The sequence below is a fragment of the Sarcophilus harrisii genome, chromosome 3, assembly GCF_902635505.1.
Source record: "Sarcophilus harrisii chromosome 3, mSarHar1.11, whole genome shotgun sequence".
Lineage (NCBI taxonomy): Eukaryota > Metazoa > Chordata > Mammalia > Dasyuromorphia > Dasyuridae > Sarcophilus > Sarcophilus harrisii.
In genome coordinates this window covers 164054871-164126959 of record NC_045428.1, presented here as the reverse complement: position 1 = coordinate 164126959, position 72089 = coordinate 164054871, and positions in this window count along the sequence as shown.

The following is a 72089-nucleotide window of genomic DNA, read 5'->3' as shown; positions in this document are numbered from 1 at the left end:
ACACTGACATCAGTGAAATAGAGAAAGAACAGAGCAATGAATTGGGCATACAACTAAGGGGAAAAACTAGAAAAAGAAGATATTATAAATCCCCAATTAAATACTAAATTGGAAAACCTAAAAACCAAAGGAGAGATTAACAAAATTGAAAACAAGAAAATCATTGAACTAATAAATAAATATAGGAGCTAGTTTTGTGAAGGGGAAAAATAGATAAACTATTGGTTAATATGATTTTAAAAAAGAAAGAGAAAGCCAAATTACCAATATCAAAAATGAAAAGCATGAATTCCTCTCCAATGAACGTGAAATTAAAGCAATTATTTGAACCTATTTTGCTCGGTTGTCAATAAATCTAACAATCTAAGATAGCATTATTTTTTTTTATCGATCTTTATTTACAACACATATGCATAGGTAATTTTTCAACATTTACTCTTGCAACATCTTCTGTTCCAACTTTTCCCCTCCTTCCCCCCACCCTCTCCCCTAGATAGCAGATAGTCCAATACATGTTAATTATGTTAAAATATATGTTAAATCCAATATATGTAAACATATTTATACAATTATCTTGCTATATAAGAAAAATTGGATCTAGAAAGAAAGAAAGAAAAAAAAAAAAAAAAACCTGAGAAGGAAAACAAAAATGCAAGCACACATTAACAGAAAGAGTGGAAATGCTATGTTGTGATCCACACTCCTTTCCCCCATAGTTCTCTCTCTGGTTGTAGCTGATTCTCTTCATTACTGAACAATTGGAACTGGTTTCAATAAGATAGCATTCTTTAAGTCTCTACACTTAGCATTTTCCTAGGTGATGAGAAATACAATAAAAGATCCACATATTCTTTTTTCTTACAGGGTAAACCCTGTAGTTTACATCTAGTAGGTGACCAATCATTCCAGTTCATAACCTAATCCTTGATACATTGGTCATTTTGGAATAGCATAAGTTTGGAAAATTAGGTTGGAGCCAGATAGTAAATTGTTCTAAGAAACCAACAGAAGAGTTAATATTTAACTATTTCTTGGGCTGTCTATCTCTTTACTATATATATATCTATATATCTATATCTATATCTATATCTATATATCTATATATATATATGTACATATATCCATGCATGTGTGTGCATACATATATGTATATATCTATGTATAGATATATAGATATCTACATATACATAGACATCTATATAGACATAGATATATACATATACATATAGACATATGTCTATACATATATATATATATATATATATATATATATATATATGGAAGAAGTAAGGTTTATGTTGAAGAGGTAGAGAAGTACAGAGAATGAGGAACAGAGCAATAATGCTGTAAGTCCCTCATAAAATGGGGCTCTAGGTCAAGAATTCAGAAATCAGAAATGAGAGACTCACATAGAAGTATTTCTATGATGAAGAAACTGCATAAATATGGAGGTATTAGATTTCAAGAGTAGTTTACAGCCTATGAAGAAGTAGCAAATTTCAGGATGAAACAGGGAAACTGCTTAGTTGTTAAGTCTGACTAATGTATATTGCCAAGGCCAGACCACTTACATTTATCCTTAATCCCATCCCCTCCTGTGTCCTCCATATTTCAATGTCAATAGTCCTCTCTCCCAAATCTTCAAACTCTTCATAGATGGTGATTTTTTCTCTATTGCATTCAAACTCTCCCTCTTCTTGAACCCCATTAAAATGCTTCAATCAACCTACTAGTTCCTCAAGTTTTCATCCTAAAGCTGTCTATACTCTTAATTTCTTTTCTCATTGCTTAATCCCGTGCAATGAGGTCTGCAAATCCATCATTCTCTCTAGTTACCAACAACCTCTTATTTGCCAAATTTAATGGCCTTTTCTCAGTCCTCATCTGTCTCAGTCTATCTGCTACATTTGTTATAATTGATCAGTCTTGTTGTCTTTTCTGTGTTTTTGAAACAACACTTCTCCATCTATACAACTTGTGTAACCACTCCTTAGTCTTCTTTGTTTGCTATTACAATTCATTTTATGCCACCTATCCTTGGATATTCCTCAAGTATCTGTCTTGGGTCCTTTTTTCTCTTTACACTCTCTTGATAACCTCATCAATGACCTGATCAGCTCCTATGGGTTTAATTGTTTATTAAATTTTCTTAAGTTAAATTATTACTTAAATTTTTATATGCAGGTGATTTATAGGGTCATATTTTTAGTCTCTCTCTCCCCTGAGCTTCAGTCCTGTACCATCAATTATCAACAAGCAAGGACAGTTCAAAAGATATTTCTCTGAGACATATCAAACTCAATATCCAAAACAGAATTCATTACTTTCCTTTCTACCACAACTCATCTCTCTTCTGAACTTCCATATTTCTAGCAAAGAAACTATTTTTCTTTCAGTTTCTTGGACTTATAACTTCAGTGTTATCTTCTATGCCCATTTTCCCCTTCATTCCACATGTTCAATCAACTGCCAAATTTTGCCATTCAAACTTCTATAACATTTTTTGCATCAATCCCTTATCTTACGCACACAGACACAATGATAGTTCTAAGTCTTCATCCTTGCCTAGATTTTTGCAATCATCTCCTAATTGATATCTCTATTGCAAGTTTCACCTCACTATAGTTCAATTTCCATACAGTTGTTAAATTAATTTTAAGACTAGATTAAGCTATTTCTCTCTCCTACTCAATAAATGCCAGTGACTCTATATTCTCTCTAGGATAAGCTATTCTTTTCTACTTGATCTTAAAATTGTGCTTACAATCTAGACCTAACCTATCACACATTTTAAAATTCAGCCAAACTTGCCTTGTCTTTATTCCTCACACATAATATTCATCTTGAAAGAACTATCCCTCATGCCTGGAATACACTCCCTCCACACCTAATACATCTCATATAATTCCTCTCTTTTTTCAAGATGCAACTCATAGCCCACCTTCTACATTAAATATTTCCTGATCCACCAATTGCTAATGTCACCCTACCTCTCAAACCACCTCATGTTTGATTAATTTCCATTTATTTGAATTTATTCTAGTTATACTGATACATGTACTTTTTGTTTTCTCCATTAGAATGTAAGTTTATTGGAAGGTGTAAATGTTTCATTATTTGTATTTGTATTTGTATACACAATACTTGGCATAATATCTGGCATACTGAAGCATTGGTAGGATTTGTGATTTTATTGGCAAAAAGAACTACCAAATGGAAAAATTCTTCTATTAATGCAATTTGTTTGTTTTTCCTGTAGTTAATAATCTTAGAAGTCATTTAAAGCAGTGAATGATTAAATGACTAAAGGTTAAATGGACAAAAAGTTATCATGTATCAGAGGACAGATTTGAATGCAGGTCTCTCTCTCCAAGGCCATCTTTCTATGCATTATGTCATAAATATTTGTTGAATGATTGTGTTAATGGGAATAATGTGAAATAAGTTTGACAAAGTAAATTGCTGCCAGAATTTGGAGCACCTTAAGACCCAAAAAGGGAGTAAATGGAGTAACAGAAAATAATCTTTCCCTTCATGAATTGGAATTGACAGTAAAATGGGACTTTAAAATCTCTACCCCTAGGTCATAAGTAATCCAAATAAAATAGAAGGAAGGGATTTAGATACGAATATAATAGGCAAGAAGTGTGTATATCTTAGAAGATCAAGCGGTAAAAGGCTTGTACATTTATATACTACCCTGATTTTCTAGTTTATAAACATTATGCCATTTTTTGTTTTTTGTTTTTAAACATCAGCTGCCTCATAGCTTCTACATAACCCCTAGAAACCAAACTGGAAGGATGTTGGTCAGCACATGTACTGTGCCAGGAACAAGAAGGGATTTGTTTAAATTTTGCCTGAAAATAGAAAACAAAGTTAATGGTGTCATTCTATCCTGGAAAGAAGCTAGCTTCAAGAATGACTCGTATATAGAGTTTCCTCCTGGCCTACTGCATTGTACTGAATCAGAAGAGATTCTCCATTACAAATGAAAATCTATGATCAAAATGTCATTATTCATATCAGTATTCTCCCTGTAGTTTGAAGTAGAGTAGAGCCTCATCAAAATGCTAGGATGGGAGTAATAATTATATATGGGTCTGGTACTATTTCCATGAGATTTAGAATGGGAAAGGACATTTAGTTTAATCTCATTTTTCAGAGAGGAAATGGAGTTTGAGAGACAGCAAGTAACTTGTTCAAGGTTACATAAATAACAGGTAGGAGAAAACTAAAAAGAAAAATATTGGGATGAGGAGACATGAGTTTTGAGTTCAGGTTCCAAAATTTAACTAGTCATCTATTCAGTCTGGAAACAAGCATTATCATGTACTAAACATAGAAGAAACAAAGAAAAGCAGAAATCATTTCTACCCTCAAGAAGCTGATTCTAATGAGAGTAATATGAATAAGCAGGGACACATGCAATATATACAATATAAATAGAAAGTAATCTCTGAGAAGACATTGGCAGCTGGGGAATAGGAAGGATCTCCTGATATTAGTAGGATTTGAATTTTCTTGGAGGAAGCTACAAATGTAGGAGCTGGAAATAAGGAAGGGTAGGGCTCCTGGATCTATATTCCAAAGAAATCATAAAAGAGGGGAAAGAACTCTAACATACAAAAATGTTTGTAGCTGCCCTTTTTGTAGTTGCAAGGAAATGGAAATTGAGTGGATGACCCTCAGTTGGGAATGACTGAATAAGTTATAGTTTATGACTGTAATAGAATATTATTGTTCTATAAGAAATGATAAGCAGGCTTATTTCAGAAAAGTCCAGAAAGATTTATATGAACTGATGCTAAGTGGAGTAGAACCAAGAAAATATTGTATACAGAAACAACCGTATTGTGTAGTGATCAACTGTGATAAACTTGACTCTTCTCAACAATGCAATGATTCAAGGCAATTCCATAAGCTTGGAATGGCAAATGCTATCTGCATCCAGAGAGAGAATTATGGAAACTGAATGGATAAAACCATACTGTTTTCACCTTTTTTTTTTTTTTTTTTTTGGTTTATTTGTTTGTTTTTCTTTTTCATGTTTTTTTTTTTCCCCTTTCAGTCTAATTTTTCTTTTTTCTTTCTTTCTTTCTTTTTTAGATTGGATGAAGGTTTTATTAAAACACAAAGGCTTACAAAAATGGATGTTGAAAATTATTTTTACAGAGGCAGCTAGATGGTGCAGTGGATAGAGCACAAACCCTGAAGTCAGAAGGACCTGAGCTCAAATGCGAACTCAAATACTTAACACTTGCTGGCTGTGTGTGACCTTGGGCAAGTTACTTAACCCTAAATACCTTAGCAAAAGAAAGAAAGAAAAATTTTAAAAAATTGTCTTTATATATATTTGAGAAAATACTATTAGAAAAAAAAAAGAAAGAAAGGGTTGATTGAGCCCATTTTGGACAGGCAGAGCTATAAGATCATAAATCAGCTTATTATTCTTGGCCTTCATCTAATTCTTTAAAATTAAAATAATAATACACTACATGCTTCACAAAGTTGTTGTGAGTAATAAACTTTATAAATCTTTGTAATAGCCTTGCCTGATTCAAAATGACTAAGGAGGCTTGGTTCAAGATTAAAATTTTTTAAAATGGCAATTATTTATCAATTAACAAAAAGAAACTTTCATAACCATAACTGAAAAAGATATTCAGCAAGAATACATAATTGATTTATTTGGGTATAATTTTTTTCTGAATCTTTGCTATCTATATTGTTATAAGCCCAAGAAAGGAATTTCCCTGTACTTTGACTTTGCCTATTTATGTCACCCAAGCCTTAGTTCTTTGAGCCAGTTAAATCTGTAGAATTGTTTCTGTATCTATTAGGGAAAAACCTATATGTGTTAAGGTTTTGGGGAAAAGTAGCCCCATCTACATGGCAAGTACCTGGGAAGGATTGCTTTCACAAAAATCTTTAATTTGTTATATAAATGGAAATTGTTATTATGACTGAAAAAAGAAACCTTTTTCTGTATTTCTGTAGTATGCTATCATCATTGTGTTAAGTGTTGGAGATACAAATTTAAAAGAAAAATAGACTCTGCCCTCAAAAAAGCTTATATATTAATAGGATGGATGATGGTGGATAGGATGGATGGTAAACCAGTTGAGATGAATTCACTTAACAATCAGATTAGCCCAAAGCTGAATAAATTAAGTTCCAGGGGATTGAGAGTATTTTTCTTCCCTCATGATCTGCTGAATTCTGAGGGACCATCCAACATAGAAAACAACAAATCATGATGCCAGAGTGTACCTAGCCTTATAAATGTTATAAATGCAATTCTAAAGAATCAACTAAAGAATTTCTAGAAACAATCCACAACTTCACCAAAGTTGCAGGGTACAAAATGAATCCACATAAATCATCAGTATTTCTATGTGTTACCAACAAAAGTCCAGCAGCAAAAGCTACAACGGGAAATTCCATTTAAATTTACTGTAACTAATATAAAATATTTAGGAGTCTACCTACTGAGACAAAGTCAAGAATTATATGAACACAATTACAAAACACTTTCCACACAAATAAAGTTAGATCTAATCAATTGGAAGAATGTCAAGTGCCCATGGTAGATCAAGCAAACATAATATAGCATGTATATGTAATAATATAAAATGAAAATAAATATATAAAATAAAAATAAGTAATTTAAATATATGATATAATATTATAATATAATAAAAATGACAATTCTGCCTTAAATGATCTCCTTATTCAGTTCCATGCCAAACTCCTAAGAAATTATTTTATAGAGCTAGAAAAAAATAATATCAAAGTTTATCTGGAAGAACAAAAGGTCAATAATTTCAAGAGAATTAATGGAAAAAAAGTATAAATGAAGTTGACCTAGCTGTACCAGACCTAAAATTATATTATAAAGCAGTGATCATCAAAACCATTTGGTACTGGCTAAAATATAGAGTTGTCAATCAGTGGAATAGTTAGATTCAGAAGACACACACACACACACACACACAAAGCTGGGATCTTTGGGTTTATAAAACTAGATTACTATAGTCATTAACTATCATAATCTAGTTTTGATAAACCCAAAGCTGGGATCTATACTATTACTATAGTTTATGACTATAGTAATCTAGTTTTGACAACCCAAAGACCCCAGTTTTGGGGATAAGAACTCACTATTTGACAAAAACTGCTGGGAAAATTGGAAATTAGTATGGCAGAAACTAGGCATTTACCCACACCTAATATCCTATACCAAGAGTTTCAAAATTTAGACATAAAGAGTGATACTATAAGGAAATTAGAAGAATAAAAGATAGTCTACCTCTCAGATCTGTGGAGAAGAAAGGGATTTGTAACCAAAGAAGAATTAGTGTACATTACGAAATGCAAACTGGATAATTTTGATTATATTAAATTAAAAAGTTTTTCTACAAATAAAGCCAAGGCAGACAAGATTAGAAGGGAAGCAGTAAACTGGGGAAAAAAAATATATCTAAGGATTCTGATAAAGGCCTCATTTCTAAAATATATAGAGAAATTGACTCAAATTTATAAAAATACAAGCCATTCTTCAAATGATTGAAAGATATGTACAGAAAATTTTCAGAGGAAGAAATTAAAATCATTTCTAGTCATATAAAAAAACGTTCTAAATCACTATTAATCAGAGAACTGCAAATTAAGACAACTCTGAGGTGCCACTATACAATTCTCAGATTGGCTAAGATGACAGGAAAAGAGAATAATGAGTGTTAGAGGGGGTGTGGGAAAATTGGAGCACTAATACATTGTTGGTAGAGTTGTGAACTGATTCAATCATCCAGGAGAACAATTTGGAACTATGCCCAAAGGGCAATCAAACTGCATACCTTTTAATCCAGCAGTGTCTCTCCTGGGCCTGTGTCCTAAAGATATCATAAAAAAAGGGAATAAGACCCACATGTGCAAAAATGTAGCAGTCCTTTTTATAGTGGCAAGGAACTGGAAACTGAGTAGATACTCATCATTTGGAGAATGGCTGAATGAATGTTATAGAATATTATTATCCTATAAGAAATGATCAGCAAGATGATCTCAGAAAGGCCTCGAGAGACTTACATTAACTGCTGCTAAGTGAAGTGAATAGAACCACGATAACATTGTACATAGCAAAAAGAAGATTATTCAATAATCAATTCTGATGGATGTGGCTCTTTTCAACAGGGAGGTGATTAAGGCCAGTTTCAATAGGCTTGTGATGGAGAAAGATATCTGCACACAGAGAGATAACTGTGAGGGTTGAGTGTGGATAATAACATAGTATTTTCACCTTTTTGTTGTTGTTTGCTTGCTTTTTTGTTTTCTTTGTTATTTTTTCCTTTTTGTTCTGCTTTTTCTCGTGCAGCATAATAATTTTGTGTATATATATTTATATATACACATACGCATACATACAGAAGAATTGTACCTGTTTAACATATATTGGAGTATTTGCTGTCTAGCGGAGGTGGTGGGAGAAGGGAAGGAGAAAAAATTGGAACACAAGATTTTGCAAGGGTGAATGTTGAAAACTATCTATGCATATATTTTGAAAATAAAAAGTTTTAAAAAATTATCAATGCAATTAGCTGATCTGGATGATTAAATCTCCCAAAGCAAATTTTTATCAGTAACAAATAGAAATTCACTTCCTGTGGAAGTAAATGTGGGCTTTTAAAGACTATTTCTATGAAGTTTAAGATAGGAAGTGGTCCCGGCTACAGAATGTTCTCAGCTACAGTGTACCTATTGTCCAAGGACAACCCCAGATAAGGTTGGAAAGAGAGAATCATCTCATGGAAGATATTGTAAATATCTGAAAAAATCAAATTTATTGTCTAATTATCTTGATCACTTTGTTAGCAAGGGTAAGACTTTGGAATTATTCTGGGTAATATATGATAATACAATTTCATAAATTTTATGTAGAAACAGTTTTGGAGCAATGGTTAAAATGTGAGGGGCACTCTCCAACCTCTTTTTTTCTCCACTGTCTTTTTTTTCCTTTTCTCTCCTACTCTGCTTGCATATATACACATTGAGATGCAGGAAGGTCTCTTTGAAGACACAATAGTTGTAATGTCTCTACACTGTCATCCAAATCTCCCCTTTGTTGCTAAGAAATCATTATCAGTGCATGGCTTTGTGTTTCATACACCTTGCACTCTGCAATTCTGAGGTCTATGCTAATTAAAAAACAACCATCTATGAAAGAGTGGCAGGTATTTTGTGCAGTTGAAACAACAAGATCTTCTATATGCTCTTCTTGAATGGGAGATGTATTGAACAGAATTGTGGCTGGAATGAAAAAAAAAGTCAACATCCCTCTTCCCCCTCCCCATCCTCTACAAATCCAGAGACTCCAATTAAGATGATTTCTATTGAGTTGCTGTTTCAGGCATTTCCTCTTATTTCTCTTTGAAGGTAGTTCTAATGATATGTGCTCAAATGCATTAATCATTTCCTCAGGTAAAATAAACAGGGAAATCAACTCTCTTTCTATTTAAAAATGTTGAATGTTCCATTAGGTTTAAATTCAGAGTGAATGAGTCAAGAACATTCTAACTGATTTTTTAAACTTAGACTACTCACTAGAGCTCAGAGAAATAAAATTCTTTTTCCTCCTCCAAAGACTTATTCTAGCAAGGAAGTAACTCTGGGTTTCAGAAAGGCTTCAAGTGTAGGCCTGATAGCATATTTCATTTGGTATGGGTACCATACCAAGCTAAATATGGGTAACCATTTTAGTTCTAAATCTATACTCATATTCACTTTTGACACCTGCAGGTATCAGCAGAAGGCAGAAATCCCACTTCAGTAGCTAGGTAAAATGGTGGTTGTAGCTATGGAACTTGAAGTGAAGTGGTGTCTCAAGAAGAAGGAATTGATCCAGACTGCAATTTGTGAATCAAAGCAACAGAAAAAAAAAAAAAAAAAGTATGTGAACTGAAATAAACACTACTGGACATAGAAAGCTAAAAACACAAGATGAAAGGAAAGAACTTTCCAAGGAAGAGAAAAAAAATAGAAAATTGTGAGAAATGTCAGGGTGGCACTGCTCACTAAAAGTGCTTCTATATATGCCATTTCTTTTAAATTTTCTACTTGCTGCACCCCTCTCCCTTCCTTAAAGGGACACAGATAACTCTGGGATATGTCACATCCAGTGACTTGCCCATGGTCACCCAACTAATGGAGGATGATCAAGTATTTAGATAATTTGAGTCCCACTCCACTGCTACTCTCACTGCACATCTGCTTCTTCATAACTAAGTAACTTTTAAATGAGTAGGTTAGATAAACAAAATGCTACAACTATTTTATCATGGTGAAATAGATGCATGGGCATGATTTCTTTTAAGATCACTAAAGAGACCTTTGGAAATCCGAGAAGTCTTGTCAGTATTTTCAATTTAATTATCTATGCTTGTCTTCTTTTCAACTGATTTCCAATTGTAAAAATTAAAGAACTTACACTGGGCAGACAATACATGATGAAGTAATATCAGGTTGCATGCTTCCTGATGTGCTCCTAATAAGCTTCCCTCTGGATAACAGAATTCATCAGGTCTCATAGCTTTTTCTACTCCCTTGATCAGTATGTGCCACTCTGAGATTCCTTCAGTCAGTCTTTTAACAAGTATTGTTAATCATATACCATGTGCCAGTACCAGGGATATTAAAAAAAAAAAAGGCAAAAAAGGTATCTGTTCTTTAAGAAATTAACAGGGTTCAAAGGGGTGGAGTATAATATAAAAACAACACTGTACAAATAAGATATATATAGGACACAAATAACATATATGTAGAACAAAGTGGTGATAATTAAGAGAGGGACAAAATTAGCTTTAAAGAAGACTAACAACGTTTTCTTATAGGAAACGGTATTTTAGCTAGAACTTAAAAGAGATCAGGAGATGGAGATGAGTGTAAGAGAATTCCAGGCATTAAGGAGAGTCATTGAAAATCTCAGGATTGGAAGAAAGAATATCTTAAGTGAGGAAAAGCAAGATCAGTGTCACTGTATCACAGAAACCATGGGGGAGAGAATGAAATATAAGAAGGCTGGAAAGTTAGGAAAGGCCCAGAAAATGAATGGCTTTAAAAACTAAACAGAAAAATGTATATTTGTTCCTGAAGGTCATGAGGAGTTATGGGAATTATTGAATAAAGGGGCGAAATAGTCAGATCACTTTGCAGAGTGGAGGATGGATTGCAGTAGGAATAACTCTGTGGCATGGAGAACAATCAGCAGGCTACTGCAATAGTGCAGGCAGGAGGTAATGAGGGCCTGTACCAGGATAATTGTAGTATATCAAAAGAGAGAAGAGAGTAAGAAGTAACACAAAAACTGAGAAAAGATTCTGGGAAGACAGTGGAATAGGTTAGAAAATTCTAGACCCTCCAGATTTCCCCCACAAACAAGACAAAACTGTTCCTGAGGGAGAATGTTGAGTGGTTAAAAACATATAGGAGTTGGGGTGAAAGAGTGGTCCTTCTGGGACAATTTGAGAAGTTCTGAAAAAAAATAACAGGATGAAGGTTTGATGCCTGTGAAGTATAAACACTTTCAATCTAGTTCTGTTGAAACAAGTGATAAGACCCAGGGCTAGCTGAGTTAGAAGGTAGCCTCAGCCCCTGTTACAGGATCTTTTGTATCCCTTCAATGTGAGGAATTGGTAATTTAAATAGAAGGTGATTGAGGGAATGAACCTCAGTGAGAAGAACACAAGGTCCTGGATGAGAATGTACTAGCACATGCCTGATGAATGTGGAAACAATGGGGCCAGAGATGTTGCTGGTTGTGGTTATTTACAGGAGAGTGAAGTTCTTGGTTTTGGATTCCAGGTGAGAAGAAAGAACTGAAGGAGAAACTGAGGCTAAAGGCACCTCTTCTCTCCTACCCAGGACTTGAGGTGATTACTAAAATGCTTCATTTTACTAAAAAATTACCAGCAAAGGAGAAAGAGCTCAACCATAGAAAATTACTATGGAATAAGGAAGACCTAGGTTCATCTGCAGAGAAGGATACTAAAGTTAAAAAAAAAAAAAAAAAAAAAAAAACCTCTCCTACCCCAAAGAGTAAAGCTAAAGGATGACCTGCCCAAAAAAGAATCCATAGAACTCAAAAAAGACTTGAGAAATTGAATAAGAAAGGTTGAGGAAAAATAACAAAATAAGAACAATTCAAGAAAAATAAGATTTGGAAAAAAAAGGTTAACCAACTAGAAAAGGACATCCATAGTTTTAAGGGGAGAAATGATTCTTTGAAAACTGGAATTAGACAAGAGGAAGCCAGGGAAGAAGATAAAGACATAATATGTATGTGTGTATGTATGTGTGTATGTGTATAAAGAATGGGAAAAAAATAGAAGAGAATATTAGGCATCTCATAAGAAAGTTTTCTAGAGAACAGATAAAATAGAGAAAACATGAATAATAGACTACCTGTAAGCTATGATTAACAAAAAGAATATTGATACAACAATACAAGAAATAATTAAAGATTGAATGTGGATCAAAGCATAATACTTCACCTTTTGTTGTTTGTTTGTTTTTTCTTTCCTTTTCCCTTTTGATCTCATTTCTTTTTGCACAGCATGACAAATATGGAAGTATTTTAGAAGAATTGCACATGTTTAACCTATACCAGATTGCTTGCTGTCTTGGGAAGAGAGCAGGGAGAAGAAGAGGGAGAAAAATTTGGAACATAAGATTTTTCAAAAGTGAATGTGGAAAACTGCATGTATTTGGGAAAACAAAATATTATTAAAATAAATAAATAAAAAGGGAGGAAAAAGAAGTAATTAGAGAAAATATCCTAAAAAGTTAGAACAAAAGAGAAAAATAGAAATAGGGGAAAAAACCACAGGTGATTCCAAGACCTATGGTACATGCATACCTACATACATACATATATATTTATATGTCTTTAAAATGTGTAAAGAGATAAGAGGGGGAAGGAGTAAGATAAGGTAAGATATAAAAGGGTATGTAGATTAACTGGATTAGGATAAAGTGAGTAAATTAATGGGAATGATATAAAGAGGGACAGAAAGGGTGAGAGAAGAGGATAACAGAGGGATTCTTGAGGAAGGGGGTAAAGTAATGGGAAAGAAAGCTAGTGGGTAGAAGTAGAAGAGTCAGCAGGGTCAAGAAACAAAAAATAACACTAGCACAATAATAATTAAAGAAGTAGAATTAATTAGGAAAAAAAGTAAGAAGTAGTAATCTTTGATTTCAGATAGTTTTAGTTAAAACATTCAATCAAAAGAGAAAATGAAATGATATTGAATGTCAATCATATCAATACTGTTTTAGACTATTCAAAGCAACTTCCTATGTTGTGGCATAGGAAAAAATAAGTTAGTGGATTTAGAAAAATATGGAAAGACTTAGACCAAAGAAAGATGATGCTACTTGCCTTAAACAAAAACAAGAGGACATACAAGCACAGTATAACCTTATATCTTGTATATGAATGTAAATATGTATATGATTATAGATATCTATATATACATGTATATGTATGTATATATGCATGTCTATATACATATATGTATATGTTTGTATGTGTGCATACATATACATATAGAAATATATTCATTCTTAAGTGTTTCTTGTTTGACAAAGGAAGTAGAGAAAAGGAAAGGAAGAAAAAAGAATAAAGTAAAAAATGCATAGTTGAGAACAAAAGAAAACCTACAAGAAAGTAAAGATGGTCAATTCTGAATACAATGTGTTCTATTATTATATACAATTTCTTGAAATGCAAATTTATTGTTACATATTGTGTGCTACTGCACACAAACATTGCAGATGGAAATGGTTTTCTTTCTTTTTCTATTTTTTTATTTAAGTTTTCAATAAATAAATACATTTTAAAAAACAAAAATTGAAATGACTTTGACAATAGATTGGCTATGGTGGAAGAGAGAGGATGATTTAAGAATTGAGGTTGATATGTAGTTCATGAATCTGGGTGACTGGAACGATTGTGGTACCCTTAATAAAATGGGAACATTAGAAAGAAAGTATAGGAGATAACTTCTTTTTTTGGAGATAAAGACAAGTTCAACTTTTTGACATGTTTAGTTTAAGATGTCTCAGTACATCTAATTTAAGATGTTTAATAGGGAGTTGGACATGTAAGACTTGAAACATAAATAGATATAATTGGATACATCAGCATAAGGATGATAATTGAATCCATGGGAGCTGATAAATTCATAATATAGTTTGTAGGTTAGATTAGAAGATCTATCAATAGAAATTGAGAAGGAGCCATCAGACATATAGGAGGAGTATCAAGAATGTCATGAAAACTAAAGAGAAGAGAATGCCAAAGAGAACTGGGTAATTGATGGGACCAAAAGTGGAAAATAGGTAATAAACAGAATGAAAAAGTTAATATATCTTTTCAATAAAAGAAGAAGGAAATAGAGTTAAAGTGAGCAAAGCAGACAGAGGGAAGGAGTAAAGTTTGTCCATGCCATGTGATCATTCAACAAATTCAAGAAACAGTTATTAAATACTCTACTGGGTGAAGAAAAACTGAACTTATCTATGTCTAATTCTTTGTTGAATTCACTGTCAAGTGGGAAAGGGATATGGAATACACAAATTAATAAATTTATAAAGTTATTAGTGTAGCACTTGGGATATTCCCTTCACATATGTAGAGAGCAAAATAGCTTCTCAAGATACTCAGTAGTTCCTTAAGAACCTCTAGGATTCTCTTTTCTTTAGGGTATAAAGAGCCTATAAGCATTGTGCTGGGCATTGGGGATTGAAACACAAAAGTAGGACAGTCCTTACCCTCAAGGAGCTTAAAATCTAATTGAAGGAAACAATTAAAGGTATAAAATATATTCAAGATTAACTGATATTGAGTGAAATGGAACCAAGAAAATACCTTTTACAATAATAACAAACTTAATTATCATATTATTCTGATTAAAATATTTTTACACATTGTGTCAAAGTGTATAATTAGATCTGTGATCTTATCAACAAAGGCATTCATTCTAAACCATCTAAACCTGTGTGACTCTTCAATGCCCTTCCATGAATTTACTAAAAGGGGGTCCACATCACATGTTGGGGACCTCACTTTTTCTTGACATTGTGGAGATATTAATGGAATACAGGGTCTGCAAACAAAATAATCAATTTATCATTCATTTTGGTAGACATTTCTTTGATGACATATCTTACTTCTTTAATTTTATTTAATGCATTTAATTCTTTATTTAGCATACTCTTTTTTTTTTAAAGCATACTATCAATAGTGAATTAAATATGATATTTTTCATACATCAGAGTCTTGGTCTAGAACATTACCCAACTTAAATAATTTCTAAGGAATAATAAAAACAATACATTCTATTCATGTAGCATTTTATAACTTATGCAGTGTTTTCACTTGCTATTTCATTGTATTATTTTTCATCATACCAAATGAAAAAGATGGAAATCAGAAATACAAAAACTTTCTGAGGGCATATTATAAATAGTAGAGTTAGGCTTAAGCCCAGGATTTTATTCAAGTATAATATTCTGTTTTGCTATATACCATAATATAAAGTCATGGAAGTATAAGGGTTGCCTTTAATTGTAATTAAAATTAGGGAGCGGACATTGAGCAAATTCTTTGTAAAGTGGATGTCATGGTGTTGTAATAATTAGGGAAACTGTAAGAATCATACATGACAAGGAATAACCTGATTTTAAGAGAAAATCTACTTGGAAAAGACACATGCTAAGTGAAAGTAAAAAGAAATTACAGAAACATGTAGATTATACACACAGAGAGCTATTTGTTGTTGTATTGTTAGTCCTTCTTTATTGAAGATGTGACATCAGGAAGATGTAATGATTTGCAAGAGAATTAGATTTGCGTGAGGGAGTGGTATGCAAATTTACCAGCCTTACTTTCTCTTCCAGAGCCACCTGGTTCCCATGGCCAGATACACATCAGAACAACTGGAGATGGCTCTGGATACAGTGGGAGACCTTGCTTGGCCTTTTTGAGCTAAAGTTTTCCCCATTTCTCAGTTTGTCTGAACCAATGCCCATTCAGTGATTAAGACTAGCAAAATTGAGTCTAAAAAAAGAGCTCTTTTAACCAATTAAAAGTAAGGTCAATTGGGAGGAGAAGACTCTTAGGGTTTCTGGCCCAAACAGAAATTGTTATTTACACTCAAGCTGACCCATCAGACTCTAAACAATGACCAAGTGAAGCTTGGGCTGGCATCTATTGTCAAATCAAGTAGAGCCAGAGTGATTTGGAATTAAGGCATGGCCAATAAAAAAAGAAATCTTGCTACTAAATCCCAATAGAGGAGGGAGGGAAGGAACAAAGGAAGTAAGGAAGAAAAAGAATTCATGTTCATCATGACTTATTTGAATTTACATCAATTGTAGTTTTGCTATATCGCCTAGTTGATTAAGTTGCCTTGTAGTTGTTTTTAAGAACTAATATGACTTTTAAAAAATTATTTGCCTAATTTTTTTTAATTGTCTTCTTGCCTGAGTCCCAAAAAGAAGTTGGTCCTTGAGAATTTTGACTCACAAAATCTTACCTCAAGCAGCTTAACAAAGGGCAGATGACACAAACATCTCTTTAGAGATATCCAAAGTGGGGGTCTCAGTCTTACTGCTCCTCTGTTTTCACATATGTGTCCCTACCCAATGGTTCACAATTACCATGACATGACTGACAGGGAAACCAGGCATAATGATAGAGAGGAGATTATGTGAAGCTCTGGGTGATGAAGAATTAATCTGATTAATTTTGGGCCACTGTAATACTACAACAAATTTCTTAGGGGGAAAAAATATGCTGTATTAAAAGAAGGGCTTTGAGCCTTGGCTATTTTACAGAATCAAGGGTTTTTTGACTAAAAGGATCAAAAGATGGAGATATACACATATAAAATGATTTCTGTACATATAATAAAATAGAAAGAAACTGATCATCATAAATGTATACCATTTGATCCGCATTTATCCACAAATATGGACTACAGAATGCCCCTACCTACAGAAATGAGATGGGCTATACATGGGAAGACAATGTCCTCTTGTACTACCTGGGGATCACCCTCACATTTACTACTCCCCATGCTACTTCATTTGTAGGATGAGCCAGCCACTCCATGCCTGTACTTTCCCTTCTCAGCATGAGAACTCAAATAGCTTTTGGACCACTGAAAGATCACTCATGGGAAGGATTTTTCAGCTGCAAATACTGAACAACAATAGCATCTACAGGGTGAATGAGTGTGGTTGTTTTCCTCAACGTCATGTTAAAATGCATTAGTCTGAATTTTGCAGGAGGAATCATTGGCTTTCCTATTGAAAGTAAAAGAAAGGGTAATGCCTACTTTGCCCAGCCCCTTGGATTTGTTTTCTTTCATCCAAGGGAGAAGTATGGCAAGTACTATGTTGGACCCTAGAGAAACAGAAGTAATAGCCTCCACCACACAGATTTAAAATATTCACCACATGAATTCTAGCCTGCACTAATATATTCCTACCTTTGATAATTGCTCTCTGGGTTGTATGCGGTAATGATCACTTTGGTATGCACACATGATGTATGCAGTGGATGTGGGTGGGTGATTGGAAGCATGTGCCTGCTGGTCAGGGAATAGAAGTAAGAAAACCAAAGGAAGTAAGAGCCTGAGCTCAGAGTTGATGTTTTCATGTGATTAATATGTAGGTAAGAATCTCAAGTCATTCTGCCCTTCTTAATCCCCAAATAGCACCAAAAAATGTTAAATTCAATTTTTGAAGAATTAAGAGAAAAAAAGAGGTAGAGAGAGAGAGAAAGAAAAAACGAAAGAAAAAGAAAAATCAAAACTGATAAAGTCTTGAATAAGATATAGTCCCAATTCCATTGACAATTTGGTCTGCTTCAAAATAATATAATAAATATCTACAAAGGGCCTGCTATGTGAAAAGCACTGTGCTAAATTTGTATGTGTTTCTTGTGGGGAGGGGGGAGCGTGTTGAAATACATAGTTTATGTAAGATGTGGTACTTGTCTCCCAGGATTTTATATTTTTTTCATCATCTTTTGTCTTCCTTTCCTTAGATAACCTTAACTTGTTGTTTATTCAAAGTTTTCAGGGTATAATTCCTTTATAGACTTTAACTTAGGGCTGAAAGGGACCTCGGCAGCCATTTAGCCTTCATCTGTACAGCAACCAATCCCTTCCTAGCTCTTTTCTTTAGTTTATATTCAAAGAGACACAGTATACTTTTTAAAAAAAAGTTTTGTTGTTATTCAAGGGTAAGAAAGTCAAATAAAACATTTCACATTTATAACCCACAGAATCAAGTTACAGAACATAGAAATCTTTTTTTTTTTTTTTTTTTTTTTTTAATTTAATAGCCTTTTATTTACAGGATATATACACGGGTAACTTTTACAGAATTAACAATTGCCAAACCTCTTGTTCCAATTTTTCACCTCTTACCCCCCACCCCTCCCCTAGATGGCAGGATGACCAGTAGATGTTAAATATATTAAGATATAACTTAGATACACAATAAATATACATGACCAAAACATTATTTTGCTGTACAAAAAGAATCAGACTCTGAATTATTGTACAATTAGCTTGTGAAGGAAATCAAAAATGCATATGTGCATAAATATAGGGATTGGGAATTTAATGTAATGGTTTTTAGTCATCTCCCAGAGTTATTTTTCTGGGCATAGCTAGTTCAGTTCATTACTGCTCCATTAGAAATGATTTGGTTGATCTCGTTGCTGAGGATGGCCTGATCCATCAGAACTGATCATCATCTAGTATTGTTGTTGAAGTATATAATGATCTCCTGGTCCTGCTCATTTCACTTAGCATCAGTTCGTGTAAGTCTCTCCAGGCCTTTCTGAAATCATCCTGTTGGTCATTTCTTACAGAACAGTAATATTCAATAATTTTCATATACCACAATTTATTCAGCCATTCTCCAACTGATGGACATCCATTCAGTTTCCAGTTTCTAGCCACTACAAAAAGGGCTGCCACAAACATTCGTGCACATACAGGTCCCTTTCCCTTCTTTATAATCTCTTTGGGATATAATCCCAGTAGTAACACTGCTGGATCAAAGGGTATGCACAGTTTGATAACTTTTTGAGCATAAGAACATAGAAATCTTATTCTGACACCCTTAGCTTAATACATTCTCACCAACATACAAGCTAAATAGCTGTGCTCTAATCTCAATTACCTTTCAAGGTAGCTTCAAAATGTATCTAGCTAGAGGTAGAGCCAAGAGAGCCACTCAAAAAGACAGCAGAACATTTTACACCTGAAGACAACTTAGAAGGTCAGCAAGAAATGTCTGTGGATTTTGGATGGGAGTCCAGTGCATAGGCCTGGTCCAAGCCCTAGCCCCATATCCAGCAAAGAAGGAATGAGTCTCGGGCCTCTGCATCAGCACCAGTCCTGACAATTTCTAGACCCCTCAGTCCAGAGAAACCAAAGATGACTTGGAAGGTTAGCAGAAAGGTCTGTTAGTAGAGTGAGAAGGCTTTGGAAAACCAGCAAAGCAGAGGTGGCTATGGGTGGTGATGGCAGGGACAGTTTCTGGAGGCCTTGGGTCACTGAAAGTCTCCTTTCTAGCATTCAGAAAGGACACTGTTGCTTTAGCACCTAAAACTTATAGCCATAGTGGAACAGGGACACAAGGCAGTTCTAGGACAGAAAAGAGTTCTTGTAGTCAGGTCTCCAGAAGGAACTCTGAAAATAGCTTGGGACAGTGCACCCTCGCTCCACCCTGGAAATGGAGACCTACTTTAAGCAAGAGTTAAAAGTCAAGTAATAGAAAAAGATTCTGACTATAGAGAGTTACTGTGGTAACAAGGAAGATCAAAACACATACTCAGAAGGAGATAACAAAGGCAAAGTTCTTACATTCAAAGCCTCCAAGAAAAATGAGAATTGGGCTTAGGCCATGGAAGCGCTCAGAAGGGATTTTGAAATTATGTAAGAGAGAGAGAAGAAAAATTGGAAAGGGAATTGAAAGTGGTACAAAAGATAATACAAAAAGGTAATGAGGAAAGGAATGCTTTAAAAAGCAAAGTTGGCCTAATGAGAAAGGAGGTACAAAAGCTTATTAAGGAAAATAATTCCTTGAAAATTAGAATTGAGCAAATGGAAACTAATAACTTTATGAGAAATCAAGAAACAATAAACAAAACCAAAATAATGAAAAACTAGAAAACAATGTCAAATATCTCATTGGAAAAGCAATTGACCTGGAAGATATATCCAAGAGAAATAATGTAAAAATTATTGGTCTACCTAAAAACCACAATAAAAAAAGGGCCTTGACATCATCTTTCAAGAATTTGTCAAGGAAAACTGGCCTGATATTCTAGAACCATAAAGTAAAATAAAAACTGAAAGAATCCACTGATCACATTCTGAAATAGATCCCAAAATGAAAACTCTCAGGAATATGAGTCAATTTCTAGAAGTCACAGATTAAGGAGAAAATATTTCAAGCATTCAGAAAGAAACAACTCAAGTATGGTGAAGTTGCAGTGAGGATAACACAAGATTTAGTAGCTTCTATATTAAAGGCTCAGAGGACTTGGAATATGATATTTTAGCGAACAATGAAGCTAGGATTACAATCCAGAATCACTTACCCAGCAAAAATGAATATAATACTTCAGGGGAAAAGGTGGATATTCAATGAAATAGAGGACTTTCAAGCATTCATAATGAAAAGATGAGAGCTGAATAGAAAATCTGATTTTTAAATATAGAACTCAAGAGAAGCATAAGGAGGTAATCAGAAAAAGAATATCATAAGGGACTCAATAAGTCTTATCTGCTTACATTTCTACAAAGCAGAATGACGCTTGTACCTCATTAGAACTATTTCATTATTATGGCAGTTAAGAGAGTGTATGTGTATACACACACACACACACACACACACACACACACAAAGGGCAGAGGTATAAGTTGAATATGAAGGGATATCTAAAAATAAAATTAAGAGCTGAGAGAGAAAAATGTACTGGGAGAGAAAGAGAGGGAGAAGTGGAATGGTGTAAATTATCTGCCATAAAAGAGGCAAACAAGTTTTTACAATGGAGGGAAAGAAAGGGAAGGTAAGGGGAGTGATTCAACCTTACTCTCATCAGAATTGGCTCAAAGAGGAAGTAACATGCATACTCAATCTAGGTATAGAAATCTTTCTTAGGGGCAGCTAGATGATATAATGGATAGAGCATTAACCCTGAATTCAGTTGGACTTGAGTTCAAATCTGGCCTCAGAAACTTATTACTTCCTAGCTGTGTGACCCTGGCAAATCATTTAACCTCATTTGTTCCCCCCCACACACACACACACATAATATCATTTTTTAAAAAACTATCTTACCCTGCACAAAAGTAGGAAGGAGAAGAGATGAAGAGATACAGGAAGGAAAGAGGATAAAAGAAGAGAAGGCATATTGAAGGAAAGAGTTGTCAGTAGCAAAACACTTTTGAAGAGCATCAAGATGAAAGGAGAGAGAGAGAGATTAAAATAAACAGAGGGAGAATGCAGTTAGCAATAACTTTTGAGAAAAGAATTTTGAAGTTACTCTGATGAAGGCTTCATTTCTCAAATGTATAAAGAAGTGAGTCAAATTTATTTTTTATAAAAGAGCCATTCCCCAATTGATAAAATGATCAAAAGATATATGCAAAGGGCTATAAAATCATGCATATATTCTGACCTAATAATACCACTACTAGGTATGAATCCCAAAAGAGATTTTTTTTTTAAATAAAAAGGACCTATATGTACAAAAATATTTATAACATCTCTCTTCTCAGGGTAAAAAACTGGAAATTGAAGGAATGCTTATCATTTGGGGAATGACTGGATAAAGTGATTTGTGATTATGATGGAACATTATTCTATGGAGAAATGATGAGCAGGATGCTCTGAGAAAAAAACCTGGAAAATCCTCGATAAACTCAAACAAAATGAAAATGTTGTGGGATGATCAGTTGTGAATGACTGATATTCTCACCAATACAACGATCTATGACTATTTTGAAGGACTTATGATGAAAAATGTTATCCACACCCTAGGAAATAATTGGTTGTCTCTGAATATAAATCAAAACATGTTCTCTTTCTTTTTTACTTTATTTCTTGAGGGTTTTGGGGGGAGGGGAGAGATCTATGTTTTCTTTTATAAAATAACTTTTATGGAAATATTTCACACAACTGCACATATGCCTTCTTAATGAGTGGTAGGAATGGAAAAGAAGGCAGAGAATCAAAGTTCTAAAAACAATTGTTTAAAAAGTGTTTTACATGTAACTAGGGAAAAATAAAAATATTAAATATACTTACTCTTTTAGTAAGCAAATTGACCTGGCTAGTCAATTTCTACCTTTAGTCCTAAGCTTATTTGTTCATATTGCAAGCTTCTATTTCATTGGAGGGAAATTTTATTTAGAATTGAAAATAAAAATTACTGAATCCTAAAAAAAAAAAAAAAAAATGTTCCCAGCTGCCATCTTGTTTCTGGGACCAACTCATTATGTGAGTTTTACATGTCTATTTCAACTCCTAGTTCTTTCTCAAGTTAAAAATCTCAGCTTCTCTCACAATAATAGAGTCAGTTCCTCTACCAGGTGTTAGTACATATCACTTTAAAGATCTACTTTAAATGAGGGTAGCTGGGTGGCACAGTGACTAGAATGCTGGGCCTAAAGTCAGGAAGACTCATCTTTCTGAATTCAAATCTAGCCTCAGACACTTCCTAGCTATATGATCCTAAGCAAGTCACTTAATTCAGTTTGCCCCAGTTTTCTCATTTGTTAAATGAGGTAGGGAAGGAAATGGCAAACCATTCCAGTATCTTTGCTGAGAAAACCCCAAAAGAAGTCATAAAGAAACATAAATCTAAATCAATCATAGTTCACCTCTTCTTCCATGGAAATATTTGCTGGTTTTCAATGTTTCTTAGGTAATAGTATACACCATACCTACATAAGGCCAAGAAAAATTTAATTATACTCCTTTCTCCTTAAGTTCCAGATTTCTAAGAATAACACATAGCAATATTTATTGGATTTTGTTTTGCTTCGTTTTGATCCTGTATGTCATAGAATAATAAAGCATATATACATATGTAGTAAGCATGTGAGAGTTAAATAGATTATTGCTGTCTTATACCAGAGAAACAGTATTATCAAGAATACACAATATAACAGTATAGTATCATATATTCTGGGATCAGATCATGCATAAATATTGGATTTGGATCAGGTTGAAATGACATCTATGATACCAGTCTTTTAACTTCTCTGAAAACATGTTTTTTTTTTTGTAATAGAGGATTGAAAAGATCACCTCTTAGATCACTTTCAAATCAAATCAAATCGAAATCTGTGAAAATATGGATTTTTATATTATGAAGGTTTCTATCAATAAGACTGAGGAGAGTACATTGGATAAAAACTTAAGATTTGAGTCAGGAAGGCCTGGTTTGAAGTCCATTTCTCACATAGATTGGCTGTATGAATTTGGGTGAGTGATTTAATTGCTTGGGATTTCCTGGCAAATGTATTAGACTAGAGTTATCAAACATCTAGCCACGGGGCAAGTTATAACCTTATTTAGTATAGCTTGTCCAGATTAAAATATAATTGAGAATTGTTAACATAATAAACAAAAAGGTAATAAAACATGAGATAATATAACATTTTAAAACTAAGGCATTATGATTTCGATAAGGATCTTTATTTTGCAAAGAAGAGTCTATTTGAATTTAACACCACCCACTTAGAATATAAATTGTAGAGTAGATCTATAATCTGCATAGCCAAAGGGTGTTTCTTCATTAGGAGTTCCTTATACCAATCATAAGTATGTTTATTAAAAAGAGAAAAAAAAAACACATTTTATTCTAAAGAAGAAAACTTACCATTGAAACACACTTAGGAGGAATTTGGACCATTTGTATGACACAGATTATATGTTTTTGTGACATTGCTTCCATTGGATATGTTCCTTTATATTTAAACCACATTGAAAATCTATGAACTATAATCAAAGCTAGATTTGCAAAAATATATTACTTGTCAAAATACTTCAGCAAGCATCTATTAAGCACCTACTATGTACTAGGAACAGACAGTGTCCTAAGGGCAGCTAAGTGGTACAGTGGATAGAGCATTAACCTGGAGTCAAGAATACTTGAATTCAAATCTGGTCTAAAACACTTACTAAGTTGTATGACCCTGTTTGCCTCAATGATTTCATTTATAAAATGAGCTGGAGAAAGAAAAGGCAAACCACTCTATTATATTTGCCAAGAAAATCTGAAATGGGGTCATAGAGAGTTGGATATGATTGAAATAACTGAACAACAAATAGTTTCATTTAAATAATGTGTCAAAATTTTGGGAACTTGATGCTAAATCAGATGTAAGGTGGAGATTCTCCATCTAAATTAATCCCAGAAAGTCTAGACATCTCAACTGAATCAATTGAAAGTGAACTTTGAATAAATCATTAATGAATTTAAAAGAATCTTAGGACCTTTGGGTCATTAGATGAAAGCAGATGAAACCACAAAGGAAATAGCTCATGATTGTTTGAAGAAAATTAGTCATCCTTTATATGACTATGAATAAAATAGCAAGGTTATCTGGGAATTTTGAGATTCCAGAAGCAATTAGTGAGATGAGAGGGATGGTATCAGAGAATCAGGTTTCTCTTCTCTCTTAAAAAGGTCAGAAGATCTGGAGTTCCCATTGGTGTTAGTGACAATGTCTTTAGAACAGGTAGCAATGTCCTTGGCAGAGGTTGATGGCCATATCAGGATTTAGAGCTGAGAGATAGCATGCTAAAAGCTAACTAGGTACAGAGGAAAGTCAGTTTCAGGACTCAGCAATGACAAATCCTTAGAATGCAGTAGAAAGCTATATCTAAACATTACTTTATGAGGATTCCATGAAAAGGGGAAATAGTAATCAGGATGTTGGGGTTTACCTTTTGGCCACATATATTCTCTAAGTTTTAGCCCATTTCCCCCAGGAATCTACAGATTAAAGAATAGAAAATATCCTTTTTTTGGGGGAAAGAAGCTATTTCTGCAACAACTATCCTTGTTATATTTAATAAATTTTTTCCAGCTGCTAATTAATTCTGACTAGTAATCATTGGTGAGCAAATCAGTGGGATCTTATGATTGATAGCATTAGGAAACCTTAAGTTCTTAGAGTTACCTAGAACCCTGAGGAGAAAATCACTCAACCACTTTCTGTGAACCCTGAATACCACTGTAAGTAGGTGAAGAGGGAAGTATTCATATGCTATATCTGTAAAACAAGCAGCAAAAGGGAGATATACATTCAAAAAAATTTTTTTAAGATTATAAAGTTTGTTATATGTCAATATATTTTATTATTTTACTTTATCACAGCCTCACAAAAATGTAGGTTTAATAACCCAAATATATTAGTAACTTATGAGTATGGCTCAACTATGATAGGGTTCTAGTGGTGAGCTGTCAGAGAGTTGGGGAAATCCCCTTTTGGTCAACTCAGGTCCTTTGTGAAAGAATTCATGAACCTGAAGAGTTTTAGGTGGCAAAAATGGAAGTTTATTGTTGGATGAGAAGTCAGCTTTGCTAGAAAAACTGACTTCTTCAGTGGCAAAATCCTATTAGGAAAATGGAGGCTGGCACTGAGAAGAGAATGCCTTCTCAGTGACAGGGTCCTTGTAGCTATACCAAAGAGGCAGAACATGCTACTTTTGACCTTTTGCAAAGAGATGAGTAAACAGAAACCTATTTTATGAGTAGATCTTGGGGGGGGGGGTTGGGGCAGTTTGAACTGATCAGACCAGGATCTCCCAATTGAAATTACTTTGAAGGCTTTTTCAGCCTGAATTTGAATAGAGATCAGCTATCAATAGAGGTGATTTGCCTTACACATGGCCCAGTCAAGTGACACCACTTAACTTATCTGGGGAAATATGCTTCCCCAGAGGGCCTGAAACTCAAATCTCCCTTCTTTATAGATCAAAGGGTACACAATTTTAGAGTGTTAATTTTACAGATTAAAAGGGAACTCAGTTTTATACCCCCATCATCCTGCTTCTTATTTTATAAAATCTAATTAATTAGCAATTAATTTTTAAGAAAATTACTGACAGTGCCAAAGAGTTTACTGGATAGAACTTTCTTTTCCTCAGTTTCTTATTCAAAAATTGAGATGGTAAAACCATATGATACTCAAGATATCTTTCATCTCTGGATCCTATGGTTCTATGAATAAATGCAATAAAATTTGAGGAATTTGCTGCATATCTTTCATGAAATTTAAGTGTTTTGAGACATATTTCTTTGTTATAACAGATAAGTAATATTCCTCAGGATAAGATTATTGCTGACGCTAAGGAACACTGCAATTTTTTTTAACTAAAAATAATGTATTGAAAAATGGAAAGTAACACTGCTCTCTATTACTAATACAAGGACAACAAAATTAGATGAACTACTTAGAATCTTGAAAATTTCTTTATATACTTAGAAATTTGTAGTTACCTTTTCCTAAAATTAGACTATTGTTAGATGACACCAAAACATCTAATCTATTTAATGAAAATTCAATTTAGAGCAATCCATTGTCTATGGATTGATTCATTTAAGTTTAACAGAAACATATTAAACATCACCAAGCACCACAGAAAATTCAAAGATATAGAAATTATAGTTCCTGATTCTTAGAGCTTGACTGAATTAATACTTTTTCAACTGATTTTTTTAATGTGGCATACATACAGCCTCTGATTGTATATATTACCTCTCAGAGGGATCAATTATACTTCCCTACCTCCTCCAATAGAATTTAACTCTATTAAGGTCAGCTAAGTCATTTCTTATCTTTGAATCTCCTGTACCTATCCTACATTTCTCATACAATAAGATCTTAATTCATTGAATTAAAGTAGCAAGAATTACTCTGGAATATGTTGGCACTAAAAAGGAGAAGAAAATCTGATAGACTCAGCTCTACATTTAACTATCACATCTACTCCTTCTTCAATACATATCTGTTTCTTTCTATCAAGCAGGTGGGCTTTAAGAGGGCAGGTGTGTGAGTGTGAATGTACTTTCGCAGCTGTATTCCTGCATTAGAATATTAAAATTAAAATGGAATTACCTTGTCAAGGATGCTGAGAATCAGTTTTTAGACTGTCTACAAACACTAATTTAACTGTTGTTCCTCTTAATGTTTGATCCTCAGGAAATAACCATCAAATTGACATACAATGTGAGAAACTGAAACATATCTCTATTCGCATTTTCACTGTGAACAAAACCAGAACATCTAAAAAAAAGTTGCAGCTAAAAGGAAGAATGGCACACACATTCTACCCAAAGAGACAAATAAAGGTACTGGCAGATTTGGTTTTATCCTGTTCCTTAATGGAAGAAGAAACAACTTTTCATGGAACCTGGGGACTTTTTAAAGTTCTTGGTGAATATAAACTAAATCAGCTCTCATGAAAATAATTGGAATATGTACCAACACACATTCTAGAGGAGAAAAAAGCAGAAAAACACTACAAAGAATTTGGCATAATGGTCCAAGTTAAGTAAACACATTTAATATTGTTACTTTTCACTGAAATTGGGAGAATAGCAAAATTATTCTGGAAAATATTATTTGCAAAACATATTTGAAAAGTCTTGTAGAATAGGCAGAAGCTTCATGCCTTCATATTATGAAGAAGCTGAGTATTAAGTAACTTAAATTAAGTAAATGAACTATGTTCATATTAATAAAGTGGAAGTGATTGATTATGCCAAGGTACCCATTCTTGCAAGAATGTAAAATAAATCTTTCCTGAATTAAAAAAAAATTACTAGTTATGGACATACTAGTCTTTTCAGAATCAGCTGCCTGTGTATAGTTGCATTATTGATGGTTTTAGAGCAAAGGTTGAACTAAATTCCAAATCAAATAAATATATGGAGAAGAGAAGGTGACTACATATGTTAGTTACTATTGTATCAAAGTGTCACTGTTATGACACTATACAACATATCTAAATAGGTGAATTCAAACAAGCTATTTTCTCTATAAATTAGGAAATGGATAAAAGTAAAAACATTGATTCAATCACATTTTTAGCAAAACTGGCAAAAAAGTTGCCATAAATAAAAAGGATTAAGCAAGTACCTCAGGTCATTAGGCATTTATCTCTTTGCTAAGCAAAGAAATATAACAACAAAGGACTACCCTATTTTAAAGAAAAAAATCAATTACAAAATATACAGTGGAAGAATGTGACAGAAGATTCCAAGTAGTTTATTGCTTCACAAAAGAGTAAAGAAAAGGTAAGAAGAAAAGGTAAGCCTGAAAATGATCCCTTACATCTAGCTAACTGAGATCATCTTGAGAGCATTTATTTTAAAAACTGAAACAGATCTGCTGCATTATTATAGAACTACATCTTCATTAGCAATGATAGGAAACTTACCAAATTGGACTTTAACACTTTGGTACCCCATAATTTGAGGAAGTGACAATGGCATTTAAGGTGAAGTCAGCAAGTGCACCCGGAAGTAACCAAATATACATGAAAGAAATCCATCCTGGAGGATGCCCAGTCTTCAGAGATTGAATTTTCAAAATATCTTAAGAGCAGGAAGAATTCTAGAAGAATAGAAAAAGATAATAGATGATACTTTTAACTATAACAGAAAACTAAGAAGGTCCATATGCTTTCTTTCTCATTTTATAAAAATATTTTTAAATGGCCTATGCACCCACATAGTTGGGTGTCCTTGATGAAAATACATGGAGAGGATAGGAAATTTTTGCAAATGTTTATATAAATCAGATGATCCAACTGACCATGCTGAAGAAGCCATATAAACTTATTTTCTATTGCCTATTGATTTTTTTAAAAAGCATCTCACTATGCAGAATAAAATAAAGCTTTAAATGATTTTTTTCAGACAGAGTTATCTCTCATGTACATGCCAAAATAATACAAGAATTGGATGACAAATGTGACTACAGAAATTTTTTTAATAATTTTCTGATTACTGACAACAAACAAGTATTGTAATACATATGCTTGCCAAAGGTATTTGTTAGCATCATAAAACATCTCCTATATAGAGTCAAAGTAAAAAAGGGAACTTAAGATCCTTCATTTCCTATTTCCATATGCTATTTAGTGTTAGAAAAGCTAAAGTAGACTAAGTCAAGTCCAATATAATATAAAAGAGATTAATAAATTCACATTGAAAATAGTAAGTTGATAAAAATGCATATTGTCCTGATATGATTAACCATTTAGTTAAGTTAGTTAATTTAGCTAATTTAGAAATGGAAAATTATTTGGACCAAGAGCTGAAAAGGAAACCAAGCTGGCTTATATGTGAGAAATTACATATTGCTTTCAGGGACTGCAAATTGCTTATTTGCAAAGTTCATATCTTTCACTTCAATATTGTCCTATTAAGGATATAGATCCATGAATCATGGAAAATCATACTTATGGAAGAAACAAAATTACAATTGACATTCAATAATCATATTACTGTAAATAGCCTGTAGCATATCATCAATGAGAGAATGTGTGATAGAAATCTTCTCCCCAATTCCTCACTGTAAAATCAGAGAAAATGTTGGTATCTATTTTTTTCAACTATGAAAGGAGGGGATTGATTAGATGATATTTAATAACCTTCTGATCTTTAAATTCCATGTTGCCTAAGAACTATTATGCATTATTATGTATATAATACACATATACTATAATATATTATTATTAATTTCCAAAGAAATGTATGCACCCTAAAAGAGTGGATTAATCATATAATAAAAATGAGAAAGAGAAGATGGATAACCTGAATGCTAAATTGATGTCTACCATGGTCCAAAAGAATCAGAGAATACCATCCTGAACTTTGGGTAGAACAGTGAGTAAATATTTACATAAAGATATAAATAAGAATCATTCCATTTCTTCTTTATGCTTTTTATTATTTAATGTGAGCCACATTATTTACACTAATGTCAAAACTGACTTTGACATTAGTTGGTCTTAATGTTGCTTAAATTTGAGATTTTATCATATATATGTATATATAATAACATATTATATAATATATAATGTTTAATATATATAATATGTATATGGCTGAAAATGGATTTTTCCACATTCCACATTTAGTACTCCTAGACGCAACTCAATTTTTGATACTTTATTGCAATATATAACAAGATGCAATGTTTGTAATGATGTCCTCTGATATTCTAAAAGACACTGATGAATCTACTAAGTAAACTAAGAGAAAATTATTTTTTTGATGTCATTGACTTGTAAGAGAAAAACATCTCACCATTTCCAGCACTTACATAGTATATATATAATTCATGGTATGAGGTATGGACACGATACTTTTGGTACTTTGATAGGTTTATAACTTCATTGGTGTGGTTATTCCCTCCTTTAGCAAAAAATCTATTTCCTCAAGGATTAGAGCATGAGTGGACATTCCACACTGTCATATCACATGGTTAGAAGTGCCATTAGCTGTTAAGTCAATTATGTTAATGGAAAAATCTGTTCTTAAATATATGGCAGCAAAATTCAAAATGTCCACATATGCTCCTGTCCTCTGATTTCCTTAAAGCAAGAATCTAGCATCACATAGGTGATGCCATCCTAAGGGGGTTGGAATTTAGTCATTAAATCCTCATTAAATTCTTCCCATTTCAGAATTTGCTACTTTTAGAAAATAAACAGGGAGTTGTCTATTTGAATATGTGTGATACATATGACATATAGATTTATGAAAATATGTATGTCATGCATGTTCTACATGGATTTTTACTTTAATTTCATTACAATGTTGTCAGCTTAATATAAAATACAAGAAATAAAAGACAATTTCCCCATTCTAATATCCCTCTACAAAAAAATTTGATGCTTAAGAAATTTCTTAAGAATTATACATGAGTTAGACACACTTAATCTCTGACTTGGAAGTATTATTTTCTCTTTTAGAATTGCTCACTACTTTTTTGGGATTCTTGATTATTTTCTTTCTCAGAATGAATATTAATTACTAAATATTTATTTAATGATGAAGCATTCACCTTCAAATTTTTCTTACTTCAATGTACAAAAAAACTAAATAAAAATCCTAATTATCACAAAACTTATTTGGAGAATTCTGTTAGTCAATGAGTACTATTAGGAACTGGTATTTTCTACTTCTAAATCTAGCAAATATGTATAATAAAAATCATTTATTTTGTTTATTTTTCTTCTTATTAATAAACAATAGTTACTTACTTCTCTAGATTTTTGACTTTTTGTCTATAAGGATTCATTCAAAGGACCCTCCCACTCAATTTCCAAATTCTCCTCTCTGGCCAACTCAGGGGAAAAGGGCATTCCTCTATTGCTGCTGTCTAGAAATAAATAGCACAAAGTTGCTCCCATATTCCAAATCCAAGACACCTTTGTGGTATTTAGAGATCCCTTGTACTTTGGATTAACTTAGCTATTGTATTAAAAAAACATGACACAATGTTGGATACTTCGATATACTAAGGTCTCATCACTGTGAGCCCTCCAATCTTTTAGATCCCAATTCTTGAATGCCTTCTCAAACTATGGGATTTTTCAATATACCTTTGCATAAATTCTTGAAGGAGATCTTTCTCAAAGCCATGGATGCCTTCTTTGCAGTCTCTTAATATTTTGTGAATCCCAGATCAATTCTGACATTTGACTTCTCTTATCTCTCACTCCCGTGTTAGACCCCTAATATAAATAGAATCACATACCAAAACTCAGCCCTAGGCAGTAGACCAGGACATCCCTGAATAACATACTACTAGATTGGGATAGTCTGGGCCCATGCACATCTAAGAAAGGAGATTACCCTCTCTAACATCCCTCACAAAACTGCATAATAATTCCCAGGCTACATAACAATTTCCTCCTCTATGAAGGTAAGAACTCAGATGATGAGTGAGAGGCAATTTAATTTCCATGTGAAAATTTCTATTTGCCATGAGCTTAATCATGCCAGAGTAAATCACAAGGGACTAGACCCTTCTTCTACAGAGCATATTAATCCCCTTTAATGTCACAAAGGACAGAAGCTGAGTAAATGGCAAACCTTTGCACAGTGATTGAATGTTTATTTCTTAAAGCTGATTTTTCTGAAGACAACAACTGATCTCTTTCTGCACACCTTGAGGTGCACATGTTTTCACTCTGACCTTCTTGGTGTGTGTGTTTCATAGAGGAATAAGTGCAATATTTATAAGTTTCACAGCAGTGTCCCTGGAAAGGATAACTACTTCCTTTCAATCCTTTTTAAACATTATTTCCCCCCAATCTTTCTCTATTTTTTTTCTTACCTTCAAATAACCATTCCAATAGCACAGCAATAACTGGGGTTCAAATCCACATAGTGAGTGGGGGCAAACAAAAGAAAACATGTTTTTAGAGATACTATTAGATTACAGTGGCATTTATACCATTAACAAATGTTTATCTTAAACAAGAGGCAACCCAGAGTATGATGCTACTATCAAAATTGAAGACCAATAAACATCATTAGCCATAATCCTTTTAAGTATGTTTGTTAGAAAACCAATGTACTTGTGAAGTTACGGAACCTACTCTGACAGCCTATAGCCCCCATAGGAAAAAATCAATTAGAAATGGAACCTGTTGGACAGCATTGGAAGTGAGAAAAGATAGGATAAGGAAAGGCATAGAAAAACAGAGAAAAGAAAAAAGGGGGAAAATATTGGGAAATATAATAGATTAGAAGAATGAAATAAAAAGAGGTAGCTAAGAGTTTGATCTTTATCTCAAAATTCATTAATTCAAGAAACATTTATCAAGTACCTACTACATATAAGGTACTTTTAGGTGCTATGGGATAATGTTTCCTGTGCTCCACAAATTCATATTCTAGTAATCTAAGCAAGCCTTTTCCCCTTTCTTTTGTATGGAAATTGAAAAATGATTTTTCGAAATTCATCCTTTTCTTTAATCTTTTCTACACCAACCTCATTTTGAGTAAGTCACTTCAGAACCTCACTTAGCATTTGCATGTATAAACCTTCCACTGGTCTTTAAAAGACATTGTTTCTAGTACTTTTGTTCAGTTACCTTTGTATCTGTATAAATTCCTTAAGCACACAAAAAACATGCTCAAAATGATTTCTAACTTAATATTATTACTGACTTATTGTCAATGTCATAGCAACTCAATAGATAGAGGATGGAATTTCTTTCTCTGATTTTAGGTCAAGATTTTGAATTCATACTCCAAAGGAACTTCTGTCTTTGAAACCAGGCATTCAAGCACCTTACTATACTGAATAACTTGTTAGTCTACTTTTTCTATTCTAATTTTCATTATTATTATTTTCACTATCCACAAAAGCCTTATTTAATGGACAATTTGAGAGAGTCAAATTTTCTCTAGGTGATACATGTACCAAATAAGGAAGGCTGGAATAGGTCTTTTATTCCAAAAGGAAGGTTTCTACATCCTTTAAATATGTCAAAACTTCTATCATTTGTTATTAGAACTTTCTCTAACATAATAAGGCTAAGACCTATAATCTTAGAGAGTTGTTTAGGTTTGAAGACTTTAAGGGACTTGCAAATGCTTATGATGCAAGTAAGTATTAGTGGATGTAAGTAAATATATGCTACTATTAGTGACAGGATTAAACCAAATCTCCTAGACTCCAAGTCCAGAACTTCACCTACCAATTAAAATAATATTAGCTTGAAAATAGTAAGAATCTAAACTAAAGGTAGGCAGAAGAACTGGATGAATTCTTGAAATCTCTTTTACTTTTGGAATCAAACTTATTTCAGTTTTCCAGTATAATAACTGGTGAACTAATTGGGAAAATTCCAATAGCATGGCATTCAGTAGATTTATCAGTTCTGTTTTTTCATAGGTTAGGTATAATAATCGTCAAATGCTTTATGACCTTTTCATTGTGGAAGTTCATAATGATTCAGTTTGCAATTCATTTATACTTGCCCATGTTGTACTATTCTTTATCATGTTCTATCAAAGGTTCACCACAAGGGGTTCTTCCAATGAGACCACTATATACCTCTCCACTGATTTCTGAATGATACTTGATTTTAATTCTCTGGAGTCTGCATGAGTTCAATGAGCCATGGTCCAACAATTAAAGTAGTTATGTTGTGATTGAAAGGCCATTAAAGGAGCTCAAAATTTTCCCACAGGTGTATTAATATCTAGGATAGATAGGAGAAACAATGGATAGAGCACTGAGACCTCAGGAAGACCTGAGTTCAAATATGGACTCAGACACTTAGTAGTTGTATGACTCTGGACAAGTCATTCAACCATGTTTTCCTCAGTGTCCTCATCTGTGAAGTGAACTAGAGAAGGAAATGGCAAATCACTCTAGTATCTTTGCTAAGCACCAAATAGGGTGGAATGTGACTCAATAAACCTCAAAATAACATTATAACACTATATATTGTTATAATGTATCTATAGTAATAATAACAATATTATTATTAAGATATGACCAAGAGCAGATTTGATTGTGAAACAGTAAAAAGCCAAAAGCACCTGATTCATACCACTGTGAAGAATAGAAAAGAATGAAAGCTGGACTAGGAAATATAAAACCTGGTGCTGCCACTTATAATGTGAGTGATGGTATCTAAGCCTGTTTCTATATTTGTAAAATGGGGATAACTAGATTTCTATTTTCCTCTTCATGGGGTAATTTTGAAGAAAGAAAATTTGCAATCCATAAAACTAGAAAAATGTGAGCTTTTTTATCACTTTAATCTTTAATAAAATTAATCAAAGCCATCCTTCAATTATCTATTATAATTGAGGATAGAAGTGATCATTGAAATACACAGCAAACTTAAGTGCTTCTGCCAGTAGGTAGCTTCAAACTTCAACCCACTAAATAGTTTTGCTAAGGCTCCTTACATACAGGTAACAACATTACAAATTGCATTTCATAACCTCTACCATTCCTTTCTAGCCAGAGCTCTGGTGGTGGACTAATGAGCAGAGAGTCAGACTTAAGGATGGGGTAATGGGAGAAAGGAGGGTGAGAAAATAGGGTCTGGACAATATGCCAACTGGATAATTACCCTCTGAATAATCGAGAGTTAACAGTTATAAGTCATTTTCTTTCCTCACAATGAAGTCTGTAGTGCTGAGAGTCACAAGGCTTCTAGGCCCCAGGAGCTGAAGCCTGCTCTTTATCTGGCAAATAGAACCCACTGTGAAAGGCTCCCCACAGTATCTTTGCAGTTCCCAGTGCCCCTCAGCCCTGACCTGGGGAGACCTCCTCTAGGGACAAGAGGATAGTTCAGTCTCCAGGACCCATTCAACCCTCATCTGCTCTGCTGAGCCTGAAAACAGGGAAGCTAATTAGTGCCTGCCAACAAGGGTGTTAATTAGAGACAACCATGGTGATGTTTTTTGTGGGGAGAATCCATTTACCTGGCATGGGATTTTTTTTTCCCTGAGAGAATTTACCAATGTGTGAAAAAGGAGCATAGGAAAAAAAAAAAAGAGGGCTAACCAGGAAGCTGACAGCCCAGCACTGAGGAATTGATCTAGTCTCCTGTTATTCTGAGATTTCCAGTCAAAATCAATATACACAGAGCAGGATGCACTAGGACAGCTTCAGCAGCAATAACAATGATGCCATTTATGACAGAGAGTGCCTACAGTAGGTATTTTCACTTAATCTGTGCAATGGGAGCTGCTTTCAATCATTTGATATGCTCACAGCTATCTCTTGGAGGTTTTTAGGGGACAGTGCATTTGCTTTTCTATATCTTCAAAAGGTGTTCATATTAATGAAAGACTCTTTGAGAGGAATGAGAGGCTTAACATCAGTTTCCCCAGTGCACAATATTGAGAAGAGGGAAAGGTAAAGAATGAGAAGGAAAGTGAGGAAAGGACAGAAACCAATACATGCTTTCCAGTGGAAGTAGTTTCATTATTCAGTTCACTAAACTCAGAGTGAGCCCAAATATTTGGGGAGGGGTAGAGAATCATGACATTGACAAAGAACTATAACTAAGAAACACACAGGTAAAATAACCACTATAATAGAGAAGAAAAATGACTGGATTTGGAGTCAGAAACCCCAAGCCTTTATTTTTACCCTGTTGTATGTTTAGGCAAATCATTTAATTTCTCTGAGCCTGTCTCCTCATTTGTAAGGTGAGTTTACCATTTTCACTATTTATTTCACAATGCTATGATGAACCGTAGAGAAGAGGGATAGGCAATGAAAATACTACATAGATTTTAGATCTAGGGTAAAAGCAAACCTAAGAGGACAATTAGTCTAATCCAAAAGTTTAGGCAGCTAGATAGCATAATACATAGAGTCCAGGCATGGGGTTAGGAATATGAGTCTTCCTGAGTCCAAATATTATAGTTGTGTGACCCTGGGCAAGTCAGTTAACCTTGTTTGCCTCAGTTTACTTATCTATAAAATAAGTGGGAGAAGGAAATGGCAAACCACTCCAGTATCTTTGCCAAGAAAATCCCAAATAGGGTCACAAAGAACCAGATAAAACTTTAAAAGGACTAAACAACAAATAATTTTATACATAAACTGGATCCAAGGATTGTATGTGTTATACCAAAAGTCACACAAAAACTGCTAAGGTGGGATCTAAGGCCTTAGATCCTTAGATCTCACTCTAAATCCAATGATCTTTCCATTGTGCTATAATGCCTTTCCATAAACAATAGAGAGAATTTTTAGTATTGTTACTGAGCAATATTTCAGCCAAATAAGATGACAAACTGTTGCTTATGTACTAAATCCAACTAGAAAACTGCTCATTATAAATACCCAAGGCAGCCATTTATAGTTAAGTGAGTATATTCAGTCTTGAGCTTGGAAAGTAAAGCCCAAGGATATATCTACCTTGGAGAAACTGAGAAAAGTCAAGGAAGAAAAAACTCAATTGGTAACCAGCCTCTAATCAAGGACTTTGGCAGCACATCTACTAAACTAGAAACAATAGAGAAAATTAGTATGGCCCCTGCTGTTAATGAGACAGCCTGATTTTATCCACCAATTATCTGTTATGAGCAGAGCACCTGGACCTTTGGAGAGACACTGCCCACATTTTTCCACCAAGCATCTGTTATGTAGTCGGTAGAGGGAGAGATATTTAGCAAATTTACTGGAAACTGAGTTAGGCAACAACAACCCCAAATCTTCTAAGGACAAATATTAATTCCATGAAGTTTTTTTCAGTAATAGAAAATAGACTGTCAAATTGAACTTTATTAAATAAATGTGTATCTGATAGAAAGAGAGGGAGTGTGAATAAGAATGGGCAGAAGTGGGAGTGTGTGAAAAAAAAAGTGAGGGAGAAAGACAGTGAGAAAAAAGGAGAGGCAAAAGGAAGAGAAAGAGGAGAGACAAAGAAAAAGACAGAGACAGACAGACAGATACATAGAGATAGACGGACAGGCAGAGAGATTTAATTACTATCAAGCACATGGATTATCAGGAGGAATTCATGCCTCAGAAACATATGTACAAAACTCAATATAAGCTCAGAGTATGACTCTTAATAGTGGCATTCAGGAGAAAAAAAGAGTGGAAGATGTAATTGACATAATGGTAGAGTGGTTGTTTTGAGCATAATTCTCCTAACCCCACCTTAGAAAAAGAAGAAATTTTCTGAATTTAATGTTATTATAAGTATATCAACAAGAGCAAGACAGAAATATTCTCATTCCAGGCAAAATCTTCTGAACTAATAGCAAAAAACCAAACTATTTCCAGCTTCTATTCATCTTTACCTACCCTATCTAACTGACAAAAACAGTGTGAACAAGCTGACAGGCTTAGGTTTCTGATTTATGTTGGTGTTTCCTTTACCCTGAGTTATACAGGAGTGGCTTATTCTGAAATCCCCATAACCCATAAAGGTAAAAAATGGGGAGAAGAGACTCCCATATTTTAGGAAAATCATAACAGAATAAAGAGAAGAGACTCCTTCTTGAGGAAGGAAAATACTTGAGGAAAATCACAATAGAATAAACTTAAAGAACAGGATAAAAACAAGTGAAATATATAAAACAGGACAAAACAAAACAATAAAAGAGAAGGCAAGACAATAAATTATTTGGCTTCCTCAATAACTGTGAAATAATAGTATGGAGCTCAATAATAATTCAAAAGAAAAGTACATATTTCATAAAGACATCGAAGTGGATATTATATTGGAAATCATGATTTTCCAAGAAGGAATAAATAAGAAAAATACAGCATAAATAACTTAGAAAACATGATAGAAATTCTCTCTAAAAAAAGAGAATAATAGTTCAGAGCTAAAGCAGCAGAATAAGGACAAGGATTTTCCTGAGCTCTCCCTAATTACTCTTCAAATAACTTTGAGATAATAACTTGAAATGAATTCTGTAGTAGTAGAAACAACAAAACGATAGGATGAAATCACTGAGAATGTTGGCAGAAATAGCTTTTGGAGCTCTAAGTTTACAAACATTATGGGGTTTAGGCGACATTAGTAAGATCCCTTGCTGGCACTGGGTGAAGTTACATTGCCCATAAGGTCAAAGTCTCAAGATAAGGAGAAACACTTAGCACACTAGAACACGAAGCCTTCAGCCATCTGAGACTGGTCACAATTTCAGAATGAAAAGGAGTGCTTGTGGTCTCTCATAGACTACAGCATAAGCCAAGAAAGCAATGACCACATCTCTTCTTAGATCATACTACTTTGGAAAAACTTAAAACTTATAAAACATCAGGATTTGCTCTGAGAACAGCAATACAAAAAAATTTAAAGTTTGGGACATAATCCACCTCTGAAGAACCAACTTTAACATAAAGTTAAAAGTCAAGAAAGAGGCTAAAAATGAGGAAACAACAACCATAAAAAAGAATTTGACCCTAGAAAGTTATTATAGTGTCAAGAAAGATGAAAACACAACACAGAAGAAGACAAGAACCTCAAAAAAGCTACGTTGAAAGCCTTAATGAAAAATATAAATTGGTCTCAAGACCCAAAAGAATTCATGAAAGAGTTAAAAAAAAGGACTTTAAAAATCAAATAAGAATGATAGAAGGAAAATTATAATAAGAGATGAGAGTGATACAAGAAAATCATGAAAAAGAGTCAACAGTTTGGTAAAAGAAGCATAAAAATCTACTGAAGAAAAGAACTTCAAAAGAAAAATTAACCAAATGGGAAATGGTGTACACAAATTCACGAAAGAGAAGAACTACTTAAAAAGTAGAATTGACCAAATGGAAAAAGAAATACAAAAGCTCAATGAAGAAAATAATTCCTTAAAAATTAGAATTGGCAATTGAAGGCTAATGACTCCATGAGACATCAAGAAACAATAAACCAAAAAAAAAAAAATGAAAAAGTATAAGAAAATAGTAATTGTTTTTTGGAAAAACAACTGACATGAAAAATACATACCCAGAAGACACGATGTAAGAATTTGTTGGGCTACCTGAAAGCCACACTTCAAAAAAACAAAAGAACCTAGACATCATCTTTCAAGAAATTATCAAGGAAAAGTGTCCTGATATTCCAGAATTAGAAGATAGAATTAGAAACGGAAAAAAATTTTCTGATTACCTCCTGAAAGAAATTCCAAAATTAAAACTTCCAGGAATATTAGAGCCAAATTCCAGCACTCTTAGATCAAAAAGAAAATATTGCAAGCAGTTGGGAAGAAGCAATTCAAATATTATGAAGCCACCCTCAAGATAACACCACATTTAGTAGCTTCTACATTAATCATATTCTGAAGGACAATGGAGCTAGGATTACACTAAGAATCACCTACCTAGCAAAACTGTAACTCTTCACAGGAAAATGGATATTTTAAGAAATAAAGGACTTCTAAGCCATGCTGATGAAAAAAGCAAGAAAATTTGACTTTATAGCAACTTAAAAATTTTATTTATTTATTTATGGTTGTGGTAGTGCTGATAAATAATTGGAAATCAAGGCAATGGTGCTATATGATTGTGATGGAATGCTATTGTGGTATAAGAAATGACATGCAGGATATTTTCATCAAAATCTGGAAAGACTTATAAGAACAAATATGAGTAAAGTAAAGTAAACAGAACCAGGAAAATAGTGTACATAGTAACAGGGATATTTTATGATGATCACCTGTGAATGAATTAGATTTCTCAGAAATACTGTGTAAGACATTTCCAAAGGACTTAGGATGAAAAATTCTATCCACCTCTAAGAAATAAATGATAGAGTCTGGTTGCAAATAAAGCATACTTTTAAATAATAAAAAATAAAACTTTATTTTCCTTGTTTTTTTCTTGGTCTATGCTTTCTTTCAAAATATGACTAATATGGAAATTATGTTTTTTATAAATACACATGTATAACAAATACCAAATTGCTTGCCTCCCCAATGAAATTAGAGGGTGGAAAGGGAGAGAGGGAATTTGGAACTTAAATTTTTTTAAAAAATGAATGTTTAAAATTGTTTTTATATATAACTGGAAAAATTAAAATATTTTGAAAAAAGATAATTACAACTTTGAAATTCAAAACTACAATAAGAAAAACTACTAGATGAGAAGCAAAAACAAGATGCTTTTGACTTTTTTACTTATTTTATTCTGAATTTATGAAATAAAACAAATATTTTCTTAACATAAAATAGAAAAAAGGTGTTTGTACATGAAACTCCAAATCTATTCTGTTGAACTTGCTATTCCTTTTAAATATATAATGAAGGTATCATGTAACTTTTTTCCTCCCCTTTTCTTCTTTACTCCCTCCACTTACCCTAGAGATAGCTATCAGACAAATCTTTCTGTCTCTGTCTCTGTCTCTCTCTATATACATATATATAAAATCATACTATTCATTCTACTATTTATCAGTTTGTTCTCTGGATACAAATGATTTCTTTCTTTATATATCCTATGTAGTTAATTGGGGCATTTATAATAATCAAAATAACTTAGTTACTTATAGTTGTTCTTAAAACAATATTGTTACAATCTTCTCTCAGTTCTAATATTGGAGGGGATATGGAAAAATAGGGACACTAATTCATGTCAGTGGAAATGTGATCTAATCCAACTATTTTGGAGAATGATATGGAATTATGCCCAAAGAATTATTTATCTGCCTCTACCTTTGATCCAGCAATACCACTACTAAATCCGTTTCCTAATATAATTAGAGAAAAAGGAAAAGAACATATATGTTCTAAAATATTTGTAGCAGTTCTCTTTGTGGTGGCAAAGAATTGGAAATTGTTGGTGATGCTCCATCAATTAAGGGATGGCAGAACAAGTTGTGACATATGATTGTGACGAAATATTTCTGTGCCATAAGAAATGATGAGCTCATTGATTTTAGGGAAAAAACATGGATAAATTTGCAAAAAAATAAGAAGAGTGACAAAATTCTTTGTTTTAATTTATGGAATAAAGCAAGCATTTTTGTGACACGGTATGATAAAAAATATGATTGTACTTGAAACTGAAAGTCTATTATATGTAACTTGCTATTCCTTTTAAACATATAATAAGGTTATCATATAAATTTCTTTTTTTTCCCTCTCCCATCTTAGAGATGGCTACCATTTGATACAAATAATATGTAAAATTATTCTACACAAAATTCTTTAAAATACATAAGATCTATACAAGCAAAAGCGACTAAAACTGAAAATATGAAAAGAGTTAACATAAGGATCATAGCTCTCCCCCCCCCCAAAAAAAAGATAAACTGAAAAGCCTCAACAATTATAGCAAGAAGCAATATGAGAAAAATATTTAAACAGAAGAAAAAGTAATGACTGATGGAAGTTACAAATCATTGATAGAAGTGGGCAGGGGAAGTCACATATGAAAATCCAAAGCATTTAGAGATTAAATTTCAGAATTTCTATGCAAAACAAAACAAAAACAATCAAGGAACTTGGAAGACCTGTGGTGATGAAGGAAAGAAAAAATCAAATTAAATCATCTAGAAACCTTCATCCCCACCCTGTCTCCAGCAAATGGTGTCCAATATAGTCTTATAGAAGAAGATGAATGAAGAATTTAATTAATATTCTGTGATTTGAAATTTTTGTCCCCTATAACTTAATGAATATTTTGAGGGGGAGGGGAATAACAGCAAAAAACTGAATGGGAGAAGAGAGAATAATTTCTTCAGATTAGGGTGGGGTGAGAGCAGCAAGGTTCATTTCATTTTAGAAGAGGAAAGTTAGGAATGCAACTGCTGTATAATAACAAAAATTTAAGAGGAGGAAAAAAGGAAGGGATGGAGACAGAAAGAGAGACAGACAGACAGAGAAAGGCAGAGCCAGAGTGAGACTTCATAATGTATTTAATTTTAAGGGAGCAAGAGTAATGCTTCCTAAAGTTGTATTTTATCTCAGGGGAGGTTTGGTCCTCTGTGAATGTTCCTCACTCAGAGTGGTAGGAAATATAAGATATTTCCACCTAGCCAAGGTCAGTGATCATGGTAGCAGGAAGACTCGAATTGAGGCTTATAATAATTCAGAATTATAGAGAAACTTTCACCATACCACACAGGTTCTTCATCAATTGACATTTCTAGGAGGAAAGCACAAAAAATAAGAGTCCCCAAAACAAAGTGAAACAAAGAAATAGAAAACAGAATGGGAAGGAATGATGGAATAAAATTAAAAAAGCAAAACTTTTATGGTTGACAACATATATAAAAATGGATTTTTAAAAAATGAACATTTAAATATATAGCCCTTGCAGAGAATAATATTCAGAATAGCCTAGTTGTGGAGAGATACAAAAAGACAAATTAAATGAATACTTCTTGGAAAAGGGGCACAAAAAGTAGTTATTCAAATAAAGAGGTTGCAAAATAAGAGGTTGAAAAAAGAGCTAATAATGATTTTGAACTATCTTCTTATCTATGTGCAGAATGAGAGAAATCCAAAACAAAAGAAAGTTAAATTCACAACTTAAATTCAAGGATTATGGTATGGGCAGATAACCTGGAATTGGAAGGAGAGATTGGAAGTAAACAAAGATGATATTATAACAAGAGTAGTGCTACAGTAGTGACTTAAGAATGGAATGGAATAAAAATCAGTTTAAAAATAAATGGAGGAAAATACAAACCTTAGAATTATAACTTCACATGTGACTAGATTAAACAACTCATTAAAATAAGAGAATGGCAGAGTTGATAAGAAAACCAAACTCAACAATTTACTGTGTATAAGAACAATGGCTAAAACAAAGATATATACAGAATGAAAATGAGAAAATGGAATAAAATTTACTACTAATCAAGTGGTTTATAGAGAAGACAGGAGTTCTAATCACAAAAATCACAAATTAAAATTTTTATGCAAATTTTGTCAAGGAATATAAATAAGAAAACTATGTTTTGCTTAAAAGCAATGAAAATGACTATGAAAAAATATACTACCATAGAATGTTTATGCACCAATGATGTTATCACTAAATTCACAAAGGAAAAAGTAGATTCTCCAGAAGACACATGATAAAAACGTATCTATTTCTGAGGTACAGGTAAAGCAGCCCTTAGAACAAGTTATATCCTTAAGACACATATCAACATATGGAAAAAGTCTGATGAAATTCTTACAAATCCCTGGAGGTCAATAAATTAGCAAATGCCAAATGAACTCAGAAATTTCCTCAAAGTTAGATAAACACGTCATAAGCATAAACAAAAAAATCACAGGAATAATACATAATAATAAGCACATATTTAGCTAACCTAGACAAGTTGTTTTACATAGTAACAACATTTACATAGCAATATATTATTTCATCTGAGTCTCACAACAAGCCTGTGAGGTAAATACTACAAGTTTTCTCCCCAACTATTGGATGAAGGAATTGAGGCACAAAGAAGTTAGATGACTTCTACAAGTTCACATAACTCAGAATTCCCAATTCAAACTCTGATTTCTCCCAATTCCAATTTCAACACTTACTACATCACTGCGCCTTTATATCAGCTGATGAGAATTTAACCTGAGGCTTTTTTTTTCTTTACAAGATTCTCCCCAAGGTATATTTTATGACCTTTTCATTCATACTTGGCATCAGACAAAAACTAGTTTCTCCTTATCTCTGATTGAGTGGCACAAGATAGATTTCTTCCAACAACTAGAACTATCTAGAATTGCTAAATCAAAGGCACTTCAGAGGAATTTGAAACCTAGGGGATTGGAAAGAACTGGAAAGGACATCTTTCTCCTATATTATTACCCATTTTCTTTTCCCATTTATGGGTGAATATTAAGGCACTTAAAGGACAAATATACTAGAGATGACAATGGTCTGTTTGCAAAGAAGTCAATGCCAGTTCAAATAGCCCAGCAATGAAATGTTCCTCTGTTACATCCTTCAGCAGCCATTCCAACCAAAATTATGTGTCATTTTCTGAAGTGGAATTCCACCTAACCCAAGTTGAAATTTTCTCACAATCCTTTCACATTACAACTTATACATTGTTCAAAAAGAGTTCAGAGGCTGAAAAGCCTTAATTTTTTTTTTTATGATTTTTTTTCCCTCTCCTTCAAATAACTGCATCCTCTTTTATGAAGATAAGTACATTCTTTAACATTGGAATTTAGGGTAAATGCTTATTCTGATAAATCAATGAAATGCTGATATATTCCCTGGCTAATTGACTTCAATTGGCTATCAGCTGTTGGTCGGTGGTAGTATATTACTTAACCAGTTTAAGCCTCAATGTCTTAATTTACAAAATGGCACTTTTTCTCCTTTGGCAAATTATGTTTATCATTATTCACAAGTGTGGGTAGATGTGTTTGTGGATATATGTATGTGTATAATTTGTCTTATTTTGCTATTAATGAAAGAAGACAGAAAGAACCTTCTATGTTTATATCATCTTCATAAAGTATCTCTGAGACTTTCATTCCATTTTGTCCAAAATAGGAGCTTTATTTTGAGATTATTAGTTCTAATCCTCAATTGCATTCTTGTTCTATTTTATTTTTCCATTATTTCTTTGATGTTTATATATGCATATATACACATACATGCACGCATATATATCCACACACATATAAAACATCTATTTGTTTCCATTACTTTTGCTTTTGTCTCCCTCAATGTTTTATTCTGTTTTTTGCCAAGCTTAGTTGTATTATTTACCAACTAAAGTAACAGTTTATTACTCTTAATAGACTCTCACATTAACATGAAACTCATTAACTAAATTAACTAATTAACTATGCATTTTTAAAATTTTATAAATGTTAAATTCTAATTTTTTTGGTTCATTCTCATGGTGGTTATTGTTTCTGAAAAATTTGTGTCTTTCTTGTTTTGTATATACTTTAAGGATTTTTGCCATGATCATAGTTTTAGAGTTTAATAATTATGTGTTTTGATGAGTAGAAATTAGAATTTCTTCTTGGGTTTCTATTTGCAGTGTAACTTGTCTTTGATAACTGGAAATTTTTCTAGGACAGCTTTATTAAATATAATAAATTATAATATAGCTAATAATATAATGTTATATAAATATAATGACGTATCTTCTTTACTATTTCTCTTACTGCTACCAAAATAATTTTCTTTAAGTGAATTATCTGATTGTCTCCCTTACTAAAATAAATCTAATGGCTTCCTCTTACTTCTAGAATAAAACAGAAACAAATGTATTGAGCTTTTTAAGCCCCTCACCACTCAGCTCTAACTTATTTTCCCACCATCATTGAACAATACACACTATCCCACATTCTACGACACAGCCTAATTTGGTGTTCTCTCTGTTCTTCATTTGATTCTATATCTCTCATTTCCATGTATTCACTATGGTTATCCCACATGATTGGAATGTGTTCCTTCTTTACCTCCAACTCAGAATGCCTTTTTTTTTTTTTTTTTTTTTTTTTTTTTTTTTTTTTTTTTTTTTTGGGCAAAGCTCAAATGCCAACTTCAGCATGAAATCTTTCCTCATCTCTCATGGCCCTCAAATATTAGTGTCTTTTCTCAAAATGAATTATTTTTAATTACTGTGTCATACACAGTGGAGCCCTTAACACAATGCCTAACATATAATAAAAATTTGTTGAATTACTTGCACATATTTGTATCTATTTATTATTATGCTGTTGATATTTATATATTGTATGTGGGTTCTCTTCCACATTAAATGTAAACTGTTCACAAGTACAGATTATTTTGTTCTTTGAATTTGTTGCCTTGTAATTTATTGTAGAACCTAGTACATGGTAGGCTTATTTATAATTCTAAGATTTACTCAATTGTGATATAGCATATAATTCTGCAGTTCTTATCTGTATCACTCCCAAATCTTTTCTTAATTTTACAGTTGATTCTTTTTGTTTCTATTTCTTTTTGTTGTTGTTATTGTTATTGACACACTGGCTTCTATTATACCAATAATTTTGTTTTTAGTTCATAGAATACAAGCATCATGGATCTAGAACTTTAAAGGACTTTAGAGACTAAGTTGACCTATTTATTTTATGGATGAGGAAACTGAGGCTGAAAGAAATTATTTGCATAGGTCATGCAGCAAGTGTGTGAGACAAAATTAGAACTCAAGTTTCCTGGATTCTAAGCTCAGTACACTATCCTAGTTTCCACATAATTTGTTCATTATTATTTTTTTTTCTGAAGCTCTTCAAATTAAGTGACTTGCCCAGGGTCACACAGTCAGGAAGTATTAAGTGTCTGAGACCAGATTTGATTTCAGGTTCTCCTGACTTCAGGGCTGGTGCTCTATCTACTATACCAACTAGCTGCCCCTATCCATTAATTTTTAAATTTCTCTACACTTCTATTAATTTTTTTCAAGGTTTTTTTATCCATTCCTAGAATTTTTAGATATCTACATTTCTTCCTTTATGACCAAATTAGATATGACACATAGTAGCTATGTAGAATCTATGCACGCTTAAAAAAATTTAATAATATTTTATTTTTCCAAATACATGCAAAGACAGTTTCCAACATTCACCTTTGCAAAATCTTGTACTACAAATTTTTCTCCCTCTTCTCACTCCTCTTCCCTCCCCAAGATTGCAAGCAATCCAATAAAAGTTAAATATATACAGTTCTTCTAAGCACATTTATATATTTGTCATGCTGCACAAGAAAAATCAGATCAAAAGGGGAAAAAAAACATGATAAAGGGAAAAAAGCAAGCAAACAAAAGCAACAATAACAACAACAACAATAACAACAAAAGGTGAAAATACCATGCTTTGATCCACATTCATTCTCTATCCATAGTCCTCTCTCTGGATGTGGATGACCTTTTCCATCACAAGTCTGTTGGAATTCTGGCTAAGTCATTTCATTTCCCTAAGTCTCAATTTCCTCATCTGTAAATTGGTAAAAATAATAGCATTTGCCCCTCAGGGTTTTAGGAATTATAAAATGCAATAATGTACTCTGCAAATCTTAAAATATGCAAATCTTATAAATATGAGATGATGTTGTTATTCCCAAAATTATGAAACTGCACTCAGATATTTAAAATTCCTAATGATTTTCCTCCCACCTCTGTTTTTGTTTTCTCCTTTAATCTTTTACTGGGTCTAATAACCACTTGCTAAAATTGTGGGCATTCTGGACTTAATTGTGATATCATTTTAGTACATTTTTCTTCTAATGTTTTCTGTTTGCCTTTCCTATCCAATTTTTAAAAAATGTATTAAAGCTCTTCCTCTGATACATTTATTGTATTTTTAGTAAGTTAATTTTATTTTGAACACTCCCAGGACTTCTATTTCTTTTCAGTTTTTTAATGGTCATTTTTAGGGTGATCATGGGGAACTAGATTTTTCCAGGATTGTTATTAACTTTTTGATAATCTTTTGAGGTGCTGAGCTCCAGGTGAGGGGTTTGTATATGTAGAGTAGTTCACAGAGAAATAAGCACAGCTGTGTTTATTTAAATGATTATGTATTGAAATAAACACCGAGAATGCATTTATTTCAGTGAGAGGTCCTATGTACATGTGACAATAGTCAAATAAATATATTCTGTGCATTTATTTGGCTCTCACGTGGCACATACAAATAGTCTCATAATGTGCTTATTTGAATGCATGATCAGTTTTTCTTGTTTCTGATCAGTTTTTTAAAGAAATTTTATCTTCAGTTTTTGTCCTATTTTTCCACATTGGAAATTTTAAGTTAAATAATAGCATTTATGTAGCATTTTAAAGTTTGCAAAGTGTCTTACAAATATTATCTTATTTTATCCTCACAACAACACTGACAGAGGAGAGCTTTTACTATTCCCATTTTAAAGATGGGGCAATTCATTCTCCAACTGGTAAATTGTCAAAGGATATGAACAAACAATTTTCAGATGAAGAAATTGAAACTATTTCTAGTCATACGAAAATCATTATTGATCAGAGAAATGCAAATTAAGACAACTCTGAGATGCCACTACACACCTCTCAGATTGGCAAAGATGACAGGAAAAAATGACAAATGTTGAAGGGGATGTGGGAAAACTAGGGCACTGATGCATTGTTGATGGAGTTGTGAACAGATCCAACCATTTTGGAGAATAATTTGGAACTATCTTCAAAATGTTATCAAACTGTGCATACCCTTTGATCCAGCAGTATTTCTGTGGAACTTATATCCCAAAGAGATCTTAAAGGAAGGAAAGAGACCCATATGTGCAAAAATGTTTGTGGAAGCACTCTTTGTAGTGGCTAGAAACTGGAAACTGAGTGGATGCCCATCAATTGGAAGATGTTTGAATAAATTATGGTATATGAATGTTATGGAACATTATTGCTCTATGCCAAATGACCAACAGGATGATTTCAGAAAGGCCTGGAGAGACTTACATGAACTGATGCTAAATGAAATGAGCAGAACCAGGAGATCATTATACATGACAACAAGACGATAGGACAATCAATTCTGATGGACATGACTCTCTTCAACAATGAGAGGATTCAAACCAGTTCCAATTATTCAATGATAAGAGAGCCATTTACACCCAGGGAGAGGACTGTGGGAACTGAGTGTGCACCACAACATAGCATTCTCATTTTTTCTATTGTTGTTTGCTTGCATTTTTGTTTTCTTTCTACCGTTTTTTTTTTCCTTCTTGATCCGATTTTTCTTGTTCAGCAAGATAACTGTATAAATATGTATACATATATTGGATTTAAAATATGTTTTAACATATTTTTAAAAAATAAAGATGAGGCAATTGAGGCAGGAAGAGATTAAATCATTTGCTCAGGATCACACAGCTAGTATCGGAGACTGTATTTAAACTCAGGTTTTCCTTACTTCCAGTCCAGCACTCTATCCATTGTTGTTAGGATTCTTACAAGGTGCTAAGTCACTGGAATTGATAGAGACAATAATTATCTAATTTATCATGGTATTTAACAGTTCTCTAGTTCACTAATGTATTTAGTACTTATTAGAGTTCCACAAGATTCACACCTTTAAGGGAGCATATATAAAGAGAAGCCCATTAAAAGACAAGCCCACTAAGAGACAAGCCCACTCTCAGAGGTGGAGACAGATTCATTCCATCTTCTACCTTTGTGCTGGCTGGAAGCTGAAGCTGGCAGAGGCAAAGGACTAGCAGCAGGAGCTCTCTTGGAACCAAGGAGAGAGATAGGCCTCTAAGAAAGCTAAACGAGCACAAGGAAGGAGACAATAAAGGATTTGGACTTTAACTCCTGGCTGCATTTGGGGTGATTACTTTGAACTGAAACGAAGGCTGCTCCCAGAAGTCCTCCAAGAAACCTGCTCCCACAGAACATTATAATTTAGAGAATATTACGCATTGTGCTACCTTCATCTTTAATGTTACAAGGATCTGATTCTTATTTACCCTACTGATTCTGACTTTTTTTTTTTTTTTTTTTTTTTTTTTTTGCCATCATACCAGTTGTCATCTCACTATGAAAGTTCCCTCAGTGTCAAAGATCTTCTCACCTTGAAACAGCTATCTGAAGCTAAGACTTTCTCACTCTGGGACATTCCTCTATTGGCCTCTCTTTTTTACTGGTAAATTCTTAAGTACCTCCATTTTACATAGGGGTTCAGTCTGGTCAATTTTCATTTCTATTTTGCTCTGCTCTGACTTTCTAGACTTTGTTACCATATCCCTTTCCACCATGAGTAATCTCCCATTTCTTGCCCCACCCATTCCCCCAGTTCTTTTTTCTGTATTATCTTATTCTATTAGTAAGTAAAGTCCTCAAAAACAGGAACTGTCATTTTGAATTTATTTTTGTTCCTAGTGCTTAGCACAGTGCCTAGTAAGTGTTTAATAAATGATTCTTGCTTTGTCTCCTTTACGTATTAATTTATTACTTTTCTATTCCCTACATATGACATTTCTGGCCCAAATATTTTATACAGACTTAGTAGTAACACTGGTCGATCAAAGAGTATGCACACAACAAGTAGCCCTGTGGCATAGTTCCAAATTGCTCTCCAGAATGGTTGGATTATTTTACAACTCCACAAACAATGCATTAGTATCCAATGATCCCACATCCCCCCAACATTAATCATTATCTTTTTCTGTCACGTTAGCCAATCTGAGAAGCTTGAAAGTTTGATACCTCAGAGTTCTTTTAATTTGCATTTCTCTAATCAATAGTGATATAGAACATTTTTTCATATGACCAGAGATGGCTTTAATTTCATCACCTGAAAATTGTCTATTCATATTCTTTGACCATTTGTCAATTGGGAAATGACTTGTGCTCTCATAAATTTTTCACAGTTCTTCATATATTTTAGAAATGAAGCATTTATCAGAAACATTTGCTGTAAAAAATTTTCCCAACTTTTAAAATTTTATTTGTGTTGGGTTTGTTTGTGCAAAAACATCATCCTTTATTCCCAGATCATGTACCATTTTGAAGTTATTTTGGTATGGAGTGTGAATTGTAGGTTAATGCTGAGTTTCTGATGTATTATTTTCCAGTTTTCCCAGATTTTTTTTCTGAAATAGTGAGTTTTTATCCCAGAAGCTAGAGTTTCAGAGTTTATCAAATACTAAATTATTGTAGTCATTGATTATATAATGTATATTTAATCTATTCCATTGACCCATCACTCTATTTCTGAGCCAGAGCATTGCCCATCATTCCTATCCTTTTTTTTTCTTCCATTATAAAAGCTCTTCCTTACATGCTACTTTTATGTGAGATACTTTTCCCATTTTTCCTCTCACACCTTCTTTGCCAGTGTATCCTCCTTTATTCTCAATATATTTTTTAGATCATCCCAACATAATCAGCTTATATTCATGTACTCTGTCTCTGTAGTCATTCTAACTGCCTTTATAATGATGACGTTATTAGGAGTTACATGTATCATCTTCCCATGTAAGAATGTAAACAATTTAATCTTATTGAGTCTCATGATTTTTCTTTCATATTTTACTTTTTATGCTTCTTCTGAGTGTTGTGTTAAATTGTCAAATTTTCTATTCAGCTCTGCTTTTTTAAAATCAGGAATTCTTGAAAGTTCTCTATTTAATTAAATATCCATTTTTTTGCCCTCAAGTATTATATTTAGTATTCCTGAGTGGATATTCTTGGTTGTAATCCCTGCTCCTTTGCCTTCTGGAATATCATTATCTAAGCCTTCCACTATGGAGTAGCTATCAAATATTGTATGAACTTGACTGATCACACGTTATTTAAATGGTTTCTTCCTTGCTGCTTAGAATATTTTCTCTTTGATTGTGGAATTTTGGAATTCTGGAATTTGACTCTAACATTCCTGGAAGTTTTCATTTTGCAATCTCTTTTAGGAGGTGATCAGTGAGTTCTTTTCATTTCCATTTTTCCTTCTGGTTCTAGGATATCAAGGCAGTTTTCTTTGATAATTTTTTTTGAAATATGATGTTTAGACTAGGTAGTGAAATAATTCTTAAATTAGATCTCCTTGATCCATATTTCAGATCAACTTTTTCTGAAGAAATATTTCACCTCTATTTTTCATTCTTTTGACTTTGCACTTCATAGTAAAATTGGATTCTGCTCTCCTGGGGTTGCAAAGGTACTGTTTCAGCTTTAGGCTTTTTTGTGCTGCTGTTTTCAGAGCTAGTTGTAGGGGTCTGCCACTTTAATTATTTCCAAAGTGATGTGATATATTGAGAGACGTGGTTAGTAATCTCCTGGTCTATACTCTGGTTTATGCAGAAAGAGCCCCTGCTTTCCTGTAGGTATAAGTACTACTAACTGGTAGTCCTGGATTTATCTATGAGGTGTTAATCTAAAGTTGTTTGGAGAGAAATGATGGGAGAATGTGGATAAGTTGCTTCTTCTACTTCACATCTTGATTTTATCCACTCCCTCACCTATCCACCCATTCCAGTGTCAATGGAAGAAGAAAGAAAGGTGTATCTCTTCATTTTCTAATATCTATAAATTATGGGTTAACCACCTTATTTCCACATCTCATCATTTCATATCTAAACATTATATGTCTATTAACCTTTTCATCTATATAGTTATAATGCTTTAAATCAATTTCCCTCTTGCTAGATGATTTTAACTTTTCTTTTTTTTTCATTTCTGGTCCAAATCCTAGCCATAATCTTTATTAATTTCAGTAGAATATGAACGAGATTTTACCCACCTAAATTTCATACTTCCTTGCTTTCTTTGAATCTACTATATACATTATTTTTCCACATCAGGCACACTCTTTATGGTTTGATTACAAAGTTTTCAATATTTTAGATTTAGTACTCTCTATTCTACTCCTTCATGCCTTCTGTCTCCCATCTCCAAGAACCATAATTAAAACTCTATCACTTCATCCAATCTAACCTCAGGGTCACATACATACATACACACATACATACATGTATGTGTCTGTCTCTGTGTATGACAGTGTCTATGTTTCTGTATCTATCTGTACATAGATAGATACAGATATATGTACATGTATGTATACATGTATATATAGTATATGTACATATAATTTATCTATGTATGCGAATATGCATGCATATTTGTACTGAACCTCTGATTTGATGAGTGTAGCAAGTTCCCAGTGAGAAATAATGTAGATTTTTAGAGATTTACATGACAAACTGAAAGATTATATAGCTTGTCCCTAGTATGTGTCAGAGGATGACTTTAAACAATTCTTCCTTATTCTGAGGTTTTTATTTTATTGGGCATCTTGTGTATTATAAATGCAAATTTTTAAAAAGAAAATTCCATGGCTATGAAAAAATGACAAAGGCATTTTAAAAAAAACTCAGGAAATTTGAAAATGAAACTCTGGAATTTTAAAATAAAAAACTGATGAACTGAAACAATCCAGTAAAAAATTAATTTTTGAAATAAAGGGAAAATAGTATTCCCAATTTTACAAAAATTATTACCAAAAGTCAATTTCAGTCTTCTTTACTAAAAATGGTTTGTAATGTTAGATTTAGAATAAAATTAATTTGGGAAATGGAGTTTTTTCATTCCCCATCTCCTAAAGCCTTGATTTGGGCACCACAAACTTTACAACTACTTAACATAAGAAGAATTGAAAAGGAAGATTTGGTCATAAAGAAAAAGGAGTATTTCTCAGCTATTGGGGATAGGGTAGGAAAAGATGATAAATATTCAATATGGGAAATGGAAGATTTGCATTGACAAATGAAAGGGAAAAAATAGGCACAATCTGGGAGGGGAAAATAGCTTTAATGCCTACTTGGGGCCTAACTTGGGAAGAAAAGCATCCTCAAGTGAGCCATACATGATAGCAGAAAATCTATGTTTGCTTGACAAAGAGAGAAACATGAGGGAATTGAAATCTATATGGGGTATATAGAAAGGATAGTGGACCTGGGATGGATGACATCAATATATATTATAAACTTTGTTTTTGATTTTAAAAGTAACTTTGCTACATCTTCAACTAGCAAGCTAACAAATCAGAGGCCATTGGACACTAGAGTGGTGGTATATGGGTGAACAATGAAAAGTCAACTCACCAAGCTCCAAGTTTGGAATATAGTCTATGCCTATACAATTAAGTCTTTCTGAGGTATGCTGCAGATCAATAGCAGTTTTTTCCCTGTAACAATTTAAAAACATGATATTTTAAAAAGTGAATTTATACCATTAATAAAAACATCATTTTGAAAAGCCTTTGCTGAAAAAAGTCCATTGAAGTTTTGTTGAACTTCATTCAATATTGAATGTGGAGAATTACACAATTAAAATTATTGTGATATCTCTAATCTTCTCCAAATCTCTTATTTTCCAAACAAGGAATTTAGGACCCAGAAGTGTTAAATGATTTGCCCAAGGTCATATAGAAAGGTAACAGAAACAACAGAATTAAAGAGAACATTGTACACAGCAATAACAAGATTATGGGATGATCAGTTCTTATGGATGTGGCTCTTTTCAACAATGAAGTGATTCAGGCCAATCCCAATAGACTTCTTATGTAAAGAGCCATCTGCAATCAGAAAAAGGATTCTTGGGATTGAATGTGGATCACAATATAATATTTTCACCTATTTTGTTGTTGTTTGCTTTTTGTTTCTTTTTTGATCTGATTTTTTCTTGTGCAGCATGATAAATGTGGAAATAGGTATAGAAGAATTGCACATGTTTAACATATATTGGATTACTTGCTGTCTAGAGGAGGTGGAGGAAGGGAGGTTGAAAAATTGAGACCATAAGGTTTTACAAGGGTGAATGTTGAAAATTATCTTGCATATATTTTGAAAATAAAAAGCTATTTTTTAAAAGTATGAAACAAAACCAATAAATTAATAAAATTTAAAAATAAAAAGAAATGACAAAATTAGAATCTACATATTGTCATTCCCAATCTGGTATTTCCCCATCAAAATACAGTATTCTGATTCTCATTCATTCAAGGAATATTTATTCCATGCCTATTATAAATCAGACATGTTTTACTAAATACTGGGGATGTGAAAATCTGAACAAAACAGACACTACCCTTAAAGAACTTATATTCTCTCTCTCTCTTTTTTTTTTTTTTTTTTTTTTTTTTTTTGAGGAGAAGAGTGGGAGGATTCAACAGGAATATTTAGCAACTGTGAGGATCAAGGCAGATTACTATGCAACAGCAAACAACATGGTAATAGTTATAAAGCTAAATAAATGTCAATAAGTGAAAAATGCACATGTAACCCTGGAAGCCTTAATAAAGAACAAATACACTGAAGATAAATGATGAAGACAAATTCTATTGAAGAGACAGTTTATAAAACTTCACCTTAATAGCAGTATAACACTTTGGCCATATATTTTTAAATTGTTATAGAGATTACAAAACAGAAATAATCATGCTTTAAAATTATAAGTTCATCGAGTCATTGAAAATATTCTAAGTAGTTATTTTTGAAATATTCAGCCCATCACCTTTTGCTTTTTCTTCTTTTTCTCCTCCTCCTCTTTCTCTTAAATGCAAGTAGGAATACACGTAATGCTTTATTTATTAAAGAACAAAAGGCACTGGAAACTTTGGATACATGTCAGTACTATCAAGATTTAGAAATCCCTTATATTGTTGTTCTCCAATCCATTATTTGGATATAATAATGTATGTACTATTTTACCCCATTTTCCACAATTTTGTTCTTGGTAAACCTACATTCAGATTCATGAAGGTAAAGAAAAATGGTCCAATTACTACAGAGGGACAATTGAATTACCAAGAAATTTCAACTCTAAGATTTTAAATCCTCATATGAAATATTTTTCTCCAGAATACCTCTCATTTTTGGAATAATCTTTTTTCTAAAAGAAGGTCTCTGAAAAATCCATCTTCAATATGTGATTAATTAGATCTAACCATATTCTTTTCAGAAATATACTACATATATGTATATATATGTGTGTGTGTGTTTATATATATATTATATATCATATACTTCACAAGTATAATCATATAGTTCAACATGGGGTTGGAAGTTGGAGATAGAAAGAATCTTTTCTAGTTTCCCTGAAATCCTACCATCTATATGAGTATGTATTTTCAAGTCTAGTCCAAACCCTTTAAATTCCTAAAACCACAAAGATGTAGCTTCAAGCTTCTCAGGTCGTCCTTGTCCCAGTACCTTAACAAACAAACAAACAAACAAAAAACTCCCAAGAAAACTGAAAAGCAGTCCATCAAAAATTAGGTTTAGACCAACACTTCATAGGATAAAATAACTTCTAAATTGATATATCCTGTGTATGTATATGTATATGTGTGTGGTGTGTGTGTGTGTGTGTGTGTGTGTGTGTGTGTGTGACACACACACATACACACACACATATATATGGAATAGTTCATGATGAAATGGAAAAAATTATAAAGATAGAATAGATAAATTGATGACATAAAATTTAAAAGCATATTCAGCAATAAAATCAATGTATCCAAGATTAAAAGGAAAACAGTCAAGAAAAAATATTTTTAGCATGTTTCTTGGTCTCAATTCTAAGATATATACAAATTTGTAAGAGTAATAACTATTTCTCAAATGAAAAATGGTTAAAAATAGGAATAGGCAATGTTCAAAGTAAGAAATTGAATAAGTAATAGAAAATTTTGTCCTAGAAATGTAATTTTGAAAAAAAAAACATTAAAGTCAATTAATGGTTAGAAAAATATACTTTGAAGAAACCCTAAAGTCCTACCTCATATCCATATAGATTATCAATGACCAAAAAATAGAAAATGACAAAAATTGGAAGGACTGTGAGAAAATAGCCACATAAATGCACTGTTTGCATAGTTATGAATTCATCTTGCCATTCTGGAAGAATTTATACCCTCAATAGGTCTATACCCTCAAGAAATCAAAGGAGAAAAGAGACTCATATGTACATAAATATTTAAGGCAGTTCTACTTTTAGTAGCAAAAAACTGTAAACTAAGAGGGTACTCATCAATTTGGGAATGGCTTAACAAGTTGTGGTATATGAATGCAATGAGATTGTCTCATAAGTATAACACCCTAAAAATAATAAAAGGGATAATTTCAAAGAGACATTGGACAATGTATGTGAAATGATGCTGAGAAAAGTGAACAGACAAATGAAAACAATTTGTATAATAACAACAATGTAAAGAGAAATTACTTGGAAAGATTTAAGAACATTGAAAAGTGTAATAACCATTCAAATTCTCAAAAAAAAAGAATAAAAGATAGGAATAGTCAATGTTAAAGACACACTAAATTGGACAAAGTAATGAGCTATTAGTGAAGCTGTAAAATGTCTGTTTGGATTTATTTTAAAAGTAAATAAGTTTTCCATATGTTTGAACTAAGTTATGTCACTACTGGGTAAATATTCCAAGAAAATCAAAGATAAAAACAAAAGTCGAATGTATATGCCAAATATTAATATCACAACTCTTTGTGGTAGCAAAAAACTAGAAAAAAATTGATGCCCATAAGTTGGAGAATCACAAAAAATTATGTAATATATTTGCAATAGAAATTATAATATTAAAATAGCTCAAATAAGAATAATTCAGTGAAACATAGAAAGAGCTGCATTTGCCAATTTAGAATTAAAAAAGAAAAATCAAAATAACAATATAAAAATGTAAAAATATAAAGATCACTTCACAATAATAAAACTCTGAGTTAGTGAAAAACTATTGCTGGTCCTACAGCAAAGATAATGATATATATACTTGCCTCCCTCATGAGAGAGAATTGGAGAACTAGTAGGGCCTAATATTGTATTCATTATCAGATAAAATACCTATACAAATTGTTTTCAAATATGATTGTATAGTATGTATATATGTAGCGTGGGGTAGGGTTAATAACTATGACATAAAAGACAAAAGGGTATCAATAAATATATTAAATTTATATCCAAGGCTTCTTTCTAGCATTAATTCAATTCAATTTAATTCAACAAAAACTTATTAAGTATATTTCATGTATAAAGGCATTGTACTAGGTTCTAAGAATGTAGCAACAAAAATAATTTTTACTTAGTCTTATGGAATATTAAAATGGGAATACAATATCCACATAGAGAAGTAAAAGGTAATTTAAGAGCATGCATAATTGAGGGGATCAGGACATATGATGCCTTAAAAGGAAAAGTTGAAGATTATATTGAAGGAATGGATATGAAATGAATGAATAAGCAACAAATGTTGAGTAGCAATAGATATACCTGGGCTGGAATATAGAATACATGGATGAGAGTGATGTGATATTACACTGGAAATAAATAGGAAAGAGTCTTAAATGGAAGCTAGGGAATTTGTGTTTAATTTAGAAGCAAATGGGTCTTCACTAAAAGAGTGGGACTGACTCAATGACACAGGTTAAACCTATACCTTAGGAAGATTATTTTGACAGTTTTGAATATGGAGAGAAGAGGGGAAAGATTGAAAGAGTGAACAATCAGGAGATTACTAAAATAATCCTAAAAAGTAGGGATGAGAATTTGAATTAGAAAGTTTGCTGCACCAATTGAGAAGGGAACAAACATTGGAGATATTATATATAAGTAGAATTGACTACTCTAGAATTCTATGATTCCAAGGAAGATGTACTCGGATGAGGGAGGTAGGGAGAAAGAAAAAGACCACTAGAATCGATTTTAAAGATGAATTTCTTTAACCTAGATGAAGTCAGATTTTAGGCAGGTGGCCCTCTCTGAGTGAAGTTCTCAAAGGAGCCCTGCTTTTCTAAAATGTGTTATAAAGATTTTGCAACAAAGATGTAATGAACTCCCAGATGCATTAACTAGTATATTTGAAGCAATTAATTTAGAATAACTCAGGATGGCAAATTATTCAAGGACAAACCCCTTTTGCATCATATTGACTTTTCTAATTGGTGATAGGATTGACAGATACACTGTACTTTGAACCATAGGACATGTTGGAATTCAGTTTCACTATTTTTTTACTTTAATAAAGATTTCTTGACACAAGTGCACATCATGCAGAGATGGAGGAAAAGCTCCAAACTGTTCATTATTTGGATTATCAGACAGTAGAAGACTTGAAATGGGCATGCTGACTGAAAGAGACCAATCTACCTGTCCTTCCTAAATATTTTGATGAGGTTTGGACTAGCAAACAGAAGCATGATTTTCAACAAGGCCAATCTTGACTGCTGAGTTTGTTTCTTCCTGCATAAATCATCTTCTCCTTCCCCCCTCATGCCTTCCATTAAGAAAGGAGGAATACACCAGGGCCCATCTGTGCACAATTTGAACTTCTTGTTTTTCTTATTCAATGAAGAACATCTATCGACCGGAAATGTTGTTCAGCTTCACTCAAAAACCCACAGTCCTAGATATCTATTGGCCCCATTTCTGACCCTTCAAGCAGCTATCGATTTATAACTGCATTTTGCTCACAAAGGTCCCAGCAAGATTCAGAAGCCAGCCAGAGAGGTGAAGTCTCCTGCACTGATGTAGAATACTAATCCTCACCCCCACCCCCAACCACTGCTCTTCCCCATCTCCCCCCACACACACACCCACTCACCTCCCGCTCCCCTCTCCTTCTGCTGCCTGAGTGCTTCATCTTCAATAATTATGCAGCACATGAATCTTTTTTTTTAATGTTTGGTTTAATACATACATATTCTTTAAACAATAAAAAAAAATCAGCAAACAGCATCACAATCTGGAAATTTCTTTCTTAACATAGAAAACGGTTTCTTAATGGCACAGGGGGAGCACTCCACAGCAAGCTTGACAACATAATTAGAAGATTGTTACGGGGAAGGGAAAAGCATTCTTTATACAGCTCTTACTACTTTCAATAAGATTATTCTCCCTGAATAGCTAATCAGCTTTGCTAGCTTCCCAAATCCTTGTGCTATAAGCTGCTCTCGCAGTTCTTCTTAGTTACTAAATGGCAAACAGTGACACCTCAGAAAGAGAAATTTAAAGTGTTAACCAAATGTGAGCAAACAGCATGATGGAGGCTGCAGATAAAGAGATCTTTGGCAGATTAGCAGCAATTTAAGAAGATCGCACTGTTACACCTGGGTTGACAAGAGCTGACAGGGTTTGTTGATCTCTGCTCCCATCTCCAATTTGAGTGTCATGTTTCAACAGAAATGAGAGGAATACAAAAAAAATCCTTTCAGAACTGAACGTTGGCTTCACAGCAAGTGTTTATGGTAAATGAAACAAAAAGAAACTAAAGGGGCAGATGAAGGGATTAGAAGCAAACTGTTCATCTCAAAGTGCAAGGAGCTTTCTGCCAACCCTGGTCCTGTTTCCCAAAGCCTTCCCTTCTTTCTGACCTTCTGAGGTACTTTATATGGCTAAAACAGGGCCAGGTCACTGGGGTTAAAGAGGCAAATACAAACTCATTTAAATCAATATGGTACTGATGGCCAAACAACTACTGGGAAAATATTCTACCAGAGCAATGACCCTGACATTCACCCCCAAGGCTCTCAGTTTATTCAAGAAGAAAAGACCTGATTACTTCATCTTACTGACCCTGAAAATATTTGGGAGCCTCCATTGTCTATAAAGAGTTTGAGGGGAGACAGAGCAAGAACAGAGCCTGCCCTCAGTGGAAAGGGACTTAAGAAGTGTGACTCTTCACAGTGCCATTCTGTTTACCCAATAAACTCAAAGACTATTGGATCAGCTAGGGATTTTGGCCAAGTTTCCTTATTGAAAGCCATTGGAAACCAACTGGTGTGTGTGTCTTCTATTAAGTGCAGGACAGATGAAAGAAAAGATTACTTAGATTTAGAGCAAATATTAATGAATCAATCATAAAATTATAAATTTAGAGATGAATAGAAACTTGAAGACTCTCTAGTTCAATTCACTTATAGATGAATAAACTGAGGTTCACAAAGGTGAAGTAATGAGGTTTTTTATTTTTGTTTTTTATTAAACCTTACTATGTATAGGCCACTAGTAGAGGATAATACAAAGAAGTAACTAGACCCATTTCCTGTCTTTTAGAAATAATGACTAGTGTAGATTATTGTAGTCAAGTGGCAAGAGTACTAGATTTGTAGTGTGAAGACCAGGGTTTGACTCTTTTCTGTATGGCCTGGCCTGAGAGATCTTGTCTGTCACTATACCTCCCTAAGCCTCTATTTCCATGTCTATAAAAATAAGGGATTTCTAGAGACCCTTCCAGTGTTAAATCTTATAAATTTGATATAAGGCCTGATGAATGATTTTATCTGTATGAGTTAACTTTTTTCTAAAAGGTATACAAACTATGTAATATACGAGTTTGATGACTCACCTTTGGGGAAAAGTACATTAAAATATACACAAAATTCTGCTGAATTTTAAATTTTTAAATTGGGATACTCTAAGATCTGAAAGTATGATAATTTGCCGGGAGGGAACTTTACAGCAAGTTTCTTTAATAAAGATCTCATTTCTGAGACATATGAATCTGGATTGAATTTATGAGAATAATAATAATTCTCCACTTGATCAATGATCAAAGGATATGAATACAGAGTTTTCAGGAAAAGACATATGAGCCATATAATATAATAGCCTTATAAAATGCCTTAAATAAATATAATTAGAGAAATGCAAATTTAAAAAAAATCTATGTTACCAGCTCATATCCATCAGATTATCAAAACTGGCACACATGTATTAAAAAGGAAGCGGCAAATGTTGGAGAGGTAGTGGGAAAACAAGTTCATTAATACACTGTTGGTAAGGCTGTGAATTGATTCCACCATTCTAGAAAGCAATTTGGAACCATTAATGTTCTCCAAAAATTATTATACTGATTATGCCTTTTGACCCAGTAATACTGCAACTAGGTATATACCCCAAAAGATGAAAGAGAAAAGGGACTATATGTACAAAATATTATGGTGTCAAAATGGCAACTAAAGGGGTGCCCATCAATTAGGGAATAGCTGAATAACTTATAACCCTCCTGGAGCACTGCCTTGTAATGGGGGTGTGGCATTTCATGTTTCAATAAATCTATGAGTTATGCTGTTCAGGGTCACCCGAGATGAACACGTTATAGTACAGAATTCTATCATAAAATAAGATAATCTATAGGAAAAAAAAGACAAGCTAGTGTCTTAACCAAGAAAACCCCAGTAATAAAACGGTAAAAGATATGATACTGGAAGATGAGGCCTTTAGATCAGAAGATATCCAACACACTACAGAGCAAAGGATAACTAGAAATAGCTACAGTATGAAGGAAATAGCTCAGCCAAAGCTGAAAGGAAACTCAGCTTTAGATATGTCTGGTTAGGAAAGAAAAAGTCTAATGCTGTAAAGAGCAATATTGTATAGAAAACTGGAATGTAAGATCTAAGAACCAAGGTGATTTGGATGTGGTCAAATAATAATTGGAAAGATTAATCATGGACATCTTAGGTCTGTCAATGAACTTAAATGGCTGGGAATGGTTTAAATCAGGTGATTATTATATATATGATTATGAGCAAGAATCCCCTAGAAAAAATGGAGTAGCCCTCATAGTCAATAAAAGTGAGAAAAACAGAAATGAAGTATAATCTCAAAAATTATAGAATTATTTCTGTTTGAAGGCAAACTGTTCAACATCACAGTGATACAAGTCTATGATCTAACCAGTAATACCAAAGAGCCCAAAGTTGGTCAGTCATATTGTCAAAATAAAAACAACAACAAAAGATGTCACATTCATCATAGGGTATTTAAATTCTAAAGAAAGAAAAATTTTTAAATGGAATAAAATGAAAATTTTCAGAGAATCATAGTTTTGTCAAAACTCATTGGTCATAGCAATCACTTTTTTAACAGCCCAAAAGGTGACTTGACACATAGACATCACCAGATGATCAATACTGAAATCAAATTGATCATATACTTTTCAGTCAAAGTTCTATACTATCAGTCAAAATAAGACCTGGAGTTGACTATAGATCATGAGCTTCTTATTGCAAAAATTAGGCTCAAATTGAAGAAAGCAGTGAAACCATCAGGACACATAGGTGTGACTTAAATAATATCCTTTATGAATATAAAATAGAAATGATAAATAGATTTAATGGATTAGATGTGGTAGAGTGCCTAAAAAACTATGGACAGAAGTTCAAAGTATTGAAAGGAAGGCATCAATTAAAAAAAACTTTCCAAAGAAAAAGAAGTGCAAGAAAGCAAAATAGCAAAATGAGGCCTTACAATATTAGTTGAGTAAAAAAGGAAAGCAAAAGGGAAAGGAGAAAGGGATACATACCTAAATGAATGCAGAATTCCAAAGAACAGCAAAGAGAGAGAAAGTTTTCTTAAATAAACAATGCGAAGAAATAGAAGACAAAAGAATGGGAAGAACAAGAGATCTTTTCAAAAAAATTAGAACTGTTAAGGGAACATTTCATGCACAAATGAACATGATAAATGATGAAAATAATAGGAACTTAACAGAAGTTGAAGAGAATAAGAAGTGGCAAGAATATACAGAAGAATTATATAGTAAATATCTCAGCATTAATTATAACCATGATGTTGTAGGTTCTGATGTACAGCACAGTTCTGGAAAATGAAATCAAGTAGACCTTAGGAAGCACTGTTAACATTAAGTTTAGTGGAAGTGATGGAATCCCAGATGAGCTATTTAATATCTTAACAGATGATACTGTTAAAGTGCTTGACTCAATATGTCAGCAAATTTGGAAAACTAAACAGTGGCCACTGGACTGGAAAAGAGCAGTTTACATTCCTATTCTTAAATTCAATATCAAAGAATATTCAGATTACCAAACAATAATGCTCATTTCACATGCTGACAAGGTAGGTTAGGATTCTGCTCCCAAAATTAAGATTCTGCAATGTAGGCTTCAGCAATATGTGAGATGAGAATTATCAAAATACATTGGTTTTTGAAGAGGCAGAGGAACTAAAGACCAAATTGTCAATATTCACTGCATTATGGAGAAAACAAAGGAGTCTAGAAAAAACATCTACTTCTACATCATTAACTATACTAAGGCCTTTGACTGTATGGGTCACAATAAAAGATCTTTAAAAATGTCCCCAGTAAAAAGTCCTTTGAGATGGGAGTACTAGATCATCTTACTTATCTCCCGAGGAACCTGGATATGGATGAAGAAGAAACAGAACCAAACACTGAACAACTGATTGGATTAAGATTGAGAAAAGAGTATTGCAAGGCAATATATTGTCACCTTATTTATTTATCTTATATGTAAAATGTGTCATTCAAAATGCCAAGCTAGATGAATCAAAAGTCAGAATTAAGGAGAAATATCAACAATTCAGGATATTCAAATAATACCACTCTGATAGAAGAAAGAGAAGAAGAATTAAGGTGCCTCCTGAAGAGGGTAAAAAGGATAGTATAAATATTGACTTGAAGCTCAATGAAAACAAAATCAATTATGATGTTGGCAACTGGTTGGTTCTATTACTTCCTACCAAATAGAGGGAGAAGAAATGATAGCAGTTTCAACTTTTGTATTCTTGACTCACAGATTACTACAAATAGCAATTATAGCTATGGAATTAAAAATACTTGCTCCTTAGAAGAAAAGTTATAGCAAATCTGGGCAGCATACTAAAAAGCAGAAATATTACCTTGCTAAAAAAGGATTATATAGTCAAAGCTATAATTTTTCCAGGAACAATGTATAGTTGTGAAAGTTGAATTATAAAAAATTCTAAGCACTGTAGAATCATCCTTTTTGTACTGTATTGGAAAAAACTTTTAAGAGTGCCTTGGGCAACAAGGGTATCAAATCAGTTAATAATTAAATAATTTAATTCAAACTATTCACTAGAAGGTCAAATGCTGAAACAAATATTTTGGACATATAATAAGAAGATGGGATTCATTGGAAAAGACCCTGATATTGAGTAAAATTGAAAATATAAGGAAAAGAGGATAACAGAGGATAAGATAGCACCATGGAAGCAATGAACATGAGTTTAGACAAAACTATGGGAAATAATGAAGGATAGAAAAGCTTGACATGCTATGGTCATGGGGTCAGGAAAAGTTGGACATTACCAAACAACAGCAGCAACAACAACAACAAAAGAACAACTTATGATATATGAAAACAATAGAAAGCTATCAATCAACAAACGTTTATTAAATATTTATTATGTATTAAGCACTATTCTAACCACTGGAAATACAAAAGAGGTAAAAGACATTTCTTGGCCACAAGAAGCTGACAATGGGGAAGACAAAAATCAAATATGCATGAACAAGTTATATACAAGACAAAGAGAAAATAATTAGTAGAGGAAAGGGACTAGAATCAAGAGGGACTGGAAAAGGCATCATAGATTAGATGGAATTTTATTTGGGACATAGAGGAAATCAGGGAAGTCTGCAGATGTAGATGAGAAAGAAGGTTTCAGGCACAGGAGACATCCAAAGAAAATGTCCAGAGCTGAAAAAATGGAGTATCTTATTCATGGAACATCAGGGAGGCTGGTGTCACTAGACCAAGGAGTATATGTCAGAAACTAAAGTATAAGAAATTGGAAAGGTAGAAGGTGAATAGATTATAAAAGCATTGAATGTCAAACAGATTTTGTGTTTAATCCTGGAAGTGATAAATTTATTGAATTGGGTGAAATGGTCAGACTACCACTTTAGGGAAATCACTTTGGTAGCTAAATGGAGGGTATATTGGAGTGAGAAGAGGCTGAGGAAGGCACAATAGTACAATAGTACAACAAGATAGAGGGGATGGTTTCAGAAAAACCTCAGAAAAATTTTTATGAATTGTTGCAAAATAAAGTGAGCAGAATTAGAGATGTAATTTTCATAATAATAACAATTTTATAAAGATTAAGAAGTTTAAAAGATTTAGAAACTCTGGTCAACACAATATCTAGAAACAATAGTAAAGGATTCTCGATGAAATGTCCTCTCCATCAAGATAGGGAGTTTATGAGTGCTGATTCTCTTTTCCTTCCTCCTTTCCTTTCTTCCCTCTTTACCTCCTTTCTTTCCTTCTTCCTTTCCTCCCGTCCTCCCTTCCTCTTTTCCTTCTTGACATGGTGAATATATTTCGCTAGACTATCCATATTTGTGACCAATTTTTTTTCTTACCTTCTCAAAAGTATGGTGTTAGGTTAAAAACTGAGGGAGAAGAGGAGACAATTCAGAACTGAAAATAAAAATAAAATTTAATTTAAAAAAAAAAGTTCAACCTGCTCTCAGAAATAATCCTGAAAATTACAGAAACATCAAACCATACAAGATAATGTGATGAAAATGTATATCTTATGATAAGAACTCCAACATGGAGGATATCAGAGGGAAGAAAAATTAATTGAATTGAAGTAGAAACAGTCACTTATCTTATTTAAGAAGATACTTACTTTTATCAACTTTCCTTACTAGAATTCAGGATTTCTTAGCACTTCAATTAACACTCTGTGATAAATAACTTCAAAAAAAAGATAGCATGTTTCCAAATAAATCAACAAAATGCATCAACATTTCTATATAGGACTGATAAAAAACAAGTTTAAATTACAAAAATTAATACTTCATTCAAAATAGTTATGAAATAGACAAAACATTTGAGGTTATTTTGTCAAATCACATTTAGAATTTATGAACAATTAAAAGAACTTTTCACAGAAATAAAGACATATAATCAGAGAGATATTCATTGCATTAAGCTTGACGAATATAACAAAAATACAGTATTACCTAAATTTCTATACAGTGCAATATCAGTCAAAAATAACACAGTTTACATTCAGAAATTTGAAAAAGAAAAACAACTGAATTCATTAGTAGGAATAAAAGCTTGATAATAATTGCAAAATTAATACATATTTTGAAAAAAGAAATGAATAGGGGGTTATCTTTCTTTGATATCAAATTTAATTCCACTCAACAATAATTTATTAAATTTCTACTTTTTGTCTAGCATGATATTAGATCTTAGAGATACAAAAACAAAAATAAAATAGTCTCCACGCTCAAGAAACTTGTATTTGATTTTAACATATTATATATTGTGGAATATATCATATTGAAGATTATATTCTTCTGAGAAGATGCTATATATGTATACATGATACATATACACATATGCATCAAAACTATCAAAATGTCTAACTGCCTTAAAGTAGTTTCAACAGATCTTATGGAATAAAGATTCTGTATTTCATAAAAATTGCTGGGAAAACTAGAAACCAGTTTAGAAGAAATTGGGTTTAGACAAATATGTTACATCAAATATTATGATAATCTTCAAATAGATATAGGACCTGAGTATAAAATTCACATTACCAAAAAATTACAGCAACAAGGAAGAAAATATCATTTGCAAATGTCTATATGGGAAGAGTTCACAATTACAAAAGGGATAGAAGGTTAAAGAAGGTAAAATGGATAATTCTCATTATATAAAATAGAAAAAAATGATTTAACATTACTAAACTTAAAAAGTTAAATGAAGAAAAAAATACTTGCAGGAAATTTCTCCACAAAAAGGTTTTATATCCAAGAAACATTCAATTGAAGTGTAAGATTTTACAATTATTTCTATTGTATTTTAATTTCACCATAATCACTTCATTTTTTTAGCTTCTCAATATTTTTTTAAGATCTTACTCTGTCATAATGTATAACTGTTCACTCAAAATGTGTTTTCCTCATTTATATTTATAAGCAAATATATATATATATATATATATATATATATATATATATTTATAAGTATGGTCATTGATCAAACACTGAAAAGCACATGGTCATGAATAGATCCTGGAACATTCCAATAAAAAATATCCCTCCAATTAATATCAATCATTAACCTATACTTTTGGGTTCAATCCTTTAAAAAATTCTGTATCCACTCAGCTATATTATATAACATACCTCTCAATTTTGCCAACAAGAATGTTGTGAGTCTTTGTCAAATGATCTCATAAAATTGAATTATATTATGTCAAATGCTTGCTAAAACTGAAGTATATCTGTGTCATTTCATGCCAATCTACCAACATAGTAGTAATCCTGTTAGAATATGTTTTCTATTTTTATAAATATATAATATAACATAATATATATAATATATTTGTAAGTTTAAGATGGCTTTTCAGAGTTCTTTTGTTCAATATTCTCCATTTTTTTAATTTCTGCAAAAACTACTTCTTTCTTGTTCTATTTTGTTAAACTCTTGTTACTTAGCAGTGCATAGCTTATGCACATTCATATTCTTCTATTGCTTTCTCATTTAATTTTTTCAACCCCTTGAATTCAGGAATGTTATTACTGATATATACTGCAAGAATGTTTGAGACACAAAGAAAAGTATTTCTTGTACCAAATGTTAATGGTAATGTAGTTTTCTAGAGAAAAAAAATCAGATGCATATTCATTAATTGGGTAAATAGATTATAAAATATTAATGTCAATGTCATTGAGTATTTTGTCCCATGAGTAAAGTGAGTAAAGTGAATCTTGAAGTGCCCTGCCCTAGGCAGATCAAAAATGGATTACTATGTTTAGTTAAGAAGAACATAAAGAAGCTGGAAAGTATTCAGAGAAAGATAGCCACTGTAGTGGAAGACTTCACATCCTGCCATATAAGAACATCTTAAAGTAATTTGATGACCTTTTGTTAGATTGACTATAGCTTCCTATAACTTGACATTTTGGAGGACTCATTCTTCCTGGAAATACACTTCTGTAAAATTTTCTGACACTTATTTCTCCTACTTCTTCCACCAATATTTTTTTTTTTATAGTCCTTTACAGGATAATTATGCTGGCAATCCCTATAGATAGTTATGCCTTAAGGGTCTTTTGTAATCTCTTTTTGCTAGCTAAACTCTTTCTCTTGGCAATCTAACCAAATTCTATGGGTTCAACTAAAATTTCATGTAGACATTTTTTGAGATTTCTATATACCCAAGTCTTTATATATTTTTAAATATCATAACTCCAAAATCAGATCAATTGCCTGCCTGATATATTTATCTGACAATGAGCAAAGAAAGCAGAACTGAGAGCAATGTGAAGCAATCACAAAGAGGTAAAATGAGCTTTATGCAAAGAAAATCTAGCTAAAGGATGAAAAGGGAATGAACTATCTTATGAATGTAATGGGTTCTCTTTTACTGATGTCTTTAAACAAATACTAGCCAACCACTTGTTTAGTATGTTATAAAGAAGATTCTAGTCCATTTATGGGTTGGACTTCATAATCCCTGAAGTCCTTTTCAGCTCAGAAACTGTAATTCTATGATTACTCATTTATGTAAGAACCAATCATTAAGAGAGTAGCAGGGTCTAGTGGATAATACATTCAAATTTAAATAAATATTTATAATTTCATCTTTGGCACTTATTAGTTGGGTGAATTATCATCATTCTTATCAGAACCTTGATATTGTTGTCTGAAAAATGGAAATAATAATATCTACCTTATATATCTTAGATGGCTATTGTAAAGACCAAATCAGATGTGTGTGGGAAATCATATTGTAGTCTAAAATGCACAATATCATTTGAGGTAATACAAAGCATTGTTTATTCAACACAATCCATATCAATTTTTTTAATTAAAAGTATGATTCCACTGAAAACTGGAAGATTAAATGGTTCATTGGATCATGGTTTCTCAGATTTACTCCTTTGAACCATTGTTAAATATATTGATCTGAATGAAATATTTTTTTAGCCAACCATATGGAAGAAATTCTGTTTAAATTGGAAATATGATTATTATGATTAGCAAAAATTTTGATTTGGAGAAGAGTCTCAAATCATTCTCCTGCCCTCATGTAACAGCCATACTGAATTAAAAATTTTGACTAAAGAAATAACAATTTTTTCAGACTGTGTTTTTCCTTATGGTTTTGCTTGGTCTTACAAGATTTTCCTCTCCTAGATGCCTTTGATATATACATATATGTATATGTGTATGTATGTGTGTATAAACTTCACAAACATATCAAAGTGAAGACTTTTACATACAAAGTAGAATAGAAAAAAGAGAACATGTGTATTTATTACATAAAGCACATTTTAAAAGCAATGCATATATATAAATATATATGTATGTATCAATTTATCTTTCAATAAGTTACTTTCAAAGTTAGCCTTCTTATCTGTTTTCTTCTAATTTCTGCCTTTTGATAATGTGTCAGTCTTTCATGATTCAGATCAAATTCCAAATACTTCCTGAAGCATTTCTTCAAGATCTCTCCAACTGGAGGATGATTCTTACTCATTTAATGTGATAGCAATTTATGTCTTTTTTATGCATTATAATTTTAAATTTATATCTTATCCAACTGGAATGCAAACTTCTTTAAGGTAGGGACCATTTCTTTTTTCTTTTTTTTTCTTTTAATCTCCATATTTATTCTAATGCTCAGCATGGTATTTTTACACATTAGGTGCTTAATAAGTGTTTGCCAAACAAATTTTTGAACCAATATCTTCCATCTTCTTCCTCAGCAAACCTGTCACAGCAAAATTAAATGGTTTGAGGAACAAAAGTAACAAAATTTATAAGGCTTTCTCCTGAATTTTAAAGCTTTGTATGAGCATTAACAATTATCTCCATTGTCCACCATGTTGTGAAAATGCTAATGAGGAAAAAAAGTAAATTGGGCCAAAAGCAATGTCTCAGAGGAACACTGAGGAGGCAGAAGGGGACTGGTTAATCTATTAACCAGATAATCTGTCCCTGAATAGCTGAGTTGGCTAATCTCTTTCTAAGTTAATTGTTTCATGTGGAAATATTTTGTCTGCAGTGATAGTAGCTCTCTTTCAATACAAAGGAGAAGCTTGATTTTCTGCACTTAACACAAATCACTAGGGGGAAAGTAGCTCATCAAATGGCTTCTCCAATTTTAATCAATTGCTCATTATTCTCCCCCATATTGAATTATTTCCTTTATTTCTGTTATGTGAAATAATCACAAAATCTTCAATGGGTATAACATGACAAATACAGAAGAAATGTTACTGACCCTGGAAAAAGATTCTGAAGTATTTGTAACCAAAGATATTGGACATAGCACCACACAACCTGTTTGTCACAAAGAAGAAGGGTTCATCACAATATACTGATATGATTGAAATCAATACATGTTCCATTTAACCATGTTTAATACATTATACTTTGTATTTCTAGCATTAATAAGATATTAATCACTTCTTCAAATCAAAAGTTAGGCTTCCTAACCAAATAAACAAGATTATTTTTCTTGTTTGGGATCTTCAGTCCTTCTTGATGTGGATCAGACCAATATTTGGGTAGGAAAATACCCAAATTGGTCTTATCTTTATCAGGTAACATGAATACATATATGAGTATGTATGTGTACATATACATACATAAAATATTGTTTATAGTAATCAATTTAAATAAACTATTAATTTAAATTTTAAATAAAAATAAAAATTTAAATTCATTAAATAAATTTAATTTATAATTCTATATTAATGTGTGTGTGTTTATGCCTTATCATGTCAGAAGGATTTATGTAGCTCAATGAAACTATGAGTCATGCTGTGTAGATTTCAAAGATGGTGATCCAATGGGAAAAAAGTGGCAAGCCACTCCAGTATTTAATCAAGAATACGCTGTGTACAATATTAAAAAGCAAAAAGTTGACTTCAGAAGATGAGACCCTCCAGTTCAAAGGGCTTGGTATTTTATGGTCCATGGAATCACAAAGAACAGGACATGACTGCCCAACATATACACATAATACATACATATGTTTATATATATACACATATACAAATATATATGTGCACACATCTGTAAAGATACACATATGTGTATCTTCATATAGTATATCTGCATATCTTTATTGTACGTATATATAAATATACATGTACATGTTTCTGTCTGTATGTGTGTAATACAATCACCTAACTCCCTTTGATGAATTTAAGTCATTGTCTCAGAAGGACTAATTCCTTGGGTTTTAAAATTAGTCCTTCTGAAAAAGTAACTTAATTT